Source organism: Zingiber officinale, chromosome 6B, assembly GCF_018446385.1.
Source record: "Zingiber officinale cultivar Zhangliang chromosome 6B, Zo_v1.1, whole genome shotgun sequence".
In the NCBI taxonomy this organism is placed as follows: Eukaryota; Viridiplantae; Streptophyta; class Magnoliopsida; order Zingiberales; family Zingiberaceae; genus Zingiber; species Zingiber officinale.
Window position 1 is genome coordinate 124468293 of NC_055996.1, and position 72089 is coordinate 124540381.

Consider the following 72089-nt stretch of genomic DNA (forward strand, 5'->3'; position numbering starts at 1 on the left):
AGTCGAGTGGAGGATCCATCCACATATATTCTCCACATACCTTCCGGCTCTGGTCTTTGCACTTCGGTCACAAAATCAGCCAAGGATTGGGCTTTAATCGCCGAGCGGGGCTGATATTGGATATCAAATTCACTTAATTCTGTCGTCCACTTGATAAGCCGTCCGGACGCTTCTGGATTCAACAACACCCTTCCGAGTGGACTGTTGCCGGACAATGATGGTGTGAGCCAAGAAATACGGCCGAAGGCAGCTAGAACCAAAGCTAAGGCCAACTTCTCGAGCCCGGTGTAACGATTCAGCATCTTTTAAAATGTGGCTTAGAAAATACACCGGCTTCTCTCCCGCCCTCACAAGTGCCGAGCCTAGTGCTCCCTGAACACATATGTTCTCACCTCCGATCGGCTTGGCAAGACAAGCAGAGAATTTAGATATGTCTTCAATTCTTCAAATGCTCGGTCACACTCTTCATCCCATTGGAACTTAGTAGCCTTGCGAGATCTTGAAGAATGGCAGTCTCCGGCCATTCGAGATGAATCTGGATAAAGCAATTATCCGACCGGCCAACCTTTGCACTTCTCTTGTATTTCTTGGGGCGGCATGTCTTCGCTTTCACCTTGCTGGATTTGCTTCGATTCCCCGCTCGGTCACTATATATCCCAAAAAATGCCCTCCTTTAGCTCTGAACAGGCACTTCTGGGGATTTAGCTTGACTCCATATTTGCGCAGTGTTCGGAAGGTTTCTTCCATATCCTTGAAAAGATCGGCCGCTAGGACGGATTTGATAAGAATGTCGTCCACATAAACTTCCAGATTCCGCCCGATCCGCTCCTTGAACACCTTGTTCATCAAGCGTTGATAGGTGGCCCCATTCTTCAATCCGAACGGCATCACTTTGTAGCAATATGTGCCGTCAATTAAGCTTACTTTTCTTGATCTTCCCGTGCGGCACTTGATGATATCCTTGGTAGGCGTCAAGCATGCAAATTAATTCGCAGCCGGCCGTAGAGTCCACCAGCTGATCTATCCGGGGCAGAGGATAAAAATCCTTGGGGCACGCTTTGTTTAGGTCTCGAAAGTCGATGCAGACCCTCCACTTGCCGCCCGGCTTGGAGACCAATACCACGTTGGCCAGCCAGCTCGGGAACTGCACCTCGCGTACCTGAAGTTTTTCTACTTCCGCCCGGATGATGGCATTTTGTTCGGCACTGAAGTCCCTTTTTCTCTGCTTCACTGGCCGAGCGTCTGGTCGGACATGCAACTCATGCTGCGCCAGGCTTGGCGAAATTCCGGGCAACTCATGTGTCAACCAGACAAAGACATCATGATTTCGCTGGAGGCATTGGATCAGCTTCTCCTTCTGCTCTTCCTTCAGATCCGAAGCGATAAAAGTCGTGGCCTCAGGTCGGGTCGGATGGATCTGAACTTCTTCCTTTTCATCATAAGTTAAAGCAGGAGGTTTCTCGGTTATGGCGTGTACCTCGATTCGGGGCGCCTTCCGAGCGGAGCCAGCTTCTGCTCGGATCATCTCTATATAGCACTGCCGAGCTGCTAGCTGATCTCCACACACTTCTCCTACTTTGTCCTCCACGGGGAACTTTATCTTTTGGTGGAAGGTTGAGACAACCGCTCGGAATTCGCCGAGCGCTGGTCGTCCCAAAATGACGTTGTAGGATGATGGAGAGTCGACCACCACGAAGTTTATTGTCCTGGTCCTCCTGAGCGGCTCCTCTCCCAGCGAGGTGGCTAGCCGGATCTGTCCGACCTGCTGAACTTGTTGCCCGTAAACCCGTGAGAGCGGGTCGTCATGGCGCTCGACTCGATCAATTTGCGAGATCGAACGCCTTCTTGAATATGATGTTGACCGAGCTCCTGTGTCAACAAATATGCGGTGAATGGTGTAATTTGCTATTACCGCTTTAATGAGCAGCGTGTCGTCGGCACTTCTACTCCTTCCAAGTCCCCGGTCCGAAAGTGATTTCGTCCACTTGCCCGCTCTGGCTACAAACCGACCGCGTGGATCTGCACTGCGACGCCCGCCTTTCTGGCTCGATTGGAGTCCCCTCCGGTCGGTCCGCCGGCAATAACGTTGATCTCGCCTCGGGAAGTATTGTTCCGGTTTTCCTCTTCCCGAGCGGACGGTCGTGACCGTTCTCTGGACGCCCGACGATTCTCCTGCCTCGGAGATCGGTGCCACTCGGGTGTCTGCTGATGTCGTCTCTCGGTGCGGGTCCGGTCGGCTTCATGGGTCCTATGTCTCTTGTCGATGGGAGGAGACCGTCGTTCGACTTTCCTGGGAAAAGGATTGGATACAAAGGGAAGGTTTCGGCAATCCCTCGTGTTGTGCGTATCCGTCTGGTGGAAGGTGCAGAACATAGGGGTTCACCTCTTCTTTGGCTTGGGCCGAGCGGCAGCCACCTCTTGTACGTGAGATCTGGCATGGGGGGATCGGATTGCATCGGCCCTCGGTCCTCTAGGTGGCTGCTGAGCGGTGTGCTGTTTCCGCTCGGCATGAGTAGGTGCCCGCTCGGCTGGAGCTTCCTTTTTCCGAGCAGCTTGCGCTTCTTCCACATTTATATATTCGTTGGCTCGATGTAGCATGTGATCATAGTCCCGGGGCGGCTTTCGGATGAGCGACCGGAAGAAGTCCCCATCCGCAAGGCCTTGCGTGAAGGCGTTCATCATCGTCTCCGAAGTGGCCGTTGGGATGTCCATCGCCACTTGGTTGAATCTCTGAATGTAAGCTCGAAGCGATTCTCTCGGCTCTTGCTTGATGGCGAACAAACTGACACTTGTCTTTTGATACCGCCGACTACTGGCGAAGTGGTGGAGGAAGGCCGTTCGGAATTCCTTGAAGCTCGTGATGGATCCGTCCGGCAGCCTCCGGAACCACCGTTGAGCGGACCCCGAGAGGGTGGTAAGAAAGACGCGGCATTTCACTCCATCGGTGTATTGGTGGAGCGTGGCTGTGTTGTCGAACTTACCCAGATGGTCATCCGGGTCCGTTGTTCCATTGTACTCGCCGATCGTCGGAGGCACGTAGTGCTTGGGTAGAGGATCTCGTAGAATAGCCTCCGAGAATTGGCGATTGGTCCGCTCGGGAGATGGGTCTGCCCGGGGAGCTTTCCCTTTTCTGTCGTCTCGCCTTGGCATTTCGAAGAAGAGTCTCTATCTCCGAGCTGGTCCGGCCGGTGCGAAATAAGGCCGGTGGAATGCGACTTGGTCGGAGGTGCTTCCGCCGCCACCCGACGCAGATGTTGCTTGTTGCTCGGCTCGCTCGGCTTTTGTTCAACAATTTTGGAGGCCCTTATCTCGACCAGCGCGCGAGTTCTTTTGAAAGCGCCACCGTGTGTTGTCGTCCCCTCGCCCATTGTTTCCGATCGGATGCGGGGGCGTTCCCACAGACGGCGCCAATTTGATCCTGTCCGAATCGCTGAACTGGGCACGCGGCACGCTCCCAATGGTTGGAGTGAACCTCCGGCTGAGTTCCGGCGATCTGCACTGAAAGTCTAGCCGGGAAGGGGTTCCGGCGACGACCCTCCGCCCAAGTCGGTAAGGGGTGGAGAAAGTGGCTGCCAAATTTGTATTATGCGTACCTTCGGCGAAGTAATAGCCTCTTTATATAGGATGGAGAAGGAACTGATGCACGCCTACCGAGGTGCGTACGTGTCAGCAGCCCATACCACGGTATGCACTTGTCAGAGAGCTTACCTGACACCATGCTGCCACAGTCGAGCATGTTCTTTGATGGGACGGCAGGACCACCCGTTGTCAGACTAGAACTATGGCATAGCCATACGACTTGACGGCTGTCAGCAGATATCCCCGTCTTTTACCCACCGTCTGACTGGGGTGCCCGTCCCGCCGAGCGGGCGATGAACGTCGTCCGGACGAGCTTGATTCTTTGCGCCGTCCGGGCGGCACTTCCTTCCGCTCGGTCATTACGCACTGTTTTATTTGAGCGTCGGAACCCTGGTCCCTACCAGGGTGCCTTTTACTATCAGATTTCCCTTTCTTCTGAGTCCGGTCGGCTCGCCCTTTTCCGGCGAACCACTAGACCCTTTGACCTCCCCTCAGCGTTGACTCCTTATGGGGTTCCGGATTTTTACTGCCGGATCATCCCCCTTAATACAGGGCTTTCTTTTTGAATCAGATTTTCTTTTACTTTTGAATTTCCCTACTCTCCCCCTTTGCCATTTATCAAAAAATAAGCCAGTTGAAAGCAAGTTTTAAGTTTTTAGAAGAAACAGATTTAGGCTTTGAAAGAAGGTAAAAATGCTTGTGTAACACCTAGCTTATAATTAAATTGTTAGCTAAGGGAGAAGGAGGACTTAAAAGGAATATTTTTCACCTAAGTTATGAATGATGACTTTAGCCACTTTTGAAACTTAGTTGTTTTTAGAAAAAAATACTTAACTAAATTTTGAAAAACTTAGCTAGATTTTAAAGAATTTTTGGAGCCAAATTATTTTTGAAAAAAAAATTGAAGTCACTTAGCAGAAATCTTTTGAAAGCAATGAGTTAAATTTTGCAAGTAAAGAAATATGTTTTTTAATACTTTTAGCTAAGTATAGAAAGAATCTAAGAGGTAACTTAGAGAAGTATTTTAGCAAAAATTTATAAAGGTGGCTAAGTTTGAGAAAGTTTGAAAATTGCTATATGAGTCACTTAGCTAAGCCTTTTGCAAACATTGAATTTTGAAAATGTAGTTTCAGTTTAAACAGATACTTAGCTTAAAAACTTAATTTTGAAAAAATAGGAGTAAGAATTTATGAAACTTTAGGACGAAGAGGGAGTAACTAAAAGTTTAAATTAGGTTATTTAATCAAATTCAGTTGGTCCTTAAGTCCAAGCATGAGTCAGGTTAAATAGATGTTAAGTTATCCAAATTGTTTTGATCAGGTATCAGAGCCCTAAAGCATGCTCAATCTTACAATCTCCATTTGAAAAGTTTTTCGAAAGATATTTAATTAAATTTGAAAAGCTCTTCAAAAGTTACTTGATAATTAGCTTGACTCCGTTCACTCCCCCTTAATTAATGCAAACATGACTCCCTAGGGTCCTAGAGTCCAAGCATGTATAAAATATAATAGGTCTTTTATATTTTGTCTAATTTTCCATCTCACCTATTCTAGGTTTTCAGGCATGTTTAGCTTATGAGTGGTGTCAGATAAAGTTAACTTTGTTAATAAAACTATTGAAAATATAAGTTTGAATTTCAAATTAGTAAATATTAAACTTTGAGACTATAGTAAAAATTAATTGGAGTTAACATTTGCAATCATAATATGATTTGAGAATTAAAGATTTTTAAAACCTTTTAAATTAATTAATATTTTGAAATTAATTGAATAATATTATGAAATTATTTGACTAATATTTTGAAAAAAAAATTTAAATGAATTTGGAATGAATTTTCAAAAGATTTAAAATATTTTTTTTTCAAATAATTTTGAAATTAAGTTTTAAAAGATTTTTAAATAATTTTTTTAAAGATTTTTCAGATAATTTTGAAATTAAGTTTTAAAAGATTTTTAAATAATTTTTTAAAAGATTTTTCAAATAATTTTGAAATTAAGTTTTAAAAAATTTTTAAATAATTTTTAAAAACATTTTTCAAATAATTTTGAAATTAAGTTTTAAAAGATTTTTAAATAATTTTTTAAAAGATTTTTCAAATAATTTTGAAATTAAGTTTTAAAAGATTTTTAAATAATTTTGAAAAGTTTTTAAAATAATTTTGAAATTGATTTTGAAAATAATTTTTAAATAATTTTGAAATTGATTTTGAAGATAATTTTTAAATAATTTTGAAATTGAAAAAATAATATTAAATTAAATTCAAATAATATTAATTATGAATTTAATTTTCAATTTGAATTTCAAATTTGATTCTCTTTTAAATTTCTATTCCTTAGTCATCTCACCCGATCTAAATTTTCAATCAGGTAATCCTACAAGTTTTGTGAGATGAATTAGGTTCAATTATAGGGTTTAGTTTAACTTTGTGTTAGATTCAGGTTTAGCTTTGGGTTCAACAAGTAGGCGTTCTTTGGATAAACTTCTGGGCTATGGTGAGTCACAAGGACATCATTAAAGTAACCATGCCTTCGAGGTTTTCCAAATAGTCCTTCCCATTGAACTTAGTACAAAACCTTGGTCTAACTGGTTAGGATCCATAAAGGGTAGCTTCGATCAGTTCCACTTAGCCAAATGCACCAGGTCGAAGCCATATCTTCCTAGACATGCGATGACTAAGTTTCCCCAACATACTATCATCCAATACTTCACCAGTACCGTGGGTCAAGTTAAGCCTAGCCCTTTTTATTCTAATCCTATTTACCCTGCCGGGTAGATTAAGTTGGGTTACCCAGTCGGGTAGTTGAGTCGGGGGTGCCAGCTATTCTGGATCCTCCTTCTATTTTTATTTGATTTTTGAATTTTGAATTTTTTATTTAATTTTGAATTTTTTTAATTTAATTTCGAATTGTGAATTTTGAATAATTTAATTTCGAATTTTTAATTATTTAATTTAATTTCGAATTTTTAATAGAATTTTGAATTATTAATTTTTAATTTAATTTTAAATTTTTTAATTGAATTTTGAATTATTTAATTTAATTTCGAATTTTTTAATTGAATTTTGAATCATTAATTTTTAATTTAATTTTGAATTTTTAATAGAATTTTGAATTTTGAATTATGTTCGTTTTATTAATATCGTTTTTGTTTTTGCTCCCCCTGGATCATAGCCTCGATATGGTTTATCGAGGTAGTGTATTTGATCCTTCGGGATCCAATATTGACCAAGTCCAACTTGATTAATCAATTTGGACTTGGGGATCCATGCTTGGACTGATTTTCTATTTGCTTTTTGTACAAGAGATAAATAAGATTTGTATTTTTTCTTTGGTTTAAATCCTAGACCAGTTCTATTATAAACGACTCTTTATGTCCCAAGAATTATGTCAAGATTCTTGGAATCTAAAGAAAACCGTTCTAGTGTTTTCTCCAGATCCTTGACTTGAGTTTTCAGGCTGGAATTCTCTTCCTCAAGTTTTTGAGCTTGAGTTGAGTTTCCAGTCTGAACTGGTTCAATCAGAGATTTGGAGTTAGTCACTTCTTTAAGGACAACTACTTCCTTTAGAAGTGACTTAACTCTGAGGTTTGATTTAGCTAACTTTCGCAATAAATAATTAACTAGATTATTAAGTCTAGAAATACTCACAGCGGGGTCTGGCCCTTCGGAAACGGATACGGATCCGTGGCTTCGCTCGGACTCGGCCTCCGACTCACTCTCGCTTTCAGACACGTCGATCTGGTCCCGGGCCATCAGTGCGAGGAGACTCGTCTGATCGAGTTCCTCGTCGGTATCTTCTTCTGAGGATTCGTCCCATGTCGCCTTCAGGGCCTTCTTCTTTCGCTTCTTTGCATCCTTCAGACTTGGGCAGTTGGCCTTGATGTGCCCCTTCTGGTTGCACCCGTAGCAGATAACCTCGAACTTACCCTTCGAACTCGGTTGAACCTCCTTGGATTGTACTGTCTTCTTTAGATCTCTCTTGTTGAAGCCCTTTTTCTTCTTGTAGAGCTTCTTTACGAGGTTCATGAGCTCGGTTGATAATTCATCGTCTTCATCGTCTGAGTCGGGTTCTTCTTCCGACTCCGGTTCAGTTCTTCGTCGTGATCTCGATTCGCGTGTTCAACTGGTACCTTCAACCAAAGCAACCCCCTTCTCGGTTGGCTGTGCATTAGTCTGCTCGTGAAGTTCGAATTCCGAAAACAATTCATCTAATTTAATACAAGATAGATCCTTAGAGACTTTGTAGGCATCTACCATTGATGCCCACAATGTACTCCTTGGAAACGAGTTAAGAGCGTACCTTATGATATCCCTATTTTCTACCTTATGCCCGATTTCGTGGAGGGAGTTGAGGATGTCTTGAATTCTTGCGTGCAGTGAACTCACCGTCTCACCTTCCTGCATCTTCAGATTATACAATTTATTAAACAAGAGATCTCTCTTGCTTACCTTAGTGTCGGAGGTGCCCTCGTGGAGTTCGATCAGCTTCTCCTAGAGCTCCTTTGCTGATGTGAACGGGCCAACTCGATTGAGCTCCTCCTTGGTCAGTCCGCACTGGAGGGTGCAGGTCGCTTTGGCATCAGCTTCCACCTTCTTGATTATGGTCGGTTCCCATTTTTCGCAGGGTGTCGGCTTGCCGTCTTCGTCGGATGGGAGTTGTAGTCCAGTCTTGACGATCATCCAAGTCTCGAACTGGGTTTTGAGGAATGTTTCCATTCGCCCCTTCCAGTACCCGAAGTCTTCTCCGGTGAAGAGCGGGGGACGAACGGTGCTATAACTCTCTTGATGGGCCATTTGAACTTTTGCACGACAAAAACAACGAAAATATGTTCCAAGACTAAGTCTTGAATTAGTATTGCGAGAATAATTTAAAAGAAAACGTACTCGAGTGGTGTTGCACAAACTTCGAGCAAAAACTGATTCGAGAAAAGAATTAGAATATAGCTATAAAGCTAAATTCTAATTGACTCCGAAAAATCTGAAAATACCACGAAAATTTGTTTTGAAAGGTGGTTGCACCGATTCAAAACGACCCCGCTCTGATACCAATTGTTGGATTGAGACGCGCTAGAGGGGGGGTGAATAGCACTCGTGGCTATTTCGATTTTCGAATTCATAAAACAATCGAGTAAATAAAACAGAGTAATAAGCAGCGGAATAAAGAGAACAATCAAACACAGAGACACAGGAATTTACTTCGTTCGGAGCCTGTGACGACTCCTACTCGAAGGCCCGCGATCCTTGATCGCTTTCCGTGGGCAACAACTATAAGCTCGAATAGAGTACAAGTATTACACTTAAGTACAATTAAAAAAGTAGTTATACCGACAACAGTATAGTTATCTGAAGATTTGGAGCTCCGGGTTATCGGTGTCAAGTTGCAGCACTTCCGGGTCGTCTGGTTAGCAGCTAGCTAGTTGCAAAGGGATCGCTTGGAATTCGTTGTTTTTAGCTGCTGGTCGAGACCCTCTTATAAAGGGTGTTCAAGGCGTCTTCAAAGCCATCCAAGGCGCCTCCATGCTGGCCGAGTCACACGCTGAGATAAGGGCTGAACTGGTTGAACCTTATTAGGTTCAAGGTGCCTTCTTTGCTCTCCAAGGTGCCTTCATCCACCAGTCCAAGGCGCCTTGAGCTTCCTTCAAGGCGCCTCCAAGCCTGCTTCGCAGCCAGCTCATCTTTTGCACCCGAGGCACCTCCAAGCTCCATGGAGGCGCCTCAGACACTGTTTATCTGAGACTTAACCTTGTTATTCCGTACCTACAAGACATGTTAGATCCAAAACACAAACATATCCTGCAAAACAAAAGTTAGCACATATAATATCATAAATATGAAGTTTGACAATCATCGGACTGTCTGGGTCTGACTTCGGATTTCCAACCGGAAACCCTAGGTCGACCCGACGCCTACTGTTCCTTTTACGGGGAACGCGTCCTCACCTACTCCACTCAGGAGATTTACCTGTTGCCAGTGCGATCCTCCAGATTGACTGGACTTTTGCTCGATGCTTCCAGACTTTCTGCTGGACTTCCGCTTCTCGGCTGGTCCAGTCTTTCACCTGGTTCGCGACACCAGGACTTTCCACCTAGGGTTACCCCCCCTAGGACTTTTGCCTGAAGCACTTGACCCACCAAGACTTTTCGCATAGGATTACCACCCCCTATGACCTAGGGTTACCACCCCCTAAGGTTTTCCTCCTTGCCTAACCACAGCTAGGGCTTTTGCCTAAATACACTTAGGACTTTCCTGCAATCTCATTCAGACCGTTAGATCACCAACCACCTTAACTTTGAATCTTTTGCCATTATCAAAACTCAGGCTCGATCGTCGGATGCTTCCCGCACCAACATCTTTAACATGCTGTCAACGAGACAACCTAGAAGTACTGCGAATACTTCCCGACGACCCGGAGCTCCAAATTTGATATTTCCTAAGTGTCGTTGGTATTTTTAATTACTATTTTAAATTGTATTTAGCTTGTAATAATTTCGTGCTTATAGTTGTTGCCCACGGAAAGCGATCAAGGATCGCGAGTCTTCGAGTAGGAGTCGCTACAGGCTCCGAACAAAGTAAATCCCTTGTGTTTGTGTGTTTATTTTTATTCCGCTGCGTTTATTTACTCGACTGCTTTTACGATTCCGAAACGAACGAAATAGCCGCGAGCGCTATTCACCCCTCTCTAGCGCTTTTTGATCCAACAATTGGTATCAGAGCCCGGACTGCCAGAAGGTTTAACCGCTGACTGTGCATAAGAGCTATGGTCTGATTGAGCCATGTGGGTACAATATTGACCTCGAACAAAGAAAGTGGGGGCTCCTATGTTCGGATCAAGAGGACCAGATACCAGGCAGGAAGTCCTAGTTACGGCTAGGCAAGGAAGTCCTAGTAGGTCGGGTGGACCGAGGGCCAAGAAGACCTGGTGGGTCGAGGATCGGACATGGGAAGCTTGTGGTCCTTTGTTTGAGGGGGGATTGTTGGTGTTGCAAGGTTGCAAACATAGTCCCACATTGAAAACATATGGAAAAGATCATGGATTTATAAAGAGAAAGATATCTCCATTGGAATGAGACCTTTTGGGGAGAGCCCAAGAGAAAAGCCATGAGGGCCTAGACCCAAAGTGGACAATATTTTAATTGTTCTAGTAAATTTTTGAGAATTAGATGTGTTCAAGTTGAAATGAGAATTGAAAGGAAATGAATAATAGACCTTGCTAATGTAATAATTCGATTTGAATCAATTCTAGAATCAACACACATTAATTAGTTATCCTTAGAAAAAAATATGACTTGAGACTCATTACTACAACGCTTGTCTTAATTTTAATGAGTTTCAATTTTAATTAATTTGATGTGCCACGTGACATGCAAAAAGGTCGACACCATTATTTCTATTGATATTGTTATTTGTAGTGTAGAGTGACAATGTATTCTAGATTCATCATTGATTGTTAGTTAGGACTTTGTTTGTTGCATTAGATTTAGAGAACAAAATGCTAGGGTTCTCGAATCTTCGGAGGTGATCTTCAAGGTCGGTGTTGCCTCCATACTCTCTAATCAACAAAGGTTGGAAATGCTTAGGCAGCTTCTCATCTAGTACCTCTTGAAAGAAAGGTACGCTGGGTTGTTTAGGTGATTCCCGAGCGACAGGAGTCTTTCCTCACTTTGGGTCCCTCGGGGGTGAATTTTTAGTCGAAGAGGCTTGTGATCGCTCGATTTTAACACAACCCTCCCCAAGCGCTCAGAAAAACGCTCAGGGAAACTCAAATGGTTGCTTCTACTTTGATCTTTTCCCTGACACTAGAAACTCCTCTACTGAGGCTGCAGGTGCCCTTGATATTCATAAATAGCTCGTACCCCTTCGGTGTTATGACAACGTTGATTTTACCGGCTACGTCCATCCTTCATTCTGAAACAGGTGAATGTATTCCCACAGGCGATGTCAAATTTGATCCTGTCCGGAAGTTGAGTAGATGAGCAACCATTGAGGAGGTAGGAATGTTAATGGAGGAAGGGCTGAGACTTGGAAACCGTGGACCTGTGCACACCACAGAGAGAGCAAACAAGAATGTTAGAGCGAGAACCAAGAAGAAGGTCCCTGGCGCAGACACTCCGACGCTCAAGAAGAACAATAGTCCTAGCGAAAAATGTGGAAAAAGATGAAGAGTAGAGCAGTAATGTGGATGCATGTACATGCGCATATCTGGCCAATAGATAGGATCCCTTTTTTATACCGCCTCTTATAACCTCTGCAATAATGAAGCGTTAAAGAATGTCCAATGTCAGAATATGTCGAGTAATGGAGGATGTATGACAACCCTCCCTTAGGCAAAGGAAAGTTCCGTTGTATGTATATGTCAGAGTAGCGAAATATTCCCTGATGAGTGGTCGATATTCTTTGATAGATGGTTGTGTTAGAGTGTATACTAAAAGCCTAGCTTTTGGTATAAACATTTATCTAGAAATAAGAATCACATTGGTCAAATGTCTACATTTATGATAAATGTAGTTGTTCAATTAATTTATATTGTAGATAACATGGTGTGTGGTGTCACACACAGAAGATCATGTTATCAGTTTCCTTATAAATTATAAACAGTAGCTCACGACTAAAATGGAAAGGGACAAACCATTGGAAGGTCGTAGTGTAATTATGTATTAGTTTATCTTGACTATATAATTACACTAGTACACTCAGAGTGTATTGAGTAGGACCATTAGAGGTCGTTTCTTTTATACTGACTTTATAAAGAAACAAAGACCTCAGTTATTATGGAAGTGTGTGCTCTTAATCCTAATATAATAACAAGCACATATGTTTGATATTTATTTCTTTAATTTATCAATGAGTGAGATTTAGTTCGATAAATCAATAAACCCGATAAATTGGGAAATGGTATCACTTATAGTGTGTGTTGTTGATTATAGAAGAAGCTGTGTCCTAGAGATACTAGGTTGATAATGTCCCCAAGAGGAGCTCATAAGGATTGTCATGTTAAACCCTGCAGGTGGACTTAGTCCGACATGACGATAAGGTTGAGTGGTACTACTCTTGGACTTAGATATTAATTAAATGAGTTGTCAGTAACTCACTTAATTAGTGGACATTTGATATCTTAAACACAGGGAGACTAACACACTCATAATAAGAAGGAGCCCAAAATGTAATTTGGGATTGGTGCGGTAGTTCAATAATAGTTCTCTAGTGGAATGAATTATTATTGATAAAATTAAGTTGTGTGTTCGGGGCGAACACAGGATGCTTAATTTTATCGGGAGACCAAAACCAATTCCTCCTCTCGGTCCCTATCGTAGCCTCTTGTATATAGAGATTTATACCTACCACATACCCACCTTCTTACCCATCCAATGGGGCCGGCCAAGCTAGCTTGGAACCCAAGCTAGGGCCGGCCAAGACCAAGTGGATGAGTTAAGTTGGTGGCCGGCCAAAGCTTGGGTCCCAAGCTTAGGTGGCCGGCCACTAGAATATTAAAAAGGATTATTATTAAAATTATTTCTTATGTGGATATCATGTTTTTAAAGAGAGTTTAAAATTAAAAATTTCCTTTTATAGCTTTCTACAAAAGATTAAGAGAAGAGATTAATCTCTTTCCTTATTTGTAGTTTAAAAGGATGGTTTTAATTTTTGGTAAAAACTTTTCTTATTTGTAAATCATCTATATGTTTAAAAGAGAGTTTAAAATTTGAAATCTTTCCTTATTTGTTGAAAACTTTCCTTTTTAAACATGTTCATGATTTAAAAGAAAGTTTAAAAATTAAATATTCTCTTTTATAAGTTTCTACAAGAGATTAAGAAAAGATTTGATATCTTTCCTTATTTGTAGATTAAAAGAGATTTTAATTTTTAGAGATAACTTTCTTTTTATCCACATGTTTAAAAGAAAGATTTTAATTTATTAAATTTCCTTTTTATAAACCAATCATGAAGGGATAAAAATTATTGAGAAATTTTATAAAATTCCGGAAGCAAATAAGGAAGTTTTAATTGGTGTTTAAAATTTTATTTGCTTGGAGTTTTTTATTGTGGCCGGCCATTATAAAATTGAGAAAGGAAATTATTTTTAATTAAATAAATTTTCCTTTTCAATGGCAAAAGAATTAAGGAAGTTTTTATTAAAATTTCCTTATTTGCCAAGATCAAGGATTATAAAAGAGGGGGTAGAGGAGGCTTCATGGCGAACGAATCTATTCTATTTTTCTCTCCCTCTTTTCTTCTTCTTGTGGCCGGCCCTAGCCTTTCTCCCTTCTTCTCTTTTGGTGGCCGAACCATACATCTCTTGGAGCTCTTGTTGGTGGCCGGACCTAGGAAGGAGAAGAAGAAAAGGAGGAAGCCTCATCTTGAAGATCCCTTGGAGTATTGGTGGTGATCAAGTTCTTCTTCCTTGGAGGTGGTTCTTCTTGTGGCCGAACCTTGCTTGGAGAAGAAGAAGGTGCGTGGTGGTTCTCGTCTCGGAAGATTGTCGCCCACACGACGTCCGGGATAAGAAGAGGAATACGGTAGAAGATCAAGAGGTTTTTTCTAAAAGGTATAACTAGTAATTTTTCTTTCCGCATCATACTAGTTATTTTTGGAAATAATACCAAATACAAGAGGCTTACGTTCTAGTGTTTCGAATATGGTTTTTCGAAGTTGTGTTCTTTTGTTTCTTTCTTTTCCTTGTGATTTGATTGTTCTCTTTGGTTAACCTAAAGTTATTTTAGGAAATTAAATATTAGCTTTCTATTAAAGGTTTTGTCTAGTCGGTGGTGGTTGCTCCCATATCCAAGAAGGCCATGTGCCTCGCCACGTCAGTACTGGGAACCTTTTATGGAAATTAATATTTAATGGAATTAATAACTTAAGGAGACTTGGGTCGAACGTGTTAAGTTCCGCAGGAGATCCAAGTCAAAACCTAAAAGAACAAATAGATTAAGTTTTGGATCAAACGTGTTAAGTTCCGCAGGCGATTCAAAATTTAATTTAAAAGAACACATGGTAGCTAGGAAAAGGTTCAAACCTTTGTACAAAATTTTTGTACAGTGGAACCTATAGGTTTTCCGAGTAGCAACCAACAATTGATATCAGAGCTAGGGTTTTGCCTCTGTGTATTTGGTATTAGTTTAATTATGCACATGTCATACATAATTTAGGCAGGTTAATAGTAGGATGTGCTAACTTTGTGGATGTAGGATCCAACTATTATGGCTTATAGTTATTATGTGTGTGATTGGACCCTTGGACATGTCAAGGGCATTTTATTGTGTGTGCATGATTGTATTATAAAATACGGAGGTGTATTTAGTTTTATTAGGATTTTATTTTTGATCTAGATACATGTACATTCCTTTTATGGAATATAGGATCAAAATGTAAAATTCTATTTATGTCATGGATCTAATCTTGCAAAGCGTGGAACCTTCGAAGGACCAGAGGTGCAGTGGAACTAGGAGCAAGATGGATGCGACAGCTAGACCCGTGGCGGTGGCCAAATATGGCAACTTGGGATGACAACACACGGAGGACAACTAGAGATAAAAGCCATAATAGTTGAAAATTAGATTTTCTATTTATTGCTTTTATATTGTCTTGTGGGTGCATGTTGGTTTACATATTTAGTAGGCTAGCATAGTTAAAATTCCTCATTTATAAATAACTAAGTGGGAGGAATTTTTAAGTAAATCCCATGGTCTCCATTACTGGTTTGTAAGTGATGCAAACAAGCTTGCGCGTTGGCTCTGAGTGCCTTCCTCCATAACGGATGAGCTTGTTTGTGGATCACTAGAACAGACTTCCATTTTTGGATGACTATAGGAAGTTAATTAAGAGCGTGTGATCTTCCCCAACGGAAGGGCCATAATCTTATTAATGGACTTAGTGTCAAGTAATGGTATACACTTAGACACATCTAATAGTATCCTCCCCATCGGAGTCATTGCTATTATTTGTGTGACCAAATGAAACCAACTATTAATTTGTCATAAAACTAGGTTGACAAGATAATAAAATTAAAGGGTTAAAACCCCTCTTACAAATGATTGATTTTGTATACGTCCACACTAACGTGGCATACAAAATTAACGGTGTTTGAGATAATTTTATTTGTCATAAAGATACGTTGACAAGATAGTTAATGGGTAAAACCCTCCTTTTACAAATGTTGAATTTGTATACGTCCACACTAACGTGGCATGCAAAATTCACGGTGTTTGAGGTATTGGTGAATTTAAATAATATTGTTTGAGGAATCAATGTTATTTTAAATTCAAAGAGTTTTGACCAAATATTTGATCAAAGACAGATCAACTATTAATTTTATTCGTCATAAAGTAAAGTTGACGAGATAATAAAATTAATGAATAAAATCTCCTCTTCGATTTTGTATACACAAAATTCATGGAGATTTTAAGGAGTTGATCTTGACTAAATATTTTTGTGATTCTTAGGATGTTTGTCAATCCCTAGTAGTCATACTATAGAAAAAGACTTAGTAGTCCCAATTGTAATGATTGGAAATAGGACTTGGACATTAAGGTAGACTGTCTTCTTAGAACTAAGAACAATTTAGGTGTATTTAATTCATTAGTTGAAACATGTATAGTGGTGTTATCTACCAGAACCTGGAGTGTAGATACAAGATGCCATTAATCATGTTTGCAATTCATTGCAGGGTTCCAGGAAACCCGACAACTAAATGAAAGGTAAATCACCGTCCACATGGGCACTACTGTAAAAGTGGTAGCTATTGCAGTGGGAGATGTTTATCCTTTGATAAGAATAAAATATGGATTTTAAGTAATTGTCTTTACGTACCAAGTTTAGAAAGAACCTGACTTCAGTTTCTAAACTATTATAGATATTGTGTCTATTTTGATAACAAAGTTGTTATCAAGAAAAATAGCGAAGTTATCTATTCTGGTATGGTAGTTGACAATTTATAATCCAATAACTCCCACGATGCAACAAATGGAAATTAGTAACACATCTTCTAATTTTAAGAGAAAGTAACCTTCGGAAATGAACCAATTATATCTTTGACATCTAAAAGCTAGGTTATACTTGAGTAGGATTCATTGGTAGCTGATGAACTTTTGGGTTCATTAGTAGTGGAAATCTTTCCAACCTGCGAGTCTTACTTGGAAGGAAAATAACCAAGGAGCTTTTAAGTCTAAGGGGTATGGAACCAAAGATATATAGGAATTGGTTCATTCTGATTTGTGTGATCCTATGAGCATCCAGGCAAGAGGTTGTTTCAAATATTTTATCTATTTTATAGATAACTATTTGAGATACGGATATATTTACTTGATGTGCCGCAAGTCTAAGTGCTTTGATTAGTTCAAAGAGTACGAGGCGGATGTGGAGAAACGACAAAGTAAAAATATCAAGACACTACGGTGGCAAGTACCTCTTGGGAGAATTTAGGAGTCATTTATCAGAAGTAGGGATTCAATCCCAACTAACTACAGCTGGTACACTCCAACAGAATGGTGTAGTAGAAAGAAGGTAAAGGACTCTTATGGAATAATTAGATAGATGATGAGTTATTCAGAAAATTACCAAATTTGTTTTAAGGATAAACTCTGAAAACGAAAGTGAACATAGTACCTTCCAAGATAGAACTCTCTACTCATATAGAATTGCTGAATAGGTGAAAACCTATTTTGAAGCATATTCGGATTCGGGTAATCCAGCACATATGAGAGACAATGATAAGTTGGATAGGAGTCCACTTGTTTGTAAGTTATCCTAGATAAACAAAAGTAGGTTTATAGTCTTAAAAATCAGAAAGTCATTGTTAGCAACAATGACTGATTTTTAGAAAAGGGCTATATAATGAACCACGTGCTCATAAGTAAATTTGTTCTTAAGGAAATAATAAAGGACATATCTAACCTAGTACCAACTGTACAAGATAAGATACCACAAGAAAACTGCAACACGTATCACAAATGATACACAATTGCAGAAAGTGCCTTGTCGTAGTGGGAGGGTTGTTAGGCAACCTAAATAGGTCATGTTTTGGGAGAGTTTTTGGACTCGATCCCTGAAGGACATAAACCTGATCTCCGGACATATGATAAAGCACTCCAAGATAAATATGCAGCATCTTGGCAAAGAGTAATGAATAATAGAATTAGAATATATGTATTCTAATAAAATCTGGAAGCTTGTAGAACCACCAAGTGGTGTAAAAGCCTTTGGGTGTAAAAGGTCTATAATAGGAAAAGAGGGATAGACAGGAAGGTAGAAACCTTCAAAGCAAGGCTAGATGAAAAAGGAAACTTTTTCACTGGTAGCCATGCTTAAGTCTATTCGGATTCTTTTATCTATTTGGCAAGTGGATGTCAAGACAACATTCCTTAATGGAAGTCTTGAAGAAAACATCTATATAAAGCAACCAGAAGGGTTCATTGCAAAGGGCTAAGAGCATCTTGTGTGCAAGCTCAATCAGTCTATGGACTGAGGCAAAGCTTCAAGGTCTTGGAACATCCGGTTTATCAAAGTAATCCAGATCTATGGATTTAGTAACCAGATAAGTCTTGTGTATACAAAAGATGTGATGGAAACGTGGTGATATTTCTTGTACTATACTTAGATAACATTTTTGGTAGTTGGAAACAATATCAAAATGTTGTCAGAAGTAAGGGTATGGTTGTCCAAACAATTTGATATAAAGGACTTGGGAGAATGTATATATTCTTGAGATCAAAGTAATAAGGGATCGCAAGAAAAGAATATTTTACTTATCCCAAGCTTCATACATCGAAAAAAAAAAAAAAAATCCTTGCTCGTTTTAAGCATACAAAACTCCAAGAAAGGTTTCTTACCTTTTCAGGATGGAGTAACTTTATCTAAAGATATGTCTCTGTAGACATCAAAGGAGATAAAGGAAATAAAGGCAGTTCTTTATGCTACGGCTGTTGGAAGCCTAATGTATGCTATGCACGAGATCAGAAATCTGTTTTGCCAAGGGCATAGTTAGCAGATATCAAAGTAATCCTGGACAAGGACAGTGGACTGCAATAAAGCATATATTAAAGTACCTTAGAGGCGCTAGAGATTATATGCTAGCTTACAAGGCAGTTAATTTGGTCCCTGTGGGTTGCACGGATTTTGACTTCCAATCGGATAGAGACAATAATAAATCAAGCTCGGGGTTTTGTGTTTACTTTAGGAGGTAAATTCATAACTATGGAAGAGTGATAAGCATAGGTGTTTTTCTGGACTCCACCATAGAAGCTTAGTATATGGCAAACCTCTGAGGTAGCCATAAAAGCTGAATGACTCAATAACCTCAAGATAGACTTAGATATGATTTCTGGTTTGTCCAAAGATTATTACAATTTATTGTAATAATGTTGGTGCAGTAGCAAACTCGAAGAAACCATAAGTCTATTAAGACAAGTAAACACAATAGAGCGCAAGTACCACCCAATACAAGAAATTGTATAAACGAGGAGAAGTTGTTGCCGCCTAGATTGCATCAGGTGATGACCTATAGATCCTTTCACTAAGGTCCTTAAGGCAAGAGCTTTTGATGGGCATGTTGAAGGGTTGGGAATCAGATGTATGGCAGCTGATATGGCAACTTAGTCTTTTAGTATAAGTGGGAGATTGTTAGAGTGTATACTAAAAGCCTAGCTTTTGGTATAAACATTTATCTAGAAATAAGAATCACATTGGTCAAATGTCTACATTTATGATAAATGTAGTTGTTCAATTAATTTATATTGTAGATAACATGGTGTGTGGTGTCACACACAGAAGATCATGTTATCAGTTTCCTTATAAATTATAAACAGTAGCTCACGACTAAAATGGAAAGGGACAAACCATTGGAAGGTCGTAGTGTAATTATGTATTAGTTTATCTTGACTATATAATTACACTAGTACACTCAGAGTGTATTGAGTAGGACCATTAGAGGTCGTTTCTTTTATACTGACTTTATAAAGAAACAAAGACCTCAGTTATTATGGAAGTGTGTGCTCTTAATCCTAATATAATAACAAGCACATATGTTTGATATTTATTTCTTTAATTTATCAATGGGTGAGATTTAGTTCGATAAATCAATAAACCCGATAAATTGGGAAATGGTATCACTTATAGTGTGTGTTGTTGATTATAGAAGGAAACTGTGTCCTAGAGATACTAGGTTGATAATGTCCCCAAGAGGAGCTCATAAGGATTGTCATGTTAAACCCTGCAGGTGGACTTAGTCCGACATGACGATAAGGTTGAGTGGTACTACTCTTGGACTTAGATATTAATTAAATGAGTTGTCAGTAACTCACTTAATTAGTGGACATTTGATATCTTAAACACAGGGAGACTAACACACTCATAATAAGAAGGAGCCCAAAATGTAATTTGGGATTGGTGAGGTAGTTCAATAATAGTTCTCTAGTGGAATGAATTATTATTGATAAAATTAAGTTGTGTGTTCGGGGCGAACACGGGATGCTTAATTTTATCGACCAAACACCAATTCCTCCTCTCGGTCCCTATCGTAGCCTCTAGTATATAGAGATTTATACCCACCTCATACCCGCCTTCTTACCCATCCAATGGGGCCGGCCAAGCTAGCTTGGAACCCAAGCTAGGGCCGGCCAAGACCAAGTGTATGAGTCAAGTTGGTGGCCGGCCAAAGCTTGGGTCCCAAGCTTAGGTGGCCGACCACTAGAATATTAAAAAGGATTTTTATTAAAATTATTTCTTATGTGGATATCATGTTTTTAAAAGAGAGTTTAAAAATTAAAATTTCCTTTTATAGCTTTATACAAAAGATTAAGAGAAGAGATTAATCTCTTTCCTTATTTGTAGTTTAAAAGGATGGTTTTAATTTTTGGTAACAACTTTCCTATTTTGTAAATCATTTATATGTTTAAAAGAGAGTTTAATATTTGAAAGCTTTCCTTATTTGTTGATTAAAGGAGGATTTTAAATTTTAAGAAAACTTTCCTTTTAAACATGTTCATGATTTAAAAGAAAGTTTAAAATTAAATATTCTCTTTTATAAGTTTCTACAAGAGATTAAGAAAAGATTTGATATCTTTCCTTATTTGTAGATTAAAAGAGATTTTAATTTTAGAGATAACTTTCTTTTTATCCACATGTTTAAAGAAAGATTTTAATTTATTAAATTTCCTTTTATAAACCAATCATGAAGGGATAAAATTATTGAGAAATTTTATAAAATTTCGGAAGCAAATAAGGAAGTTTTAATTGGTGTTTAAAATTTTATTTGCTTGGAGTTTTTATTGTGGCCGACCATTATAAAATTGAGAAAGGAAATTATTTTAATTAAATAAATTTTCCTTTTCAATGGCAAAAGAATTAAGGAAGTTTTTATTAAAATTTCCTTATTTGCCAAGATCAAGGATTATAAAAGAGGGGGTAGAGGAGGCTTCATGGCTAACGAATCTATTCTATTTTTCTCTCCCTCTTTTCTTCTTCTTGTGGCCGGCCCTAGCCTTTCTCCCTTCTTCTCTTTTGGTGGCCGAACCATACATCTCTTGGAGCTCTTGTTGGTGGCCGGACCTAGGAAGGAGAAGAAGAAGAGGAGGAAGCCTCATCTTGAAGATCCCTTGGAGTATTGGTGGTGATCAAGTTCTTCTTCCTTGGAGGTGGTTCTTCTTGTGGCCGAACCTTGCTTGGAGAAGAAGAAGGTGCGTGGTGGTTCTCGTCTCGGAAGATCGTCGCCCACACGACGTCCGGGATAAGAAGAGGAATACGGTAGAAGATCAAGAGGTTTTTCTAAAAGGTATAACTAGTAATTTTTCTTTCCGCATCATACTAGTTATTTTTGGAAATAATACCAAATACAAGAGGCTTACGTTCTAGTGTTTCGAATATGGTTTTTCGAAGTTGTGTTCTTTTGTTTCTTTCTTTTCCTTGTGATTTGATTGTTCTCTTTGGTTAACCTAAAGTTATTTTAGGAAATTAAATATTAGCTTTCTATTAAAGGTTTTGTCTAGTCGGTGGTGGTTGCTCCCATATCCAAGAAGGCCATGTGCCTCGCCACGTCAGTACTGGGAACCTTTTATGGAAATTAATATTTAATGGAATTAATAACTTAAGGAGACTTGGGTCGAACGTGTTAAGTTCCGCAGGAGATCCAAGTCAAAACCTAAAAGAACAAATAGATTAAGTTTTGGATCAAACGTGTTAAGTTCCGCAGGCGATTCAAAATTTAATTTAAAAGAACACATGGTAGCTAGGAAAAGGTTCAAACCTTTGTACAAAATTTTTGAACAGTGGAACCTATAGGTTTTCCGAGTAGCAACCAACAGGTTGCAATTCTGACAATGTTATCTCCGAGAGGGAATCCAATTAACTTGGAGATGACCGAGTTTAGGTTGAGAGCTATGCCGATGTGGGGTGGGGAGCTAAGTCCCGTTGAAGTCCGATCGGCATGGCCGATTAGGTTTATGCTAGAAGTCGTGCCCTAAGAAGTGGGGAGCTAAGCCCCTAGATCTGACCAGCTCTAGGGCTGATCAGGTGTATGTTGGGAGTCATGCCTATGAGAAATAGGGAGTTGAACCCCAGGGATCCGACCGGCTCTGCGGCTGATCGAGTGTAAGCTGGAAGTCATGCCCATGGGAAGTGGGGAGTTGAGCCCCAGGGGTCCGACTGGCTCTGGAGCCGATCGAGTGTAAGCTGAGAGTCATGTCCGTGAGAAGTGGAGAACTGAGCCTCGGGAGTCCGACTGGTTCTGGGGCCGATCGGGTGTATGTTGGAAGTCATGCTCATGAGAAGTGGGGAGTTGAGTCTCATTGAAAACGGTCTGTTTGGTTATGTACACTCTGACTTTGACTACTACCTCACATTGACTTTGACTATCATATTATCTTAATTATCGACCTCACATTATCTTTGGGACCACTCACAACATGCCGTATCAATAATTAAATTGAAAAGATCTATGGCATCAACAACTTTTTTTCATATTATTATCAACTACTATATTTTTTCTTACCACTGCTTGAATTTTCAAGAACTTCCCAGCAGATGGTAGGGGTTCGAGAGTCCCTGTCATAAGGATCTTGTCAGCCCCGGTCCTTCGACTCAGGAGGCCCTGGGCGAAATAATAAAATGAGATCCTAAATAAATTTTTAATAATATATAATTTATCTACAATGACTTCTTCTAGCATTTCTATTTGCAAAATCTTTTATAATATTATCAGTTTCAAGATTTTCCAAGATGTCTTTTTCAATACATAAAATTGCCAATCCATTTAATCTTTCTTGAGACATTGACGATCTCATATATGTTTTTAATAATTTTAATTTTGAAAAACTCCTTTCAGCCGATGCTACTGTAACAAGCATAGTCAATAAAATTCTATAAGCAATTGCAACATTTGGATAACAATCTATACTTTGAACAAATTCAAGAATATCAATTGCAGACATTATCATATTTGGTAAAGTCGTTTGTAATATTTTTAATTCAGTAAATAAATCATCTAACTCAACATCTGATGAGTTGTCATGAGTTAGAGTAGATTTTAAATTGACACAATATTTTCTTAATTCATCATCATTCAAAGTTCTTAATGTTTTTGAATCAAATAAAAAGCCAAATATATTTTCAAAGGTTTTCATTTGATCGAATCTACATTTTAAAGAAGCAATTGCCATGTCCACAACAACAATAAAATAATCAATTCTAAAAGACTCTTCTAATGATAGTGAAACTTCATCATCTTCTCTTTCATTAAATTGTCTTTTCCTAAAAATACGGCGCTTTGTTGTAAATATTGGCTCAATATTCATATCTAATGCAAGACTCTTAGCAATAGTCAAACTTGCAGCATAACCATCATTCCTATACTTTTCAAAAAATGAGATTACACCTTCTAATTGTTTCATGGTAGAGTCTATACACATAGATTTTGATTGTAATTTCTTACTCACCATGTTTATAGCAAATAAGATATCATACCAAATTACCATACCAAGTAAAAATTCAAATTTTTCGATTGAATTAGCTAAACTTTCAGCTTCACTTATCGACTTTGCATCATCACAAATATTATTTAATTCAAGTAAAGCTGCTCTCACTTCCACAATTTGAAATCTAATAGCTTAAACACTTTTAATACGACTTTCCCAACGAGTATTCGACAAAGATTTGACGGTTAATCCCTTCACATTATTAAGTAAAATTTTCCATCTCTTAGGAGAACTTGAAAATAATGTATATATGCGTTGCACTACTCCAAAAAAAGAAACAGCTTTAACACAAGAATGTGCCATATCACTAAGAGTTAGATTAAGACTATGACAAGCACATGGCATGTACAACGCTCTTGGATTTATTTCAAGTAACCTCTTTTGAACTCCTTGGTGTTTTCCTTTCATATTGGAACCATTATCATAACTTTGACCTCTAATATTTTCGATACTAAGATCAAGTGATTTTAACACATTTTGTAATTCGTTAAAAAGTCCTAAACCAGATGTATCATCTACTTTTAGAAACTCTAAAAAGTACTCCTCTATTTTCACTTTATTACCTGACATATTAACACATCGTACTATAAAAGTCATTTGTTCTTGATGACTTATATCTGGGGTACAATCAAGAATTATTGAAAAATATTTTGCTTCTTTAATTTTATTAATGATAACACTTTTAACATTATTAGCTAAAATAGAAATCAACTCATTCTGAATTTTATGACCTAGGTAATGATAATGAATTTCATTACTTTGAATACGTCTAATATGATCTTGCATCACATAATCAAATTCAGCAATCATTTCAATCAACCCCAAAAAATTTCCATTATTGTCTTGATAAAGTTTTTCATTAGATCCTCGAAAAGCCAAACAACGTTTAGAAAGACATTTTACAGTTGCTATTATTCTTGTTATAACTTGTCTCCAACGCTCTTTTTCTTTAGAAATTTCTCGTTGTAAGTCTTTATCAATTGTTAGATTTTTATCTAATCGCATTTTTAATTCATTCCAAGTGTTCATGTTAGTTATATGTTCAATAGTATTTTCATGTTCTTTAAGTCGTTCACTAAGATGTTTCCAATCTCTAAATCCATCCTTTGCTAATGAACTTCTATTATTTTCAGATTTAAACAACTTGCAACAAAAGCAATAAACTTTATCTACATATTTACTATAAACCAACCACTTTCGGTCTCTTATTTCTCCATTACTTAAATGTCTAGAATAATGAGCACAAGAAAAATGCCTAGAAGTATCGTCCAAAGGATATACAATATTCATTTCTCTTATAGGCCCTTTTTCAACTAAAATATCACGTGCATTGTTATCAAGATTATCCCAATTTCTTGGATCATATATATCAAGTGAAGAAATAAATTGTTCATCAATGTTAATATTCTCATTATCTACCCTATTTATAACATTTTCATGCTCACTCAAAATTTCCCTTTCTTCATTAACATCGTGAATCTCATTACACTCATCTACATCATTCACAATCATAGTTGAATTTTGTGCATTATCATGAGAACTTTTAATAAAGAATTTATTAATAGCACCTCTTTGTGATTCAGTCAATTGTTCTAATTTTTTTCTTTTTTTCCTTTTCTCACATCCAGAAAGATGTTTTTTAGGCAACATATTATAATGTACAAAACCACAACAATTACAAAAAAAAATAATAATTCAAATTATTTCACTAGTAAAGGAATAATAGCACCTGGAATATGATAGTTTTCAATATTAATGGAAATGTCCTAGGTCGTTAAGTTAAGCACCTCGTTAGACAACACCTGTTAAAAGAAAATCAAATCATTATCAAATTAAAACTAATTAGTAAAATTATGGTACTTAAAGAAACAACAATACTAATTATAACCACACAAGTTCAAGCGCATAGAAACAACACCCTTTGTAAAACACATTAAAATAAGTAATTCAGTTAAATAAAACTTGGCCACTTAAGTGTATCATTGTACCAACAGACTTAGCATTTCATTTCCATTTGAAAGGAGAGTTATTTTGTAATCATTCTAACATCCTAAGATCAAGTCCAAACTTTGTTTGTGCTAAATTTTTATATTAAGTTTTCAACTATAAGTCCAACTATATCCATTGCACATTGTCATTTACACTATGAATATCTGAGTTAACAAATAACAAATATGCAAAATGCAACCAGTTTTTCTTGTAACTGCATACAATGTATGCATGATCAATATGAGTTGACTAATTGAATCATTAGCTTAGCTGCATACAACCAAGAGCAATTTTTCAAGTGAGTAAAGAAAAACAGTACCTTGAGAAGCTCACAAGAAAGTGGATACTAGAGATAAAACACACGATATAAATTAGCAGTTCAAAATTAGCTTGTTAAGTACATTAGACAACATCATAGTGAGACTTCTCTTTGGCCTTATTAACTAGTTCCTAATCACTAGTAACTATGCTGCAGATTTTAATGCCATTTCTATAGCAAGCCAGCAAGTAATGCAAAAATCATTTGAAGCAGATTTTAATTCTACAGATTTTAATGCTGCAGATTTTAATTCTGCAGATTTTAATGCTATTTCTGCAGCAAGTAATGCAAAAATCGTTTGAAGCAGAAACAAAGTTTAGATGTATAGTTGAAGAAAGACAATTATGCTGTAGATCTTAACTATGCTACAGATTTTAATGCCATTTCTATAGCAAGCCAGCAAGTAATGCAAAAATCATTTCTATAGCTATTTTAATGCCATTTCTATAGCAAGCCAGCAAGTAATGCAAAAATCATTTGAAGCAGATTTTAATTCTACAGATTTTAATGCTGCAGATTTTAATTCTGCAGATTTTAATGTTGCAGATTTTAATGCTATTTCTGCAGCAAGTAATGCAAAAATCGTTTGAAGCAGAAACAAAGTTTAGATGTATAGTTGAAAAAAGACAATTAAATCATTAGCTCAGTAAAGAAAAGCAGCACTTTGAGAAGCTTACAATTAAATCATTTGCTTAGTTGCATACAAGTATACAACCAACTAACCAAGAGCAAGTCTTCAATTTTTTCACAACGACAACAAACAAGTAGACAACCAAAGCAGAGCTCACAGTTTACTAGTTCACAATGAAAAATCTAATTCAATGATCTGTATTTATAATCTCTGTGGATACAAAAATAACGGTAAAAAAAATCTTGAGAAGTGACATAGATTTGAAAGGAGAACTGGAGAAGAAGAGATGTGACAGAAATAGCCGTTGAAGACAAGCCGTGAGCGAAAGGAGAAGAAGAGATGCGATAGGGATAGAAAATTTCAAATAGAAAAGGAGGAGAAGACTTATCTTTTGAGTCCTCTTTGGCTCTTTCTCGTAGGCGCAGGTGAAGCCGAAGGCAGCAGCCAGCAGGGGGCATCGCGACGAGTTCTTCATCGCACAACAGAGGTGTAGGCGGCGGAAGAAAAACCCTAAATCTAATCCTGCACTACACCTATTAAAATTTAAACATAATATTTTTTTAAAAAAATTTTTGGGCCCCCCAAAATTGAAGGCCCAGGGCCATCGCCCAGGATGGCCCTCCTCCAGGGCCGGGCCTGGATCTTGTTCATCTTCTTGTCCATGATCCTTTGCTCCTCCTCTTGAAGAATTCCAACCAATCACCCAACAAATGGTAGCTCCTTCACCATTTGCCTTGTTGTGAGCAAACTACTCTTACATCCTATCTCATAATGAGGCAGGATATACACTACTGTTATAATGCGTGACTTTTTTTACGCGCCTGTGTGCGACGACGAATGTGGCTGATACGTGTAGATTTTTTTTCTTTTATTTTTCAAAATCTAAAATTTTCTCAGCCGCGTCATTTGATTTTTTCCTTTTTATATTCTAAAACCTACCTTCCCCTCTCCGAAGCCAGCATTCCTCTCTCGTCATCCTCCGAAGCAAGCTAAGTTGCGAAGCCCCTTCCTCTTTCACCGCAACACCGTTCTCGCTCTCCCATCCTCCCTCGCCTCCGTCAGTCGCCGATCCTCCCTATGTACCTCATTTTCCTCACCGTTCAGAATCGTCGAGAACAATCGGCAAATTAGGTTTTCCTCTCGAAGTCGTCCTTATGCTGCCGCCATCTTTCGTCGCGAATGTCGCCGTCCGTGATATACAAGCCGATGCCGACCCGTCACTGCGACACTTTCTCTCTCCGTGAGACCCCTAGTTTTAATATTTGCATTTTAAATCTTCCATCCTGATTCATCCCCTAGCCACTCTGTTGAAACAATCCTAATGAAGAACAAAGTGAAGGCTAGAGATTTCCATCACCTCTGCTTCTTCTGTCATCATGTATTCGTCGATCACTCATTGTCTTTCCTCCAACATGAACATTGTATTTGTCTTTTTAAGTTATTATATGAGTTGAACTTCAAATACTGCGGTTACAAGTGTTGTATCAAAATTAAAATGATAATTTTATTTAAGTTTTTTTATCTAAATTGTTTTATCTAAGTGGTTAGTAGTGCATTGAACTTGAAGTAATGATTTGTGTTAAACTTGAAACAAATGACTGTGTTGAAACAATAATTTTAACTAAGTTCTTTTATTTGAGTTGTTGCAAGTGGCGTATTTAAGTTGTTGTGGATTTTAACTGTCATTTGTTTTGTAGGATTTAGTTCCTTGCATTCCTATCGTATTCAAGAATGGACAGATCGTACTCTGGAGGGGATGTGAGTGAGGACTCTAATTTCATCGTGATGACTGCTTTTCTAGCCTCCTCTTGAATATGCATATTGTGTAGATGACCAATGGGGTTCGAATCTCGGTAAAATCTCGGTAAATACCTCCCTTATGTGTTAGTCACTATTCCAAATGCTAGTAGCCGTCCGTGATTTACCTCCTCTGTGTTGACCTTGCGACGGGTTGACGGGGGCACTGGGGATGAGCGTATTCACCTTTTGCCATAATATTATGTAGATGGCCGCTCGGTGAGGTTCAGAAGCAAACAGAAGTGCAGATGAATTCTCAACTATAAAATTTTTGTAGTTGAATTCTAAGCTTCTCACAAACAGTGGTGCAGATGTCAATAGATTAGAAACAAAACTGCTGCAAAAACAAGATCAAAGTGGAACTGAGAGATGCGATCAAGAAGTTGGTGGCGATTTATAATTTACAATCAAAATTCAAAGTCATTGGAAGTGATCTAAAACTATAGAGATAAACACCAACAGCTAAAAAAATCTTTCGTCATTGCAACATTTAATTAAAGCTTCCAAAAATGAAATGAAATATATAAAAAAGTTTACATAGTTAAGATTAATACATCAACAACCTGCTTAAATGTGAAATCTAGGGAGCTTGTATCTCTTTAGCAGCCTTCTCAAATGTCTCTCCAAATACTAGATCTGGGATGTCATCGTCTTCTCCACCTTTAGGTGTTGCAGCTTCAGGTGCTTGTATATCACGGACGGCGGCAGCAGCGATGAAAGACGGCGGCAGCAGAAGGACGGCGTCGAGGGGAAAATCTAATTTGCCAGTTGCTCTCGACGGTTCTGAACGGTGAGGAAAATGAGGTACAGAGGAAGGATCGGCGACCAAGGAGAATGATGAGGCGAGCGAGGATGGGAGCGAGAGTGAGAATGGCGTCGCGGCGAAAGTGGAAGCGGCTTCGCAACTTAGCTTGCTTCGGAGGATGACGAGACAGCAATACTGGCTTCGGAGAGGGGATGATAGATTTTAGAATATAAAAAGAAAAAAAAAAATCAAAGGACGAGAAAATTTTAAATTTTCAAAAAAAAAAATAAATCAACGCGTATATGTCACGTTCGCCATCGCGCACAGGTGCGTAAAAAAACGTCGCGCATTATAACACTACTGTAACTACTATGGCTTTGTCTGCAATAGAGGTGAAATTGTTACCTACTTGACTTTTTCGGCTCTTCAAAATTAAGAGGAATATCTGAATATGGAAGAGAATGGTAGTTATCTTCATTATTCTTCCGCCACAAATATGGCCTTCCCTTTTGGGCCCGTACTGTAGCAGTATGTCAGATGAAGGTCCAAGTGCATCGAACACAACTAAGAAAATTAAATAATAACTTATTATTTTAATTTAATTTTAATTTTAATTTTATTTTATTTGAAGAATACAGATATTTAGCTCCCCTTTTGCCTTCCTTCTCCGTTGCTGGTGAACCCGTAATAAGTCAACCTATACATGCCCACCCAGTCCAAGTTTTTCTCCTCCCCCAAATCAGTGAAATCGCATCTCTCTTCCCTTCCTTACCCTTTCTTCAGTTTCAGTTCGCCTCTCTCTCTCTTCCTTCTCCAGCTCCAGATCTCCTTCTTCCTCTCTCATGTCTCGTCAGTAGCGTGATCTGATTGGGAGGACAGCAATGGATCACTCCAGAAACAGCAACCACCATCAGCAGCAGCTGGGAATCAACAAGATGGGGAAGAGCATCCGCAAGAGCCCTCTCCACCAACCCGCCAACTACAACCACAGGCCTTACCCTCCGCCTCCGACGAACCATCCGCCGCAACAGCAACAGTCGCAACCGCAGCCGCAGCCGCAGGTCTACAACATCAGCAAGAACGACTTCCGCAGCATCGTCCAGCAGCTCACCGGCACCCCCTCCCGCGACTCCACCCCCGGCCCCGCCGCCCCCCAACCCCGCCCCTCCAGCTCCCGCCTCCAGAAGATCCGCCCTCCCCCGCTCGCCCCCATCGCTCGCCCACCTCCTCCTCCCCCTCCCCACGCTGCCCGCCCTCAACCCCACCCCCACGCTCACCCTCCTCCCCCTTTCCCTAATCCTAACCTTAATCTCAATCACAATCGCGCTGTCTTCCCCCGCCCCGACGGCCCCAGCTGGGCCGAGTCCCCCGTCTCCGCCTATATGCGGTACCTAGAAAGCTCCCTTCTCAGCTCCGACACTTCCCGCTACCCTCGGCCGCCGCCGCCACTTCCCTCCCCGGGGCTCCTTCCCTCCCCGCGCCCACCCTTCCCCTTGCCTTCCCCCCGAGGAATCCCTAATTCGGCCTCGCTTCCGCCCCCTACTCCGCCGTCCGCGATTCCTTCTCCGATGGCGTTTTTCGATCTGCTCTCGCCCCGATCTCCGTACCCCCTGCTTTCGCCGGGGTTTCCTTACCCTCCGCTATTGACTCCCAATTTTGCCCTCTCGCCGTTGCCACAGCCGGGGATTTTGGGGCCCGGGCCATCACCCGGGCCGCAGCCACTGCCTTCACCCGGGCTTTGGTTCCCTCAATCGCCGTCGGGGTTCTTGCCTATACTGAGCCCTAGATGGAGGGATATGCTGTAACTTCAAGTAATGATCGTCCTCCAAAGCCCAGACTCTACTCCTGTATCAAAGCTTGGAAATTTGACAATCTATATTTGTTTCATGTATTGGTCCGACCAAAAAACGGCAGCACAATACTCAAGATAACGACGGCAACTGCTGACTTAGCGAATTGCTATGGAGATGTTAGTATTGACTCGGGAGTTCAAGACATATGCGCGGCGGACATTAGAGAGGTGAAGTGCAGTATATTTTAGTTTCTTTGTAGTTAGTATAGACTCCTCTTGTCAAATATTGCATTTGATTCTGATCCTGAATTCACTGCTCCCATTTTAAATGGTTATCTTTGAACTGATTGGTTAAGGATAAATCCCGTGTAGGACTTGTCAACACAGTAATTTTACTGAATTCATTTCCTGACTTGTCTGGAGTGTATGTAAATGCATATAAATTAACTTCGTTCAACTGTTTCCTACTATTTGTCTCAAATTAAATAACTTATAAAGAAAGAGTAGTATACTTTCTTTATTTAGTCAAAATGTTGATTATCTGTTCTTCCAGCATTCTTTAGCTTATTGCTTATAAATTATATTCTTTAAGTAGTTGATTGAAGTAGTAAATCCTAAGATTAAGAACTCTTCGAGTTGTTTTTTTCCAGTCAATAAAACTCTCCCAGATGTTTTTGAAATGCAAATGTGTCATGAGTGTCTTAATTGCTAAGTAATAGAATTGTAACTTGGATCTTTTATATGTGTCTAATGTCATAATAATAAAAATGACAGTTTGCTTCTTTGTTATTATAAACTTCTCCTGTGAAATATTTTCTTGATTCTGATTTGAGTATACTGTTCCAATTTAGATGGAATGTATCCTTGAACTGGTTGGTCAAGTAGAAAACCCCTATGTAGAACCTTGTCAACAGGTTAACTATCCCGAATTTATGTCCTGACTTGTTTGTTTGGAGTGTATGTACTGCTTTTGATTGCATCCCAACTATTAAATTAATGTTAAGAAAGTAGTATCTCCCTTTAGTTAGTAGAAACGACTATTATCTGCCACATTGGCATTCTTTAGCTTGTTGCTTATAACTCTTTATTCTCTAAGAAGTTGGCTAAGTAGTAGATGCAAATATATTGTGAATGTCTTATTGCTAAGTGATAGAAGTGTAAGATTAGATTAGCACTTGAAAGTTAGAAAGTTTTCTGCTTATCAGAGAGTTAACATGCAAGTTCCAGGAAATTAGTAACACTTGCAGTACCTAACAGGTAGCACGAAAACATTGATAATGGGATTCTCCAGGATTAGGTGTTCAACTAGGCTATGATCCATCATCCATTTCCTCTTTTCCTCTTTAGGCCACCCGATGCATTAGTTCGCCAATGAATATGCTAATGGTTTTAAAAAATATGGTGATTAGATTCAGTTAATACTTAGATGCACCTTATCATGTAGCAATCTTTGTGAATTAATGCAATAACAGTCACCAAACCCTAAAAGCTAAAGCTTAAACACATCATAGATTTGAAATACCTAGCTAGCTGAACTAGCAGTCATCATCCATCTAAAGGATATCGAGACTGAGAGGTTGTTGCTTCTCAAATGCTCCGCCCCATATTGGGGGTGTGGATAAGTCGGACTGAATTGTGTTTGACGAGGAACAATATAAAGTGGTCTTCACCTACATAAAAGTAGTGTTCTTGATTTTTCTGAAGTCACGAGCTCTGCAAAAAAGAGGAGCAGGTCATATTCCAGCTTAGATCTTTTTGAAGTTCAAATACCTGAAGCATATTGTGTATATATTTGTTGAACACAAACAATCTGTTGCCGGAGATATACAGGGTATTAGTCGAATTTAAATACTCGAATTAAATTCAACTTACAATTGAGACGACCTGAGCTGATAATCGCAGGCTGCCAGCAGGGGTTGGTTTCTGCCAAGTGATGAAGGCAGGCTGCACCGTGTTGACAGAGCGGGCTGAGCGGTCGGGCGGGCAGGTCGGCCGAGCAGACAGTTTGTGCAGGAAGATCAGCCAAGCGGGTAGAGCGGCTGATCGGGATTTAAAGCCGAGCGATCGAGCAGACTGACCGGGCGGCAGACAGGTCAGGCTGTCAAAGAGGCCGGCTGGGTCGACAGATAGATCAGGCGAATCAGAGAGGTCGACCGGGTCGAGTAGTCAGACCGGACGACAGACAGGTCGGGCTGTCAAAGAGATTTGCCGACTGGGCGAGGATCCCGAGCGGGCAGAGAAGTCTGTCGGTCGGACAAAGAGACCGACCGGGCGAGCTGACCGAGGCCTGCGAGTCGCAGTTTCCTTTAAACAAATTCGGCCACCTCCGGTTACCACGGGCACTCCGCCAAGCAGGAGATGCACGACAGAGGAGGAAGAAAAATGGAGAGCCTTTGCTTGCTGTTTTTTTTTTCTGACAGAGGAGGAGGAAGAAAAATGGAGAGCATTTGCTTGCTGTTTTTTTTCTCTGCCTATGATCGAAGCCTCCTTATATAGGAGCTAGGGATCTTCTGGTCCAGGATTCCTGGATCACCCCTGGTTCCCTCTTCATTCATTGGTTGAATGAATTGGATCCCACTTATTTAACAGGTGGGGTCCAGTTCATCCAACCAATGAATGGACATCAGGCCCAGAGGATCTGACCTCTGGATCAATGGTCAAAATGTTGGTTGTTCCACTTGGACAAATTTTGCCCCGACCTGTCCAACATTCGTGTGGGCAGATCGCGCTTGCACACGAGTCAACTTGGTTCAGTGCAATCTGAGTCCTGGATTTGCACCTCCCTGTGCACCCATGCGTGAGAGAGAGTCTCTCCCCATATATTTGTTCACATCCTCAATGTATGTGAATCAATATAAACCAACAAAAATACCTTGATGAAGAATATTTAACAATATTTACATTTCTTCTCCATTCACTTATTCAACAATATTTACATAAGAATCTCTGTGTTGATCCGGTATTATTGTCTTGATGAAGAATAGAAGCGTTAATTTAACAAAAGCTCTAGTATGAATCTACTAATACGTTTCAGAAAAAACTTACACGGATCAACGATCTCAATAGATGGCCCCTTAGCTAAACTAAACACTACTTCCTTTCTGACAGGTAAAAATTTTAGTTCACTCTTTGGTCATGGTTCTATTTTCTGTCGCGTTACAAAATGGAATGCGTTTAGATATATACACACACACAAGAACAAATGTATATATATGAATGTTGCCTTTATTCCTTATGCTTTACAATCTCACCTTCAATATGCTCAATCTGGATACGGATACCATTCATTATATATAAGTTTTAATGCTTAAAAAAATGGACCATTATCTTATCCTTGTTTGTGTGAAAACGTCGCGTGCAACTATATCAATTGTTTTTCTTTCAATTAATGCAAGAGAAACATTTTGTAATGACCGACGCCAGAGTGTTCCCAACTTATGTATACTTGGCCATCATATTTACCTTTAAATCTTACTTTTGTCTTTACTAGTTATTTTGTTAGTCATTTGTGGTCTTGGATAAAACGATAATTATTATCGTAGAATTTGGTGAAGAAGTGTAGTTTATCGTATAATTATTGGATAAAACGATAATTTTGTTGGCCATTTTTATCTAACGGGTCCTGTCAATTGGTACTTTGTTTTTTCTTTCTGAAATTAAAGCAGAGATATTGGCTATGTGGACTCTCGTGATCGTGAACCAAAAAGATATGCTTTCGAAATTGAAAACAGAACTAGATTCGCTTTGGATTCTGTATATGATCTTTCCGAATAATTTATAATGTTACATATATATTGTCGTGGGATGAAAAAATTAGAAAGTTAATTATTGAGCGATGAGATGTCTGTGTTTTCAGAAAATCAAAGCAGAGGGTCATCTATTTCCAGAATTAATTTTATTAAAAAAATATACTAGTAGTAGGGTTATAAATAAATAAAATTAAATTAAATTTTATGATGTTTAAATTTATTTGATAAAATAATGAAGTTAAATCAATCTTAAAATGAGCAAAGCCATTTGAAATAATTGGGTTTAATGTTTTTTTTATGAGTTTAAACTTGATTTATTTAGATATTCGCAAACTCTTTATTAAAGTTTGTTTGTTAATTTAGAATTTTTGTATTTTAAACTTGTTTAGTTAGTTATTAAGTTTAAATTTATTTAATTAATTATTAGATTTTATAATATAAATTTATTTATTTATTTTAAAATTTTATTTATTTATTTATTATGTTAATAAGAGTTTATTATTAATAAACATAAAAAAATATTATTTATAAATATTATTCATAAATATTATTTATTAATATTAAAAATTATTTATTTCATTAATTGATTATTGAATAAATATAGTTGCTATTAAGTCAAATATCAAATTTGCTTCAATTCCTTTATAGTCCTAATTAATAAGGAGTGAGAGACTCATGTGGACAGAGAAAAAAATTGAATTCTACAACTAGGGCGGTAAATGAATCAAGTGTTCACGAATAAATTTGATGTTCGGTTTGGTAAAAGTTTATTTATATTTATTCAATATACATAAGATTAATTAAACAAATAAACTTGAACAACTCGTTAAGTTAAATAAATAAACTTAAATACATATGTGTTTAGCTTGTTAACGTTCGTGAACAATGTTCGTAAACAACGTTCATAAATAATGTTCACAAATCATATTCATTAATAAAACTTTTTTCAATAGGTTGAATAAACAATAAAATAAATAAATTTAAATTATCAAGTTCAATAACCAATCAAACAACTAAAAGTTTCAAACAATTAAACAAGCTTGAATTGAGAGCTTGATAACATTTAAACGAACCAAGCTCGAATCAAGCTCAAGCCAAGCTTGAATTGAGTGCTTGATAACATCTAAACGAACCAAGCTTAAGTCAAGTTTCAAACAAGCTCAAGCTCATAAAAAATAAATTAAGTCAAGTTTGAACACTCATTTTAAAAGTTTAGTTCATTTTAAGCTCGGCTCGACTTGATTTGATTACCTTATCAAACAAGTTTAAACATCCTAAAGTTCGTCTCGACTTGACTTAATTACAATCCTATCTGGAATGACATATGGAGACACTTGAGGGTCCGCCAGAAAACATAGATAGCACATTTCGAACTCTTTTCCAAAATAGACATAAAAACTTAATGTTTTCTATGTTCAGGTCGTCTTCATTAGTTACAAAATAAGATGTGCTAAAAGAAGAAACAAAGAGAGCAAATTTAAGTGTTGGAACGATAGAACTTGAGGAAGCCTAGGCAAGGCAAGGAAGATGAACTCCCAGGGACTCTCCCTCTCACTGTCTCACAATACGATTCGAAGATGAGTGCACGTTAGAAAACAAAAGAGGAGAGTATATGAATATATAAGAAACACACACAAGCAGAAGAAAGAAGATATATAAGCGGTGAGGATAAAAGGGCTACGTTCAAGAAGGATAGATCTGGAATACAATTCTGTTGAAGGAACCGGATGGCGAGAAGCAAGAGGGCTCTTTCTTTTGGGTAAGGGCAGGAAATAAATTAAATATTTGTAACTAGATTGAGTAGCCGAAAGTCAAATATTTTTCATTACTAACTTCATTTAGAGGAAAATTTAATATTAATAAGAGTTTATTTATGTTTATTTAATACATCCAAAGTTACGTATAAAAAAATAGAGATTATAGATTATTTATAAATAATATTATAAATAAATACAGTAAAAATTAAATAAATAAATTTCTATTATCAAACTGCTCAGTGTTGCAAGTCAAAAAAGAACCAGACTAATGCAAAGATGCAATGAGCGAGATATTACGAGAAATAACTGATACCTTTTTATTTTTATTTTTGGATAAAAATTTAAAAAGGGAACCTTTTTACTGAATATTTAAAAAGCCGTCCCAGGTTGATTTATAAAAACACATCTCATCCTTTTTTTTTAAAAAAAAAATTAAATGTCCCTTTAAATTTACCTATCTAAACGTTTAAACTACTACACCTTCACGTCCCTACCCCAAAACCAAATCGAAAGATGCATCATCTAAAATTATCATAGGTAGCTTTACCTTGCACTTATTTTTTCATTTTCAGTATATTTATCTAATCCATCCTTTGTCTTTTCAGTCATCTTCCCCTATGAGAACTTTTAGGATTTGTTATTTATAATATTTTGTTTGATTTGTACGGGTTCACTTTATCCCTTGTCTACCCGTTTTAGATAGTAAACCTATTATTTTAGGTTTACAATACAATTTATGATGATTCCGAAATTATTTGCAGGAATTAAATTCATTAATGAATGTTCAAATTTTATTGGAGAAGATGAATAAATGGGGGAAAAAAATATATTAACACGTAACTTGAGGAAACCAACGATGACCGGTGACCCGGTAAAAGATCCGATCAAAACTACGTGAAGGAGGAAACTAAGTCCCATGTGGTTCGTCCTCCGCCGTCCCTCCCGGTTGCTCCGTGGCCACCGCCCCCGGTGCCCACCTCCACGTGTAGCCGCGTCCGACGCCTCCACCTCCTCCTACCACGTCAGGTGCGGCCTTCACACGCGTCGCCTCTTCACCTTCCCGTACCTCGTGACGCCGTCACGTGAATCACCACCCACCCTGTGAGGGCGTCGTCAGGACCGGTATAAATGCATCCGGTGGACCTTCCCGACCTCAGCAACCGCGTTAGCGACTCGTCGACTCGGTCGGTGTGAAATCGCCTTGCGAGAGAAATCGGAGATGAGACCGGCGATCCTCGTCCGCAGTGGCTCCTTCCTCGCCTCTCCGAGGAAGGACGGATCGCACGATTCTGGCTTTGACTCGTTCCTCCGGCAGAGTACGAGCTCCTTGCTTTCTCCGAGGTACCGGCCTACCGCCGCGCTCCACTTCCAAGCAGAAGGCGCGAGGAAAGGGCCCCTCCTTCGGCGCTGCAGATCGGAGGCCGATATCGTCGGATCGAACCGTCCCCATCGTGCCGGCTTCCGGGCCCCGATCCGAGTGCAGGTGGAGGAGGATGATGAACTGGGAGTGTCGGTGCCGATGAGACGGCAGGCGTCGCTCGTCGGGCAGGAGCAGGTGGAGTACTCTGGCGATGGCACTGGAAAAGGGAAGAACGTCGGCGGATCAGGGAAGGGCGACGGCGAAAGTGGCAATGGGGATTCCAACAGGAGGATCTCCGATTATTACCAGCAGATGCTGCAGATCGATCCTTCCAACCCACTCCTCTTGAGGAACTACGGACGATTCCTTCACGAGGTGAGTGAGGATTTGTCAACGATTCGATTTCCCGATCGACCTACTCGTATTGGGGGCAGAAACATTCATGATCCCTTTTCCTCTGGTATTGATCTCTTGTAAAGGTGGAAGGCGACGCGAAAGCTGCGGAGGGATGCTACGGGCGGGCGATCCTGGCGAGCCCGGGCGACGGCGAGGTGCTGTCTCTCTACGGGCAGCTGGTATGGGAGACTCACAGGGACGAGGAGAGGGCGAAAGGCTACTTCGAGCGCGCTGTCCAGGCATCCCCAAATGACTGGTAATCGAACTTCCTTGGAGATCCAACCAACATTTCTCCATCTGAAAAAACACATTGTAGTGTTGTTACATGATGCTCTTCACTCGATCTTTACTACAAATGTATGTGTTAATCTCCAGCTATGTTCTTGGTTCGTATGCCCATTTCCTGTGGAACGCCGGGGAGGAGGAAGATGAGGCAGGAACGGAGGAATCCTCAGCATTGGTGGAGGCGCTTTGACGATGCTACGCCCGAGATTATATATGATGGTATGGAATGTACAGAAGCAATAATAATTTCTACTAATAACAACTGTGTAACATTCATATTGACGTAATAATTCTACTATTCAGTGTTTGTTCAGTTCGTATCATCCCTGACGATATTAATTGTCACTGGAACGTGTAGGCGGGCATTTTTCTTATCGTCATCTCAAAAGTTTAGTGAAATTGTTAAGGGTTTTTCTCAGAAAGGATATGTTCAATTCGTATTTCAGAGCTTTAGGCAACAGGATTTCCTGGAATCTCTGATTCTCTTCATCGAACCAATCGAATGAGAAAGGAGGTGGTCAAAATTGATTTTTTTTTTTTGTCATTTTGCAGACTTAAAAGTTTTTTATTCGAAGATGAATCAACATCTAATGAAAAAAAAAAGGTCCATGTGAAATATTCAGAAAACAATCCTTCTTCCATAAATCAACATCTAATGCTTTTATTCGAAGATGAATTGTGCCTGATGGGGATACTAAGATTTTGGAGGAGATTGAGTTCATGCGAGATGAGCGAAATTATGTCAATTCATTGACAAAGAATACATCCCAGGGAGTCAAATTTAAGAACACAAAGTAACATAGTTTTTTATAAAATCTCTTGTCAATCCATTGACCAAACACAAGAACGAAAACTGAAATAACCTGAAGAAGAGCAGAAACTGGAAAACGGTGCACAAAAAGACAGCGGCAGTAATGGATGCCGATTGCATTTATTCCTCTGTTTCGTCTTCCTCCTGGAAGCGGAGATGCTTCCCTTCCGGCACAGGCAACCCCTTCAACACCAGCACGCTAGGCGAAACAGCCTTCGATTCACCGACTGCCTCTTCTGCTTCGATCTCGTCGTCGCTGTTGTACACGAATCTCGTATGCTTTCCGGTGAACTCCGGCAGTCTTGGTTTTTCCTCCTCCATCCACATCTTTTTCAGGCCTTCACACAGGTCATCCAGCTCATCGTTTTCTTCTTCTCCTTCCTCCTCGACATCTTCGTCCCTGACCGAGTTGGTGCAGACGTTGACCTGATTGGACCAGACGGAGGAGCTGTCATCATCTTGGGACTTCTCGGGGCTGATGCTGTCGCACGACGAGATCGTCGACGGGTCGTCTGACGCGTCGGACTTTTCCGGCGAGTCAAATGTCAACGCACGGTTGAGCTGGCATTCCTGAGGAACGAGAATCTCCTCTGCCTGGACAGTTTGAGCAATCGTTTCATTTAAGCAATGGTGGATTTCACGAACGAAAGTAAAAGGTAATCTTGGGAAGAAGAAGGCGTTACACTACCTTTTGGTGGTCGTTTTGTGAAGGAACGAAAGGTGAAGCGATTATTATCTCCATCGGCACGAAATCTCCTTCCCCGGGAATCTGCGGCGTGTTGGCCGGCGTCGGAGCAAGCAACTGGAGCGGAGATTTATCGATGCCCAAGAGAGTAGGGAACAAAGACGGCGGCAGATGATGGGGTTGCCCGTGTGCGAAGGAGGGGTGCTCGGTTTCTTCCTCCACCTTCTGCAGCAGCGTCCGCACCTGGCCACGGAGCACCTCCTCGCCCGATCCAGGAGTCCCCCTTCCGGCTAGGACGCGGGACTTAGCCGCCCCCGCCGCCGCCAATGGCGTCTTCTCCGCCGGGAGGAAGCTTCCGGAGGCAAGTCCGACGATGGGGGATTCGTTGGTGACGTCCAGGAGCGCATGACGCTCACCGCCATTTTTGGATCTCGCACGCTGCGAAGAATCATCTTGCTTGCTCTTGATCTCTGGATTAAGAATCGATTGCTTGTTCTTAAACTGAAAAGAAATCAATTGGAATAAAGAAAAGGGAAATGCGCGTTTAATTTTCTCACGGGAGTTGGCGGAGGCGACTGCGGCAACCGCTTGCGATCTTGTGATTCTTCTTGTCGATGATGGAGTCTCCATTGCAGATCAAAGAGGAAAGCTGTGGCAGAGAGATCGATCCAAGAAGGAAGAACAGAGAAGAGAGATGGATGGGGGAAGTAGGGGATGAAGGGGGGTTTAATACATTCAAAATTGGAGGTCTGCAACGGTAATACGACCGTTGTGCGCTATACCTCTTTCTAAATTTGTAGAAAAGTAGCCGTTGAAACCATGAGGAGATGGCAAGTATTGAGAATTATACCAACCCCTTCATTAAATAATATCAATTAACAAACAATCCGATACATTGATTTTTTTTTAAAAAATATATTAATGTTTTTTTTTATTTAAAGAAGGTTGACGTAATGTCTCTCCTTTTTCGCTCCGGGTAGAAATAAAGGTTTTGATATTATTTACAATATCTTAATAAATGAGCATTTAAAGTTGATAATAACTTAAAGGCCTACATATTTTTGAATTTATCCATGTGTTTCCATGGGTTTCCACGATGCCACTCTCTCAACTAGCATCGCCCAAATTTTTGTAATTTATTTATTTTTGAAACATATTAATTTTGAAGATGTCTAATTCAGTTTCATAAATTTTTTTTTACCGATTCCTAAATAAATCAAGAAATACTCATAATGATCCAATCAAATAATTATTTTTTTTTAGATTTATCAGGAAATACTCTATAATACAACATATTATTAGAATTTAAATTTTAAATGTCTGATTTATAGCGATCACTACTGTAGTAGGGTTTAGGGGGCATTCGCCTAATTCGATTAGATTGTATTTTTGGTGTATTTGTCAAGTGTAAAGTTGATAAGCAATTGTACGTGCAATGTTAACTCAACAAGTGTTGTTGGCAGATGAAAAGTATAAAAAAGATCCAGTTCGGATCCTCTAGACCAGGGAACCCTGGACCACCCCTGGACCACAAAACCTATATAAAACGTGTATCACGCGCAAGGCACGTGCACGCCCGAAACTCAACTCACGCAGAAACACACCCATTTGCTTGCAACCCTAACCTCTCGCGATTCTTCCACCTCCGCGCTCCGCCGGCGACCAGGGAACCCCGACGCCCACCTCCAGCGTCGGCGACGAAGTGACAGCACGCCCACCTCCAGCGTCGGCGACGAAGTGACAGCGTCCCCGACCGCCTTTTGGTTCCGCGACTCACGCAGAAACCAACCGGGATCCTCCAGCGGCGACGACATAGTTCCCTAACTCCTCCGAGGCACAGCCCTGCCCGCGACCGACGATGAATCTTGAGGTTAGTTCCAATCAAATGTAAGACCTTCAATGCCATCTTATGTTACAGAAAATTGATGCTCTTCTATTATTATCTTCACCTTTCCATGTAATCTTGAGGTTAGTTCTTATGTAATATTCGTTTGAATGTTTTGTTTCTGATTTACTTATACTCTCTATTATCTTCACCTTTCCATGTAATCTTGAGGTTAGTTCTTATGTAACATTCGTTTGAATGTTTTGTTTCTGATTTACTTATACTCTCTATTATCTTCACCTTTCCATGTAATCTTGAGGTTAGTTCCATTCGTTTGATGCTCTTCTGTTTTTGTCTCTATCAGTTTTGTACTTTGGTTGTTGCAAGGTCATAGTAACAAGTAGTTTCATCTCCTTTTTCAAATTCAGGAATGATAAATGGCGTGCAAGTAAATTAGCAGTATCACCAATTCTTATAATTAGCCTTGACCAATCCCTTGTTTTGCAAAAGTAATGGAATAGAAACTGTTAAATTTTGTTGGAACTTTGAAGTTATAAACAAGCTTATTTCTTTAATGTTCATGTTGAAGTTATAAGAACAGATTTGAAATTCTGATCTTGGTTATGTGAACGATCAGTAGCAAATTAAGGATTGGAATTTATTAACAGGATCAAAGAAATTATCATGGAGGGTGAATCTACAAGTTGTCGTCGTTTGAATTTTGAAGGAAATGAGGATATGTTGGAAGTTGACTTTGATGATATTGATGAAGGTAATAGAAATCATATTGGGAATGTATTGAGCTTCAGTATATCAAATTTTCCTTTTTACCCATCTTGCTTTGTTTGTTTGCTTGTATAGGCTTGAACATTGAAACCGATTTGGATATACCACAACTAGGATTGGAATTTGAGACAGAAGAAGATGCATATCAATTTTATTTGGCATATGCTAAAAAGGTTGGATTTGGTGTAAGGAGAGGTAGAATCCACAAGGATGAATCAGGTAAATTACTTGATAGGGTCTTTTATTATTGTGCCCAAGGTAAAAGAGGAAAAGACAAACGAGATCTTTATGTCAAAGCAAGTCGTGATGAAACAAGGTTTGGTTGTGAGGCTAAAATGAAGATTTGTAATCAGAAAAAAAGTAAGTTTACTGTGGTACAGTTTGTTAAAGAGCATAATCATTATCTCTCAAGTCCAAACAAAATGCACCTCTACAGAAGTCATAGGAATATATCTTCTTCTGCAGCGATACAGATTGAGATGGCAAGTGATGTGGGAATCCCCCCAAAATCATCTCATGATCTTATGGTGAGGCAAGTAGGTGGGAGGGAGAATTTAGGATTTATTCCTCAAGATTATAAAAACTACTTGCGATCCAAAAGAACAATAAATATGAGAGTTGGGGATACAGGGGGTGTATTGGAATATCTGCAGAAAATGCAATTCGAGGATCCTAATTTTTTTTATGCTATCCAAGTTGATGAAGATGATTTGATTACTAATATTTTTTGGTCTGATGCTAAGATGAGAGTTGATTATGCAAATTTTGGAGATGTTGTTTGCTTTGACACAACCTACAGAAAGAACAATGAAGGTCGGCCAATTGCATTGTTTGTAGGTGTTAATCATCATAAACAATCCATACTATTTGGTGCCGCTTTATTATATGATGAAACCAGTTTGACTTTTGAGTGGTTATTTGATACATTAACTAGAGCTATGGGTGAGAAAAAGCCAACTACTATTCTTACAGATCAAGATGTAGCAATGGCAAAGGCGTTAGCTTCCAGATGGCCTGAAACACATCATCGTTTGTGCATTTGGCATATTTATCAAAATGCTGCCATACATTTGAATGGAGTTTTTTCTATGTTTAGAGATTTTGCCTCATGTATATATGATTTTGATGAAGAGGAAGATTTTATTTCAGCATGGAACATGATGTTAGCCAAGTATGCACTTGAAGACAATGATTGGTTGAGACGCATGTACAACATCAAGGAAAAATAGGCTTTAGTATATGGACGAAAAATATTTTGTGCAGATATGACTACAACCCAAAGAAGTGAGAGCATGAATAGTATTGTGAAAAAATATATATGTCACTTATAAACACAAGTTTTTAGACTTTTTCAGTCACTTCCAAAGGCTTCTTGATGATCGTCGATATGAGGAATTAAAAGCTGATTTCAAATCAAATACAACTGTTCCCTATTTAATGTTTCCAATTGAGATTTTAAAGCATGCTAGTGAAATTTATACTCCTGAGGTATACAAGTGTTTTCAACAGGAGTGGTGCTTATCTCATGATTCTAATCTTGAAATTTGTGAGGATGTTGATACATTTGTAAAATATAAAGTTACTCTTCACAAAAAGAAAAACCATCATATAGTTACACTTGATAAGAAGTGTGAAAAGATTGAGTGTAGCTGTAGAAAATTTGAATTTGCTGGGATTTTATGTTCTCATATTCTGAAAATATTTACGTGGAATAATATCATGAAGATCCCAAGTGATTATGTATTGAAAAGGTGGACAAGAAAAGCAAAAAATGGATATTTTGGAGTAAATGACTCAATGGCCAACAATGCTAGTTTGGATCCAAAAGTACTTCAAAACATGCGTTACAAAGAGTTGTGTGGGTTGAATGTTCAATTGGTTACCAAGGCAGCAGAAAGGGATGACACCTACATGTTTGTTAAAGATGCTATGTTGAGCTTGTGTAAGATAGTGGATGATAAATTACAAGTTAATGAATCAAATGTCCAACAATTAAATGTGAGCCAAGCATCCAGGGAATTTGATTATGGTGAAGGGAACTCTACTGGAGTAAAAGGGATTAAAATGAAGAAAAAAACGGTGTCAGGTAAGAGGTTGAAAGGTGGGTTAGAGAAGCTTTCAAGGAAAAGAAAAGCAACGAGGAAAACAAACCAAGCTTCAACAATTGTAATGGTTTCTATTCTTTAACTTCGCAAATTTTGTTTATTTGGTATTATTTGTTGTAACTAAAATCATTCTATTTTTTTATAACACAGGGTGTAGATTAAAGTATTTCCACCGTGGGCAGCGTACAATGTGACCGGATCATTCACCAAGTTGGTATTTGTTTTACTTATGTTAATCTAAGATAGTTTATGTTATAACTATCTAAGAATGTATTTTATTTTTTTGTTTTAGCCTATAAATTCTGTGCCAACAATTGGTAGCTCTGTTGGTAGTTTCAATATGACTGAGACTCAATTTCCACCATTATTGGCATCACAACTTTCTCAGGTATATATACATCTTAGTTATCACAAGTTTCTTTAAGTCTGAATGAAATTTATAATATCTGTCTGAATCTTGTTGTTTCAATCTGTATGAACTTTCTGAGCAAATTTGACCTACATTGTACTTTTACTGTTGATGCTTTGGCCTTGTATAAAGTTAAATGCTGCAATTTATTCAACGTTGTATGTACCTGCATTTCTATTGATAAGCACTGTTGTATGGACCTGCAATTTATTCAATTGTTTTGGCTTCCTTTATCGGTGATTTGGTTATGTCATAATCACTTGTAATTCTTGCTGATGTGTGCAGTTTACAGTTGTTTCGGCTTCCTTTATTGTTTCGGCTTCCTAATAGTTTACAGTTGTTTACTGTTATAGGTGCAATCCCCATTTGTGCAATTTGCTAGACCACCTCGTGCGGATTCCTCCCCTTAGACAGTAACGATCTCGTATGTGCCTATGTCTATTTATATGTGCACCTGAAATACTAGTTAATTTATTGATATGATTTCCTTTCTTGACAGGTTCCAAATACTTTAGGTTCCAACTAATCTATTGTTTAGTTGCTTTGTGAACAGGGAGTTTGGTTCATTAAGAAATTTTAGAAATAAATCTCTATTTGAACTGAGAACATCCAGCGCATCTTGACAGGCAAGTATCATTTTTATCTCATTCTGATTACCTTCACAGCTTCCCCTCTTTTGAGTTGATTTCTGTCAAACTTCATTTGCACCATCTTGTTCTTTTTGATGATCAGATTGATGAGACTGAGAAGGAACAACTTATTGGGACTTATTTTGGCTATCTTCTGGGCATGGCTGAGGTTTTAGTTCATCATCAAGACCCATCAATCGAGCAACAACACTGAGTGGTTTCTTCTTAGACTTAATGTCTGTTGACATCTCTTGAGCTATCAGCATCTTCACTGGTCTTCCAGACATCTTGCTTGAAAAATTCTGATCAATGTTTTTAGTATTTGTCTTTTTTTTGACAATGGAGATGTTTTTACTATTTGTTTGAACACAAGGTCAATGTTACCTGATGTTAAAGATGTTATATTAGCTTGGCCTGAAGTTCAACCCAGCTGATGTTAAAGATGTTAAAGATGCACATTATTGATTCTATGTTATGTTATATAATTTGGACCATCACAGAACTAATGGACTTCTTGATATTTTGAATGAGTTTTGTTGTTGTGTGATTAGTTTTCATCCCTTCAACCTCTTGCTCCAAGCCTTGTTCCTTTCGCTTTCATATTTGGTTTTATGACTAGCTGCAAATAGCAAAAAAATCTCGTTGCGGATTTTCCGCAGATGGAAGAAGAATTCTGCGTCACAGCCAAAGATTTGAGTTTTCTTAACCTTTCTTATCTTCCCTTCCTTAAAGTCTCTCTCTGGTTCAAATTAAGTCAATGATGTTAGTGTTGGTGCGGGTAGCACTAACGGTCTAACCCAGGTTTTGATGAATGACAAATAGGTTAAGTTAGTTGTGTTGTTGTCTGACACTTTGATCGAGTGTGCAGGAGAAGTCCAGACAGGTCGATGGGCTGACCAGATGTCTGGCACGAAGTCCAGCTAGGTCGACGGGCTGACCGGATAGCTGGCGAGAAGTCCAAGCAGGTCGACGGGCTGACCGGACGCTTGGCGAGAAGTCCAGCTAGGTCGACGGGCTGACCGGATAGCTGGCGAGAAGTCCAAGCGGGTCGACGGGCTGATCGGACGCTTGGCAAGAAGTCCAGACGGGTCGACGGGCTGACCGGACGTCTGGCAGGTAAGTAAGGTAAGTCACTGGAGGGGAGTGACTGCGAGGACGCGTTCCCGGGAAGGGAACATTAGGCGTCGATCCGGCTTAGATCCATTTCGGATATCTAAGTCGAGATCGTGACTAGATTCCGGTCTCGGAAAGACGGAATCTAAGTCATACTCTTGATGCTAATTTTTATTACTTAGCGTATCTGTAAAAATGTGCTAACAATCTTTGCTGCAGGGTACATTTACCTCGGACTAACCTTTTCTTGCAGGAGAAGGACTTTCTGGAGAAGAGGGGTCCGGGCGCCCGGAAGGGATCCGGGCGCCCGGAGGTAAGTTTTATCCCCAGGATGACGTTGACACTTGGAGCATGCTGGTTGGGAGTGTTACGTCACATTCCAGGCGCCCGGAAGGGATCCAGGCGCCCGGAGCAGCATATAAAAGAAGCCCCAGGCAGGAGCTTCAACATATCAGTCTTCTGAGAACTCTGAGTCCAATCACTCTGCTGCTCTGCGCTCCAACAACGTTCACAAAGCTCCGACGACTCACTCCGGCTCTCTTTTTAATTCATTGTTTGTCGGTTAGCTTTGTTTTCTTTCTTTTTCATTAGCAATATTTGTACGTAAATTGTAATTATCCGAATTGCTAGTGAATTGCCCAACGAAAGTACTCAAGGAGTATGGGCCTTCGAGTAGAAGTCGTCACAGGCTCCGAACGAAGTAAAAATCAACAGTGTTCATCTCTTTACTTCTTTACTTTTCCGCTGCGTTTTAACTCGAGATTTTCGAATCGATATTCACCCCCCCCCTCTATCGAATCTAACGGTCTTACAGTTAGGACCTTCAAAATGATGTTAGGACCTTTGATCATGTTGTGGATCGGTCAGCAGACCGATCCATAGCCCTCTGGACCGATCAGGAGATCGGTCTGGGAGGCTTCTGATCGGTCTGTGGATCGATCAGGGATCGGTCCACAGACCGATCCCCTATTGTTCTCTGAATCCCATCTGATCGGTCTACAGACCGATCAGATAACTTACAGTGAGAACTGTTTGGTTACTGATCGGTCACCAGACCGATCAGATAACACACAGAATGCTACTGTTTGGTTACTGATCGGCCACCAGACCGATCAGATAACCACAGTATCACTGGATCGGTCTGCAGAACGATCCAATACCCATGTGGATTTAGGTTACTGATCGGTCACCAGACCGATCAGATAACGACAGTATCACTGGATCGGTCTGCAGACCGATCCAATACCCATGTGGATTTAGAGCTTCCTGATCTAGAGAACGATCAACAAATGAAGCTTGACTTGCAGAGACAAATGGTGGCCTTTAGAAGACTGTAATGGTAAAAAATCAATGACCATTCATAATGATAGTCAAAATTAAGATTTTACCACGATACAATCTTAGTCATGCGAGGGACCAAAAAAATAGTACAACAAGCAGAAAAATGAACTTCAAATCTATTAAGAAGAAACAACACATTGTTTACTAAATCAAGATGAATCACAGATACAACATTCGACCACAGAAGATTACAGTGCAAATCACAACAACACAAAACTATTCATATACATATCAGTCAACTGGTTCTTACAAATAGTTAATTTGTCATATTACAATAACAACATTACTTAACACTAATTAACAAGACCGAACTAATAAAGTAATAAGGTAAACGGCCAAAAGAGTCAGATTCACTATAACTAATATCCAAACCACTGATGGTACATTTGAATTTCCTAGATTATGCTCACGAGAAGCAATGGGTTCACTACCTAACCTTGACTCTATTTTTCCTAACCTTCCACGGCATATTTCACTGTTGTCTTCATCAGAAAAAGTATCGGTTACCACCCACTTTTGCCAGCCATGCTGCCCACATCGATAATACCTCCTTCTGGGATTTTTGCTCGATCTAGAAACACAAACCACTGTTCTTTGTCCGCAATCCCTGCATGGTACATATTCAAATTTTGTATTGTCGATGGAGTTGTAACTTGATGATGCCATGAAATACCAACCTATTAAGCAAACAAGAATTACTTAAGTTCAAATATTTTTTAATGTTCATAGATTGTATGCTAAATAAATTAAAAAAAATAAATAAGCTCAAAGTTATAATTCAAAGTTGTAAACAATGAGTTACTTGATGTTGAGTACAGATTGGAACTTGATGTTGAATTTGAATTCAGTGCTACAATCTGAATACAAATTATTTTCAATCATCAGAGTTACTTGATGTTGATGTTCTTATAACTTCAATATCAACATTAAAGGCGAAACCTATATTATGCATAAGCAATTAACAGTTAAACTCAAATCAACAGTATAACTTCAAAGTATTAGAATATGTTACAACAAACAGTTAAACAATTATTCTTGCGTAGCATTCAATCCTACTTTCATGTGCATGCAACAAACGCACAAACACAGAATATACACAGATACATATATAGCAGACTAATCACTGTTACAACCACATTCCAATATCATATGGCAATCCATAATATATAATAGCACAATATAAAGATGTAAAATGTTTCAAACAATGTCAGTTATATTTTGTTTTTGTAAAGAGTAATTTGTACATGTGTTGTATCATGTAGGGAATTAATCAACAACATTCAACTAAAATTGGCATATGCAGAACTCAAACAATTAAATAGTTAGGAATTCAAGCAAAGACAGTAAAATAGAAAACAAGCTTTCGTTGGCACAATGATTGGTCAGAACTTTGTAAAATCCATAGTTATAAGACTGTGGTTACTTGCAGAAAGTTCCAGATGGATTTTATTCTGTAAAAAGGCCTCTATTGCAAGAATTGTTTGCTGGCCCTCAAAGCAAAACCACAGTCTTATAATCAGGGACATAACGATGTTTCTCGCGTTTTAACGGAGAGCATCCGTCAGAAGCTAAAGAGCAAGAAGACTGACAATGATACCAGATCCTGGCGGATGATGGCGAGACGAAAGGAAGAAGTGGAAGATGGCGCCGGCGGATCGCAGATGCGGGGACGATGACTTGCGGTTAGGGTAGAGCTTGTGTTTCGCGTGGAAGAAGTGGAAGATGGCATTTTTCGTCGCCGGCTTCAGTACCCGGCTTGAGTCTAGAGCTCGCTGCCTCTCGTCGTTTGGGCGTGAGGTTAGGGCTCCACCTGTTTTGCAGCTACACGTTTCGTCAGTGCCGACTTGGGGAGGAGGGATGCTAGGGCTCGCGAGAAACACTGACGATGGGTGCGTTTCTACGTGAGTTGAGTTTCGGGCGTGCACGTGCCTTGCGCGTGATACACGTTTTATATGGGTTTTGTGGTCCAGGGGTGGTCCAGGGTTCCCTGGTCCAGAGGATCCGAATCTTGGCATATAGAAAATGTCAATAGATGTTAAAAAAAAAAGTCTAAAGTACGATATATGTTAGTAGGATGCTCAAGATCAAGGTTACCAAGGAGTGCAATATATGTTGTTAAGGATGGGCTTAGAGGTGAGGCTTCTAGACAATTAAAGAAGATTTAGAGGCAATACTATAGAAGTGCTAGAGGGGACATGAATAGTGCATCTTAGTTTTTCACACTTTTTCTAAAATTCAAAAGATAACAATGGAAGAAAACGAAAATAATACTAACATAATTTCTTTTTTACTTGATTCACAGTCTGTGATGTTAGTCCAAGGTCTATGATCTTTGATCGATTTTGTTAAACAATCTACTATCAATTCATTAAGTACAAAAAATTCGATTACAATAAGGAAATAAAATAAATTAAATATACCGATAACTTTAAGTAAAGTGTAGACTTGGATGTTGTCGTCGAAGCAGTGTTACAGTATTGTAGTCAAATTCTGGAGGAGCACGAATGGTGTTGAGTGTAGAAAATTGTGTTGAGCTCCTGGTCGAAGGTGCTTTTTTATAGCCCATTATAAGCCCCTAGACCATCTTAGATGCCTCCATCGAGATTTATCTAATCCACCTTTGTCACTGAGTTATCCAACTCCAGACGCTTGGATTACTCCTAGACGCTAGGACCGCTGATGTGGCTGCACTTGTGTAAAACTCTATCCAATCTGCCTTTAACCTTTCTGGGGCGCCTGGACTATTTCTGGGCACTGGAAGCTAACGTGTGCCAGCCAACTAGACTATGCTAACTCAACTATACGTGTGGATGAGTTTAGGTCTAACCAGGCACTTGGACCCACTCAGGGTGCCCGAACCTTTGGAGCCTCAGTCCACTCCAAGTGCCTGAAAGTCCTTTTTCAGCCAGCTTCAACTTTAATTTTATGTATCACAGAGTTAACAAAACAAGCATAATATTAGAGTAGAAATAATTTGACAGTCTTGGGACTGTCCAGTCATGATTTTGAATTTCATATGAAATCCTAGGTCAAACTGACGCCTACTGTTCCCTTGCGCCTATTGTTCCCTTCAAGAGAACACGCCCTCACCTACTCATCTCAAGAGATTTTACTTGACTTGACAAACATTTGGTCCTCCAAACCTATTTAAACTTCCTGCTTGACATCTGATCCTTTGATCTTAGGAATTCCTCTTAATGTATAGTCCTTCAGGCACATAGAATTGCTAGACGTCAGGTCGTCCAGACCCATCTAAACTTCCCGCCTGGTGTACTCGATCTACCAAGTCTTCCTATCCAGTCTCATCGATTAGGACTTCCTTGCCCAGTTTCATAGACTAGGACTTCCTTCCCTAGCCACAACTAGGACTTTCCCTTTACTTAGTGTCCATTAGGACTTTTACCTTGCTTAGTATCCAGTTAACTTGACCTACTAGAACTTTCTTGTTGAACTACCTACACACTTAGTCAACTTTGTTAAATCATAACACAACCTAATTTTGAACTCTTTTCCAATATCAAAATCAAGTTTGATTATTTGATGCTCCTTGCACCAACGATACTTCTAGGTAAACGAGGAATACCTAAAGGTGACACATCTTAGCTAATGAAGGCTCAAATGTAAGACTTCCTGACAAATGAAGACATAGAAGGGTCTCTTGGATGATGAAGATAAATAATTTTTTAGAGATTACAAGGAATTGCAATCTTGGGATTGTTTGCATAGAGGTTACCTAGGCAATAAAGAACACAAATTGTCAATGAATAGCCTTGAGCATGACAGGGTGCTTTTCCCAAGCAATCAGGATTCAAACCCCATGCAACATATGCATTCAACGTTTAAACAACTAGTGACACTAGAGCGCCATGTCAGGAGTCACTTTACTTTCTTGATTTATTTGATGGCCAGAATGTGGGACTAGACCGTTCACTCTAGAATTAGTCGGTATAAATTAAATACCTGGTAAAAAAAATGTCAATGAATCACTTAAATTTCGAGTGAAATCAAAATCCTTGAGAAATTTTAGTTGCCTAATATTATTTTTAATCAAATGAATATTTGATAAGAAGATTATTTTTTTTTATAACCTACATGTCTGGTTCTTAAGACCAACTAATTTTGGAGGCGATCGGTCAAACCCCACAAAAGTTTCTCACAGGTCCCCAAGGGTAAATCATGGAAGTGTAGCATTAAGTTATCGTCAGCCGACCCTTGTAGTCTTTCACCGTGCCATTAAGACTGTCCAAAGTTGAATTGGTATTCTGTTCATGAAGGCAAACTTTGTTAGGACATGTAGAGAGCTAGGGGGGGGGGGGGAGTCAATAACTTCAATCACTTCTTCGAAGTTGATTTGCAACGGATACTCAAAGCGAATATTGAATATTTTCACAATGCTAACACCCTTGATTTTATTTAGTATCCACCTCCTTGAGGGGACTAATTCAAGAGTCCACTCCTCACTCACAGCTATGAAAACCTCCTTCCTTAAGGCGGTGAAGCCTCGTACATGTTCGAATACAAAAAAAAATAAAATCATAAACTAGGTTATATAAGAAATCAAAAATGATTACAACAATAAACCTTGCTTTGCTTGCTTTTTTTCTTGCTTTGGATTAGCCTCTTGATGTTTGGAAAGTGCAACAACATTTCTTGCCAAAACCTCAAGAACAGGCATGAAAAGTTGTAAGCGAGCCTTGCTTTAAACTTTGGTGAAAACCCTTTTCTAGGGTTCCTTCGATGCCTCATAATCAATTGACTTTACCCCAATCGATTGCTACGTCAGCTCGACCGTTTAAACATACAAAATGACTCTTTTTTTCATTGCTAATCGATTGGTAAGACATACCAAAATCTAATCGATTTCCTTAATCAATTCGATACCTTCTAATCCATTTCCTCAATCGATTCTGAAGCTTTTGTTCTCGCGACAAATACTGCTTAATCAATCACCCTAATCGATTAAACCAAGCTGAATCGATTACTCAATCGATACCAGCACATTTTGTACTCGTGAAAAATTCCTTAATCGATTGATCAATTGATTCCCAACCTTACTGTGCTTTGTGAAGCAACCCATAATCAATTGCTTTAATAGATTAAGGATGATAAAATCGATTAGCCTAATTGATTCTGACTTTTTCTATTTTTGCAAATTGAGATCCCAATCAATTAGAAAATTAATGTGAGCAAACTAGAAGTGCACGACTGCATCATCAAGTAATAAAAGATTTAATCCATAGGAACTGGTGATCAAGTACTAGCCTACTATCCAAATTTGATAGTCTAAACTAATCATGGGTATAGAGTGTTGAAAACAAGAAATGGTAAAGAGAAGAGAGTGAAAGGGAGAGAATACTGGGTCAAGAAGGTAGTAAAAAGGAAGAAGAAAGGTAGTAGAAGGCAGTTAGAGAAAAGAATGCTAGGATATAGGTTTCACCACATTGTTAGTAAACACTTGACCTTTGTTTGAATTTCTATTCTCAATGGTGATTTATGTAAGTAGACTAACTTTTGTATCCGATGTAAACTTTTGAAATTACACCGGTGTATTAATTCTAATTATCACCTACTTTCAGAGTGGTTGAAATTAGGGATCATTTTTTAAGGAGACTCTATCATGAGATCCCACGAACTCCAAATAACCCTTCTCCTATTGTGTGACAATAAATTATGATTAATCCATTCAACTTTACGTCAGCCTAGAGTTCTTGTGGCATACTAATCTACTCTCGTAGCCAATTCTCCACGTCTCAGTTGTCTATAGGTCGAAGGATTGAGTTCTCCTTTCGATCCATCCCTGAATCCCCGTGGGATATGAATCTTATACTTTTGGCATCAAGATCATGTTTACATAGTAGATCTGGACCATTAATCAATAAATCATAAAAATAAAAGGATCAAACATGTATAAATCATTTAGAATAGTATTTACGTCATAATAGGCTAATCTCTAATCCTAGAATTAAGAGTTTACCTCATAGAGGCGGGGTTTCATCCAAAAAATATGTTTAGATTGATTACAATTTGAACCAAGTTCAGAAATTCAAAAAAAGAAGAGAAAAACTTAGGCTCGATGTGATGAATCCTTCTCCAAGCCACTCTTGATCTTCTTTCCTCATGTAAATGGCGTTGGATCAGCTCTAGATCACCTCTTGAAATTTCCTTGGGGCCCTTGGATGACCCTAGGTCAAATTCCCCAATCAAAGAGGCATGATCAAATTATATAGGCCAGTGAGCAATCACCCGACACGGGTTGTGCCTGGTGGCACGGGTGCCCGCGTTGGGTGGCACGGGCGCCCGTGTCAGGCGTGGTGGCTTCAGAGCGAGGGTGACCACGGGTCGTGCCTAAAGGCATGGGTGCCTGTAGTCGGATTAGTTGATTGAGTATGACCCGTGTCAGCGGAGTAGGTTACGATGACTGGATGTTTATGGAGAGGCCTGAAGCAGGTCAGGGTGACCAGATACTTGCGGGGAGCCGAGTAGGTCATGGTGACTGGATGCTCGCAGGGAGGCCCGAAGTAGGTCAAGGTGATGGAATGCTCGGGGGGAGGCCCCGAGTAGGTCAAGGTGACTTGAAGAGGATGCTTGCGGGGAGGCCCAGAATAGGTCAGGGTGACTAGATGCTCGCGAGAGGGTCGGACCATGAGAATAATTGTAGTCCTTTGTTTGAGGGGAGGATTGTTGGGGTTCAATCAAAGTCGCATATTGGAAAGATTTGGTAAAGATCATGAGTCTGCTCTGGGCTTCTCCACAAGCATTCGATCACTTATGACTAGCTCCGGGCCTACCCTCAACTTCGTTCAAGGCCACCCCATATTGCATCTGGTCTGGACCATGGCTTTCTCCGGGTCATCCCCGCGAGCATTCGGTCATTTTAACCCGCTCCTGACCTCCCCACGAACATTTAGTCACACTGACCTGCTCTGTACCTTCCTCGCGAGCATTCGATCACCCTGACCTACTCTAATTTAAGAGTTTCCTTACCCTACATCAAAGTGGTAATTAAATTCTCGTACATAGGAGATGAAGATAGAGAATTCAACAACATCAGCGCCTTATCGTTGTTCCCGATTCATGTTGAGATTTGCTCCTACCATGCTCTTGGTTGCTATTTACCAAAAGTCCTTCTCCCTAAGAAACTTCATCGCTTGTTTTCTTCCTTTGGTGAAAACCTAGCAATGCACCTGTGATCTCCTTCTTCCTTCTTAATTTAGAATGAGCCTTGTTGCTACTTCCTTTACCTGAAGTTCTTCCCAATCTAATCTCTCTATGTTTTCTGGTTTCCTTTCTCCTAACGCTTTCATCCAAATATGAGCCACCCATTAACAATCTCCACCTTGGCAAATATTCACCCCTTCTAAGAATACGAGTATCTGAACAAAACTCCACCTGGATCTCTGGGTCTGAACAAGCCCTCCGATTGAAGGCGCTGATCAAAACAAGGCCCGTGTTGGCTGGCACGGGCACCCATGGCAGGGCAGCCGAATGAAACAAGGCCCATGCTGGCAGGCATGAACACCCGTGTCAGGGTAAGAAGCTTCCAAACATGATCTTCAACTTCCATTTTCGTTCCTTTTCACACCCATGGCGGATGAAAAGGAAGGAAGGACAACAACACACGACGACCAAGGAAGCGCTTGGAGAAGCTGCTTTGACCTAGATTGACTTATCGCTCTTCTCATTGGCTTAAGAAGATCGTAGTTTATGGGGGTCATAACCATGCCATGTTTTAATTTATGCATATATGTTATGTGTGCTTTGATTGTATTCGATACATGTCTAGTTTAAATATAATTAGGTCTTTTTAATATGTGTTTACCAAAGTTTAGTACTCACTTCTAGCTCGATCATTTGTAGTCAGGTTTTGTCAAAGCAAAGTGACTCAATTTATCTTACTAGAGTGCGACAGGACAATTGTGATGTCCGACTATTAAACTTGGGTGTAACTTAACTAAGTTGTCTCATTTAGATTGAGAGGTTAGAGGCATATCCCAAAAGATGGAATTCAAATTGTATTAATCTTGGGCGATTAGCCAAAGCTAACTCAAGATGAGCTATAATATGAATTTCATAATATGGGCAAATGAACAAATAGTATTGTTTATCTAGCTATACAAGAGTTGCATTTGATGTAATTGGTATATGATGCCTACCTACATTATACGAGTCTTGGGTGATTAGCCAAAGCTAACTCAAGATGAGATATAATATGGATCATGCCCCACATGAATGTCATTGCGATTGGATTTAGAGCTAGTAGTGTGGGTAAAACCACAACCATGACTCACTCCTACCAAGCTTTACAATTCTGTGGGAGAATCATTTAATTAAAGGTCTAATTAAATGATCTATATATGATACTAAGTTCTGCATTATGTTGTTGTAGATTACCATATCGTCAAATACGTCGAACACTCTCTCTCTCTGCAATATGTCCTTGATAAGGATAAGCTCAATGGAGTTAACTTCCTAGACTGATACAGAAACTTGAGAATAGTTCTCAAGAAAGAACGGAAACTGTACATCCTAGAGCAGTCCATTCCTGAAGCACCCCCTGCTACTGCCACTAGAGCTGATAGGGATGCTTACAAAAAGTATGAAGATGATGCATTAGATGTATCATGTCTTATGCTTGCCACCATGAACTCTGAGCTTTAGAAGTAACATGAGAACATAGATGCTTATGATATGGTTGAACATCTTAGGCAACTATATCAAGGACAAGCAAGACATGAGAGATTTGAGATCTCTAAGACACTGTTTCAATATAGAATGTTATATGTGTTGGTTGCTACTCGGAAAGCCTATAGGTTCCACTGTACAAAAATTTTGTACAAAGGTCTGAACCTTTTCCTAGCTACCATGTGTTCTTTTAAATTAAATTTTGGATCTCCTGCGGAACTTAACACGTTTGATCCAAAACTTAATCTATTTATTCTTTTAGGTTTTGACTTGGATCTCCTGCGGAACTTAACACGTTCGACCCAAGTCTCCTTAAGTTATTAATTCCATTAAATATCAATTTCCATAAAAGGTTCCCAGTACTGACGTGGCGAGGCACATGGCCTTCTTGGATATGGGAGCAACCACCACCGACTAGACAAAACCTTTAATAGAAAGCTAATATTTAATTTCCTAAAATAACTTTAGGTTAACCAAAGAGAACAATCAAATCACAAGGAAAAGAAAGAAACAAAAGAACACAACTTGAAAAACATATTCGAAATACTAGAACGTAAGCCTCTTGTATTTGGTATTATTTCCATAAATAACTAGCATGATGCGGAAATAGAAATTACTAGTTATACCTTGTAGAGAAACCTCTTGATCTTCTACCGTATTCCTCTTCTAACCTCGGACGTTGTGTGGGCAACGATCTACCAAGATGAGAAACCACCAACCACCTTCTTCTCCTCCAAGCAAGGTTCGGCCACAAAGGAAAAACTTCACCAAGGAGGAAAAACAAAATACTAACCAAGCTCCAAGAGATGCTAGCTTTCTCTCCTTCTTCTTCTTCTTCTCCGAGTAGTATCCGGCCACCACAAGAACTCCAAGGGAGAGGGAGAGGTTCGGCCACCACAAGAGGAAGAGAAGGAGATGATGGCCGGCCACACCAAGGAGCAAAAGAGGGAGAGGAATAATAGATCTTGTGTCTTGTGAAGGCACCCTCACCCCTTCTTTTATATTCCTTGGCCTAGGTAAATTAGGAAATTTAATTACAACAAATTTTCCTTAATTTCCTTGACATGATTTAATTGAGAAAAATAAAATAATATTTCCCAATTAAACAATGATGGCCGGCCACATCAAGAGGAAACAAATTGGACAAGTTTTAATCAACAATTAAAACTTTCCTTATTTGTTTCCAGAAATTTTAAAAAATAAAATTTCTCTTTAAAAATCTCTTCATGGTTAATAAAAGGAAATATCTATAATTTTAATTTTATTAACATGTGAATAATTTTAAAGAGAAAATAAAAAACTCTCCAATCTACAAATAAGGAAAGAGATCTAATCTCTTTCTTTAATCTTTTGTAAAACTTTTACAAGAGAGATATTTTAATTTTAATTCTCTTTAAAATATATCTTCCACATAATAATAAAATCTAAAATTAAATTTCTTTTTAATTTAATTATGGCCGGCCCTACTAGCTTGGGTTCAAGCTAGGGCCGGCCACCTTAAACCCAAGCTTAGGCCGGCCCTAGCTTGGTTCCCAAGCTAGCTTGGCCGGCCCCCTTTAGGTGGGTATAGAAGGTGGGTATATGTGGGTATAGTACTCTATAAATAAGAGGCTACGATAGGGACCGAGAGGAGGAATGGTTTTGGTCTCCGATAAAATTAAGCATCCCATGTTCGCCCAACACACAACTTAATTTTATCAATGATAATTCATTCCACTAGAGAACTATCATTGAACTACCGCACCAATCCCAAATTACATTTTGGGCTCCTTCTTATTATGAGTGTGTTAGTCTCCTGTGTTTAAGATATCGAATGTCCACTAATTAAGTGAGTTCGACAACTCATTTAATTAATATCTAAGTCCAAGAGTAGTACCACTCAACCTTATTATCATGTCGGACTAAGTCCACTGCGGGTTTAACATGACAATCTTTATGAGCTCCTCTTGAGGACATTATCAACCTAGCATCACTAGGACACAGTTTCCTTCTATAATCAACAACACACACTATGAGTGATACCATTTCCCAACTTATCGGGTTTATTGATTCATCGAACTAAATCTCACCCATTGATAAATTAAAGAAATAAATATCAAACATATGTGCTTGTTATTATATTAGGATTAAGAGCACACACTTCCATAACAACTGAGGTCTTTGTTCCTTTACAAAGTCAGTATAAAAGAAACGACCTCAAATGGTCCTACTCAATACACTCTGAGTGTACTAGTGTAATTATATAGTCAAGATAAACTAATACCTAATTACACTACGACCTTCTAATGGTTTGTTCCTTTCCATTCTGGTCGTGAGCTACTGTTTATAATTTATAAGGTACTGATAACATCATCTTCTGTATGTGACACCACATACTATGTTATCTACAATATAAATTAAATGAACAACTACAAACAAATGTAGATAATTAGACCAAATGTGATTCTTTATTCATAATGAATGTTTACAAAGCTTAGGCTCTCAGTATACACTCCAACAATCTCCCACTTATACTAATGACTAAGCTGCCATATCTTCTACCATACATCTGATTCCCATTCCCTCCACATGCCGATCGAAAGCTTTCGCCGGAAGGGCCTTAGTGAAAGGATCTGCCAGGTTATCCGCTGATGCAATCTTGGCGATGACAACTTCTCCTCGCTTCACGATATCTCTTATCAAGTGGTACTTGCGCTCTATATGTTTACTTGCCTTATGGGCTCGTGGTTCCTTCGAGTTTGCAACTGCACCGCTGTTATCACAATAAATTGTGATGATTTTGGGCAAACCAGGAATCACATCTAAGTCCATTAGAAAGTTCCTGAGCCATACTGCTTCTTTAGCTGCCTCAGAGGCTGCTACATACTCAGCTTCCATGGTTGAGTCCGAAACGCATTTCTGCTTAACACTCCTCCATGAAATGGCTCCACCTCCTAAAGTAAACACATAGCCTGATGTAGACTTACTGTTATCCCTATCTGATTGGAAATCTGAATCCGTGTAACCCACAGGGAGCAGATCATCTGCTTGGTAAACTAGCATATAATCTCTAGTCCTTCTCAGGTACTTTAATATATGCTTTACCGTAGTCCAATGTCCTTGTCCAGGGTTACTCTGATATCTGCTGACCATGCCCACGGCAAAACAGATATCAGGTCTCGTACATAGCATTGCATACATTAGGCTTCCTACAGCCGAAGCATAAGGAACTGCTTTCATGTCCTCTATCTCTTTTGATGTCTTTGGAGACATCTCTTTAGATAGAGCTACTCCATGTCTAAAAGGTAAGAAACCTTTCTTGGAGTCTTGCATGCTAAAACGAGCAAGGATTGTATCTATATATGAAGCTTGGGATAGACACAACATTCTTTTCTTGCGATCCCTTATAACTTTGATCCCAAGAATGTGTGCACATTCTCCTAAGTCCTTCATATCAAATTGTTTGGAAAACCATACCCTTACGTCTGATAATACCTTGACATTGTTGCCAATTAACAAAATATCATCTACGTATAGTACAAGAAATACCACCACGTTTCCGTTACACTTCTTATATACACAAGACTCATCCGGACTTTGAATAAATCCATATGACTAGATTACTTCATTAAACCGGATGTTCCAAGACTTGAAGCTTGCTTCATCCATAAATGGACCGATTGAGCTTGCATACTAGATGCTCTTTGCCTTTTCAATAAATCCTTCGTTGCTTCATATGGATGTTCTCTTCAAGACTTCCATTAAGGAAAGTCTTGACATCCATTTGCCAAATCTCATAATCCATATGAGAATGGATAAGAGTATCCGGATAGACTTAAGCATGGCTACTGTGAAAAGGTTTCCTCATAATCGATTCCCTCTTTGAGTGTACCCTTCGCAACAAGCCTAGCTTTGAAGGTTTCTACCTTCCGTCATCCCTCTTTTCCTTTGTAAATCCACTTGCATCCAACGGCTTTTACACCATCGGTGGTTCTACAAGCTCCTGACCTTATTAGAGTACATGGACTCTATTTGAATTCATTGCCTTTTGCCAAGATGCATCTATATCTTGGAGTGCTTGTCATATGATCGGGTTCATGTTTACCGGATCAAGTCGAAGACTCTCCCAAAACATGAATCTTTCAGTTGCATTACAACCCTCCCACTCTGACGAGGCACTGCTCGTGGTTGTGTATCATGTGTGACACGTGTTGCGGTCTCTTGTGGTACTTCATCTTGTCCTGTTGGTACTGAAGTAGACATGTCCTCTCTAAGTTCTTCTAAAACAAGTTTACTCTGGGCTTGTGATCCATTATATAGTCTTCTTCTAAAAAGCTGGGCATTGGTGCTAACAATGACCTTCGGTCTTAGGACTATAAAATAAACCACCTTTCGTTCCTTTGGGATATCCTACAAACACGCGAACTTCATACGAGATTCTAACTTATCAGCATCTGGTTTCAGCACATGTTGGACTACCCCATATCCGAATATGTCTTAGACTGAGTTTTCGCCATTCCACAATTCTATGGGAGTAGAAGAACCGATTTAGAAGGTACTAAGTTCGGAACATAATCTGCTGTTTCGAGCATATCCAAAACGAATTTGGTAATCTGAATAACTCATCATTGATCTAACCATCTCCATAAGAGTCCTATTCCTTCGCTGCCACACCATTCTTGGGGTGTTCCAGGTGCGACAATTGGGATTGAATCCCTCGATAAATAATTCCTAAACTCTCCTAAGAGGTATTCGCCACCACGATCGTAGTAGTGTCTTGATACTTTACCTAGTCGTTTCTCCACATCGCCTTGTATTCTTTGAACTTATCAAAGCACTCGGACTTCGGCGCATTAGGTAAATGTATCCATATCTTGAATAATCGCTATGAAAGAGACAAAATATTCAAAACCTCCTCTTGCCCGGACAGACATAGGACCACACAAATCGAGTGAACCAACTCTAACACTTCTTTGGCTCTATACCCCTTGGCCTTGAACGGCCTCTTGGTCATTTTACCTTCTAAGCAAGATTCACAAGTTGGAAAATTTTCCAACTCTAATGAACTTAAAAGTCCATCGGCTATAAGTCTCTGAATCCTACTTAAGTTAATATGACCAAGCCTTAGATGCCAAAGATATGCTTGGTTCATTTCTGAAGGTTCTTTTCTCTTATTAGAATTAGAAGATGAATTATAAATTTCCATGTTTTGCTTTGTGGAAGAATTTGGATTTAAAATATACAAATTGCCAACTAATGCACCAGAACAGATAATCACTTTATTTCTTTTAATAACTACATCGTTACTGAAAGAAACTGAATATCCATCTAAAAACAGTTTAGAAACTGAAATTAAATTCTTTCTAAAACTGGGTACATAAAGACAATTTCTTAAAACCAAATTTCTATTTCTACTAAAAGATAAGTAGACGTCTCCCACTGCAACCGCTGCCACCTTAGTAGCATTGCCCATGTAGATAGTAATCTCCCTTCAGATAGTCGTCGGGTTTCCTGGAACCCCTGCAAGGAATTGCAGCGTATCTACACACCGGTCTGGTAGATAACACCGCTAAACATGTTTCAACAACTAGAGTATGAGATATACCTTTGCTTTGGTTCTTACGAGGACAATCCGCCTTCATGTCCTACGCTTGCGGATGAAGCACTTGCCCTTCAACTTCTTCATTCCAGCTTTAAATCCCGTGCACTGAGATTTATTCACTTTCTTTCTGAACCATTTTGTTTCTTCTTCTTCTTACCTTCGGTTTAGAAGTAGAACCATTTTCAACATAGTGAATTTGAGCATTGTGACGAAATAACCCTTCTGCTGCTCGAGTAGTTCCCCTAATGAATAAATCCTTTTATTCATATTATAGTTCAGTCGAATGCTCAAAACTTCTAGGTAGGGTTTGGAGGATCATATCGATCTGGGTTTCCCATCAATTTCTCCTCCAAGGATCATTTCGATTCAGATAAGTCATCATCTTTAGGATATGATCCTTACAGGAGTACCCTTGCATGGTGCTGTCATTATCTTTCTCATAGCTTCTTGTCTAGAAGCCCTATCCTGATGACCAAAGAGTTCCTTGAGATTGTTCATAATATCATAAGCTGTTGGTAAATCTTTATGTTGATGTTGCAATACATTTGACATTGAAGCCAAAATGTAACACCGCGCCATCTCATCTGCTTTTACCCATTTCCTATGATATTCAATCTCCTCTTGGGTAGATTCACCAGTGGGTGCATCAGGGCAATGCTCAGTCAGTACATATTTATAGCTTTCAGCAGTAAGAACAATATCCAGGTTTCTTTTCCAATCTATGTAATTTGGTCCAGTAAGTCTATTTTGTTGAAGTATGATGGACAGTGGGTTGAAAGTCATCCTAAGAATCACAAATAACTTTTGGTCAGAACTCTAAATTTAGAATAATATTGATTCCTCAAACAATACTATTTTAAATTAACCAACACCTTAAACCACCGTGAATTTTGTATGCCACGTTAGTGTGGACGTATACAAATTCAACATTTGTAAAAGGAGGGTTTTAACCCATTAATTTTATTATCTTGTCAACCTAACTTTTGACAAATAAAATTAATAGTTGGTATTATTTGGTCACACAAATAATAGCAGTGACTCCGATGGGGAGGATACTATTAGATGTGTCTAAGTGTACACCATTACTTGACACTAAGTCCATTAACAAGATTATGCCCCTTCCGTTGGGGAAGAACACACGCTCATAATAAACATCCAATAGTCATCCATAAATGGAAGTCTGTTCTAGTGGACCGCAAACAAGCTCATCCGTAATGGAGGAAGGCACTCAAAGCCAACGCAAGCTTGTTTGCATCACTTACAAACCAGTAATGGAGACCATGGGATTTACTTAAAAATCCTCTCCCACTTAGTTATTTATAAATGAGGAATTTTAACTATGCTAGCCTACTAAACTTGTAAACTAACATGCACACAGCACAATATAAAAGCAATAAATAGAAAATCTAATTTTCAACTATTATGGCTTTTATCTTTAATTATCCTCCGTGTGTTGTCATCCGAAGCAGCTGCCATATTTGGCCACCGCCACCGGGTCTAACTGTCGCATCCATCTTGCTCCGAGTTCCGCTGCGCCTCTGGTCCTTAGAAGGTTCCACGCTTTGCAAGATTCGATCCGCGACATAAATAGAATTTTACATTTTGATCCTATATTCCATAAAAGGAATGTACATGTATCTAGATCAAAATAAAATCCTAATAAAACTAAATACAGTCCTGCTGTATTTTAACACAATCATGCACACACATATAAATTGCCCTTGACATGTCCAAGGGTCCAATCACACACATAATTAACTAAAAGCCATAATAGTTGGATCCTGCATCCATAGAGTTAGCACATCCTACTATTAACCTGCCTAAATTATGTATGACATGTGCATAATTAATCTAAATACCAAATACACAGAGGCAAAACCCTAGCTCTGATACCAATTGTTGGTTGCTACTCGGAAAGCCTATAGGTTCCACTGTCAAAAAATTTTGTACAAAGGTCTGAACCTTTCCTAGCTACCATGTGTTCTTTTAAATTAAATTTTGGATCTCCGGAACTTAACACGTTTGATCCAAAACTTAATCTATTTATTCTTTAGGTTTTGACTTGGATCTCTTGCGGAACTTAACACGTTCGACCCAAGTCTCCTTAAGTTATTAATTCCATTAAATATCAATTTCCATAAAAGGTTCCCAAGACTGGCGTGGCGAGGCACATGGCCTTCTTGGATATGGGAGCAACCACCACCGACTAGACAAAACCTTTAATAGAAAGCTAATATTTAATTTCCTAAAATAACTTTAGGTTAACCAAAGAGAACAATCAAATCACAAGGAAAAGAAAGAAACAAAAGAACACAACTTCGAAAAACCATATTCGAAATACTAGAACGTAAGCCTCTTGTATTTGGTATTATTTCCATAAATAACTAGCATGATGCGGAAATAGAAATTACTAGTTATACCTTGTAGAGAAACCTCTTGATCTTCTACCGTATTCCTCTTCTAACCTCGGACGTTGTGTGGGCAACGATCTACCAAGATGAGAAACCACCAACCACCTTCTTCTCCTCCAAGCAAGGTTCGGCCACAAAGGGAAACTTCACCAAGGAGGAAAAACAAAATACTAACCAAGCTCCAAGAGATGCTAGCTTTCTCTCCTTCTTCTTCTTCTTCTCCGAGTAGTATCCGGCCACCACAAGAACTCCAAGGGAGAGGGAGAGGTTCGGCCACCACAAGAGGAAGAGAAGGAGATGATGGCCGGCCACACCAAGGAGCAAAAGAGGGAGAGGAATAATAGATCTTGTGTCTTGTGAAGGCACCCTCACCCCTTCTTTTATATTCCTTGGCCTAGGTAAATTAGGAAATTTAATTACAACAAATTTTCCTTAATTTCCTTGACATGATTTAATTGAAAAAAATAAAATAATATTTCCCCAATTAAACAATGATGGCCGGCCACATCAAGAGGAAACAAATTGGACAAGTTTTAATCAACAATAAACCATATCCTTCTTTGTTTAAACAAATTTTAACAAATAAAATTTCACTTTCAAAACCTCTCCATGGTTAATCAAAGGAAATATCTATCATTTTAATTTTATTAACATGTGAATAATTTTAAAGAGAAATAAAAACTCTCCAATCTACAAATAATGAAAGAGATCTAATCTCTTTCTTTAATCTTTTGTAAAACTTTTACAAGAGAGATATTTTAATTTTAATTCTCTTTAAAATATATCTTCCACATAATAATAAAATCTAAAATTAAATTTCTTTTTAATTTAATTATGGCCGGCCCTACTAGCTTGGGTTCACGCTAGGGCCGGCCACCCAAGCTTAGGCCGGCCTAGCTTGGTTCCCAAGCTAGCTTGGCCGCCCCCCTTTAGGTGGGTATAGAAGGTGGGTATATGTGGGTATAGTACTCTATAAATAAGAGGCTACGATAGGGACCGAGAGGAGGAATTGGTTTTGGTCTCCGATAAAATTAAGCATCCCATGTTCGCCCGAACACACAACTTAATTTTATCAATGATAATTCATTCCACTAGAGAACTATCATTGAACTACCGCACCAATCCCAAATTACATTTTGGGCTCCTTCTTATTATGAGTGTGTTAGTCTCCTGTGTTTAAGATATCGAATGTCCACTAATTAAGTGAGTTCTTGACAACTCATTTAATTAATATCTAAGTCCAAGAGTAGTACCACTCAACCTTATTATCATGTGGACTAAGTCCACCTGCAGGGTTTAACATGACAATCTTTATGAGCTCCTCTTGAGGACATTATCAACCTAGCATCACTAGGACACAGTTTCCTTCTATAATCAACAACACACACTATGAGTGATACCATTTCCCAACTTATCGGGTTTATTGATTCATCGAACTAAATCTCACCCATTGATAAATTAAAGAAATAAATATCAAACATATGTGCTTGTTATTATATTAGGATTAAGAGAACACACTTCCATAACAACTGAGGTCTTTGTTCCTTTACAAAGTCAGTATAAAAGAAACGACCTCAAATGGTCCTACTCAATACACTCTGAGTGTACTAGTGTAATTATATAGTCAAGATAAACTAATACCTAATTACACTACGACCTTCTAATGGTTTGTTCCTTTCCATTCTGGTCGTGAGCTACTGTTTATAATTTATAAGGTACTGATAACATCATCTTCTGTATGTGACACCACATACTATGTTATCTACAATATAAATTAAATGAACAACTACAAACAAATGTAGATAATTAGACCAAATGTGATTCTTTATTCATAATGAATGTTTACAAAGCTTAGGCTCTCAGTATACACTCCAACAATATGGAAGTCCCGTAGGGCCATATGCACTCAAAATGATTGGGTATGTAGAAAACCTACAGCGATTGAGATTTTCATTAGGCCAAGAATTGGCCACAGATCTTATCTTGCAGTTATTGCCCGATAGCTATAGTCAATTCGTCATGAACTAAAATATGAATGAAATTGACAAACAGCTGTCTGAGATGTTAAACATGTTGAGAACTGCTGAACTCAACCTTAAGAAGGCAAAGGCTAGTACCATTTTGATGGTGTCTAAAGGCAAAGGCAAGTGAAAGCCTAAAGGTAAGGGTAAGACCCAAGACAAAGACAAGGGCAAGACTTATGCACTGAAACCCAAAGGTGGGGTTGCTAAGGAAGGAACCTGCTTCCACTGCGGTGAGACGAGACACTAGAAGAGGAACTGCAAGGTGTATTTAAAAGAACTGAAACGGAAGAGAAGTGAGACTTCTGCCTCAGGTATATATGTTATAAAGTCAATCTATCTATTTCTTTTTCATGGGTATTAGATACTGGATGTGCATATTACATTTGTACTAATGTGCAGGGGCTGAGAAATAGTAGAGTGTTGACAAAGGGCGAAGTGGACCTACGAGTATGCAATGGTGCAAGAGTTGCTACTGTCACTGTAGGAATATATTCCTTATCTTTTCCCACTGGGCTTGTTTTAGAACTAGAAGAGCGCTGTTATATACCCGCTTTGACAAAGAACATTATCTCTATTTCCTATTTGGACAAGAAAGGTTTTTCATTTGTAATAAAGGATAAATGTTGTTTCGTTTATTTCAATAATATGTTCTATTGTAGTGCACCTCTTATGAATAACCTCTATGTTCTAGACTTTGAAAATTCAATCTATAACATAAATACCAAACAGTTCAAATCTAATGATTTGAACCAAACATACCTGTGGCATTATCGTTTGGGTCACATAAATGAGAGTCGCATATCCCAACTCCAAAAGGATGAACTTTTAGACTCATTTGATTTTGAATTATATGAGGCATGTGAATCTTGTCTTCAAGGTAAGATAATAAAGACTCCATTTAGTGGGCACAATGAAAGGGCTAATGATCTGTTAGGACTCATACATACTGATGTATGTAGTCCTTTCAGAATAGTAGCTAGAGGAGGCTATTATTACTTTATTACCTTCACTGATGATTTCAGTAAATACAGCTGTGTATCTGATGAGACACAAATTAGAATCCTTTGAAAAGTTCAAAGAATTCAAGAATGAAGTATAAAATCAACCTGGCAAGAGTATTAAGATGCTTCGATCAGATCGAGATAGGAAATACCTTAGCCAAGAGTTTCATGACCATCTCGTTGAGTGTGAGATCATATCTCGACTCACTCCACCTGGAACACCACAATGGAATGGTGTATCAGAAAGGAGAAATCATATTTTATTAGATATGGTACGGTCGATGATGAGTCATACAGATCTTCCTACTTTCTTCTGGGGGCATGCTCTAGAGACGGTCGCTTTCACACTTAACCACATTCCATCTAAGGTTGTCATAAAGACACCATATATGATATGGACTGGGAAGAGTCCCAAGTTATCTTTCATTAAGATTTGGGGTTGTGAGACTTACGTTCAATGACAAGTCTCAGATAAACTAGGACTCAAATCAAATAAGTGCTATTTTGTAGGATATCCCAAGGAAACAAAGGGATACTACTTTTATAATCCCACACAAGGCAAGGTGTTTGCTGCCAAAATTTGTGTCTTTCTAGAAAGGGAATTTGTTTCTAAAAAAACTAGTGGGAGTAAATTTGATCTTGAAGAAATTGAAGATGCACAAACTGTTAGAGTGTATACTAAAAGTCTAGCTTTTTGTATAAACATATAAGAATTACATTGGTCAAATGTCTACATTTATGCGAAGTGTAGTTGTTCATTTAATTTATATTGAAGATAACATGGTGTGAGGAGACACACAGAAATTCATGTTATCAGTTCCTTATAAATTATAAACAGTTGTTCACAACCAAGATGGAACGGGGCAAACCATTGGAGTGGTTGTAGTGTAATTAGGTATTAGTTTATCTTGACTAATAAATTACACTAGTACACTATGAGTGTATTGAGCAGGACCATTTGAGGTAGTTTCTTTTATACTGACTCTTTAAAAATTCAAGACCTCTGTTATTATAGAAGTGTGCGCTCTTAATCATGATATAATAACAAGCACATATACTTAATATGTATTTCTTTAATTTATCAAAGGGAGCGATTTAGTTCGATAAATCAATAGGCTCGATAAGTTGGGAAATGATATTATTTATATGGTGTGTTGTTGATTATAGAATGAAACTGTGTCCTAGGAATCTAGGTTGATGATGCCCCCAAGAGGAGCTCATAAGGATTGTCATGTAAACCCTGCAGGTGGACTTAGTCCGACATGACGATAAGGTTGAGTGGTACTACTCTTGGAGTTAGATATTAATTAAGTGAGTTGTCAGTAGCTCATTTAATTAGTAGACATTCAATATCTTAAACACAGGGAGATTAACACACTCATGATAAGAAGGAGCCCATATAGTAATATGGGATTAGTGCGGTAGTTCAATAATAACTCTTTAGTGGTATGAGTTATTATTGATGAACTCAAGTTGGGTGTTCGGGGCAATCACGGGAAGCTTAAGTTCACCAGGATACCAAAACCAATTTCTCCTCTCAGTCCCTGTCATAACCTCTTATTTATAAAGTCTTATGTCCACCTAATACCCACCTTCTTACCCACCTTAAGGTGGCCGGCCAAGCTTAGCTTGGAGCCCAAGCTAGGGCCGACCAAACCAAGGTTAGATGGGTCAAGTAGGTGGCCGACCCTAGCTTGAACCCAAGCTTAGGTGGTCGGCCACAATTAAATTAAAAGAGATTTTAATTTTAAAATTTTTTCCTTATGTGAAAGTCATGTTTTAAAAGAGAGTTTAAAATTTAAATCTTTCCTTTTATAGCTTTCTATAAAGGATTAAGAGAAAAGTTTGATATATTTCCTTATTTGTAGTTAAAAGGAAGATTTTAATTTTTGATAAAACTTTTCTTTTTTGTAACCATCCCCATGGTTTTAAAAGAGGGTTTTAAAAATTATAAATATTTCCTTTTATAGCTTTCTACAAAAGATTAAAAGAAAGATTTGATATCTTTCATTATTTGTAGATTGAAAAGGAAGATTTTAATTTTGAGAAAACTTTCCTTGTACCATTCACATATTTTAAAGGAGAGATTTTAATTTATAAAAATTTCCTTTTATAACCAACCATGAAGGGAATTTTAAAAGAGAAATTTTTATTTTAAAAACTTCTGGAAACAAATTAGGAAGTTTTTAATTTTATGTTTAAAACTTTCCTTATTTGGAGTGGATGGTGGTGGCCGACCATTAAAGGTTTATAAGGAAATTTTTATTAAATTTTCCATCTTAGATATTGGCAAGGAATATAAGAAAGTTTTAATTATAAAACTTTCCTTATTTGCCAAGACCAAGGAATATAAAAGAGAGGGTAGAGGTGTCTCACCTCACAATAACATATCATCTATTATTCCTCTCTTCTCTTCCTTGGTGGTGGCCGGTCCTCTCTTCCTCCTTTTCTCCTATTCTTCTTCCTTGTGCGGCCGGCGGCATCTTCATCTCAAGGAGTTTGGTGGTGGCCGGATCTTGTTAGAGGAAGAAGGAGAGATAGGAGACTTTGTTTATTAGCATCCCTTGGAGCTTGGTTGGTGGCCAAAAGTTTTTCATCTTTTGAAGATTGTTGGTGGCCGAAACTTGCTTGGAGAAGAAGGAACCTTGGGTGAATTCTCATCTCGGTAGATTGTCGCCCACGCGACGTCTGAGATAAGAAGAGGAATACGATAGAAGATCGTGAGGTCTATAAGCTACAAAAGGTATAACTAGTTATTAGTTTCGACATCATAACTAGTTCATCCTTTTGTTTAGAACTTGAAATACCAAACACGAGGCTTATGATTCTAGGTTTCTGATTTATGATTCGATTTGTGTTTCTTTTATTTTTCGATCTTGTGATTCAATTGTTCTTATTGGTTAAACTTAGGGTTACTATAAGGAGATTAAATATTGAATTTTGTTGAAAGACTTTGTCTAGGAAGTGGTGGATGATCCTATACCCAAGAAGGCCTAGTGTCTTGCCATGTTTAACCTGGAAGCCAATCTCTGAAATAAATATTTAATCGAATTTGTAACATGGGTAGATTTGGATCAATAATGTTAAGTATCGTTTGCGATCCAAGTCTAAACCTCTAAGAACAGATAAGTTGAATTTGGAATCAATAATGTTAAATTTCGTTTGCGATTATAAATTTAATTTTTAAAGAACACAATAGGTTGTTAGGAAAGGTTCAGGACTTATACAAAATTTTTATACAGGGGAACCGGTACGATATCCCGAGTAGCAACCAACAATTGGTATCATAGCTAGGGTTTGCCTCTGTATGTTTAGTTTTTAGTTTAATTATGCACATGTCATACATAATTTAGGCAGGATAATAGTAGGCTATGCTAACTCTGTTGTTGCAGGCTCAAACTATTATAGATTAATGTGATTGTGTGTGATTGGACCCTTGTGTTGGTTGCTACTCGGAAAACCTAGAGGTTCCACTGTACAAAAATTTTGTACAAAGGTCTGAACCTTTTCCTAGCTATCATGTGTTCTTTTAAATTAAATTTTGGATCGCCTGCGAAACTTAACACGTTTGATCCAAAACTTAATCTATTTGTTCTTTTAGGTTTAGACTTGGATCTCCTGCGGAACTTAACACGTTAGATCCAAATCACCTTAAGTTATTAATTCCATTAAATATTAATTTCCATAATTGGCTCCCAGTACTGACGTGGCGAGGCACATGACCTTCTTGGATATGGGAGCAACCACCACCGACTAGATAAAACCTTTTATGGAAAGCTAATATTTAATTTCCTAAAATAACTTTCCCAAAAACATGAATCTCTCAGGCTGCCTCACAACCCTCCCACTACGACGAGGCACTGTCTGTGGTTGTGTATCATGTGTGACACGTGTTGCAGTCTCTTGTGGTACTTCATCTTGTACTGTTGGTACTGAAGTAGACGTATCCTCTCTAAGTTCTTCTAAAACGACTTTACTACTGGGCTTGTGATCCATTATATAGTCTTCTTCTAAAAACTGGGCATTGTTGCTAAAAATGACCTTCTGGTCTTTAGGACTATAAAATAAACCACCTTTCGTTCCTTTGGGATATCTTACAAACACGCGAACTTCTGTACGAGATTCTAACTTATCAGCATCTGGTTTCAGCACATGTGCTGGACTACCCCAAATCCGAATATGTCTTAGACTGGGTTTTCGCCCATTCCACAGTTCTATGGGAGTAGAAGAAACTGATTTAGAAGGTACTAAGTTCAGAACGTATACTGCTGTTTCCAGAGCATATCCCCAAAACGAATTTGGTAATTCTGAATAACTCATCATCGATC

General features: G+C 38.8%; 3 protein-coding genes across 3 annotated transcripts; 2 read left to right on the top strand and 1 right to left on the bottom strand.

Annotated features, from left to right (window-relative positions):
* The first annotated feature begins 29681 nt into the window (after positions 1 to 29681).
* On the top strand, positions 29682 to 31273 carry LOC121989355 (protein HAIKU1-like). Its single transcript, XM_042543345.1, has 2 exons — positions 29682 to 30830; positions 30934 to 31273. The coding sequence occupies exon 1, from the start codon at positions 29901 to 29903 to the stop codon at positions 30822 to 30824; it is 924 nt and encodes a 307-aa protein (XP_042399279.1). The 5' UTR covers positions 29682 to 29900; the 3' UTR covers positions 30825 to 30830; positions 30934 to 31273.
* A 6143-nt stretch (positions 31274 to 37416) lies between these two features.
* On the top strand, positions 37417 to 38671 carry LOC121990633. The gene is made up of 3 exons (XM_042544734.1): positions 37417 to 38052; positions 38157 to 38329; positions 38449 to 38671. Exons 1-3 carry the CDS (start codon positions 37537 to 37539, stop codon positions 38546 to 38548), a joined length of 789 nt encoding a protein of 262 aa, XP_042400668.1. The 5' UTR covers positions 37417 to 37536; the 3' UTR covers positions 38549 to 38671.
* Positions 38672 to 39086: 415 nt separating this feature from the next.
* Positions 39087 to 40566, bottom strand: LOC121990634. Its single transcript, XM_042544736.1, has 3 exons — positions 40412 to 40566; positions 39858 to 40324; positions 39087 to 39763 (listed from the first exon to the last, which is right to left on the bottom strand). The coding sequence occupies exons 1-3, from the start codon at positions 40482 to 40484 to the stop codon at positions 39290 to 39292; spliced, it is 1014 nt and encodes a 337-aa protein (XP_042400670.1). The 5' UTR covers positions 40485 to 40566; the 3' UTR covers positions 39087 to 39289.
* Between the last annotated feature and the right edge of the window lie 31523 nt (positions 40567 to 72089).

What these genes read in the sequence shown, in the direction of transcription:
- LOC121990634 (XM_042544736.1), bottom strand. Translation starts at nt 40,484, where the DNA reads ATGGAGACTCCATCATCGACAAGAAGAATCACAAGATCGCAAGCGGTT. An exon ending in AGTCGCCTCCGCCAACTCCC is followed by an intron (nt 40,325 to 40,411) that starts GTGAGAAAATTA and finishes TTCTTAATCCAG; the next exon opens with AGATCAAGAGCAAGCAAGAT. An exon ending in CACAAAACGACCACCAAAAG is followed by an intron (nt 39,764 to 39,857) that starts GTAGTGTAACGC and finishes CAAACTGTCCAG; the next exon opens with GCAGAGGAGATTCTCGTTCC.
- LOC121990633 (XM_042544734.1), top strand. Translation starts at nt 37,537, where the DNA reads ATGAGACCGGCGATCCTCGTCCGCAGTGGCTCCTTCCTCGCCTCTCCG. An exon ending in ACGGACGATTCCTTCACGAG is followed by an intron (nt 38,053 to 38,156) that starts GTGAGTGAGGAT and finishes TCTCTTGTAAAG; the next exon opens with GTGGAAGGCGACGCGAAAGC. An exon ending in CAGGCATCCCCAAATGACTG is followed by an intron (nt 38,330 to 38,448) that starts GTAATCGAACTT and finishes GTTAATCTCCAG; the next exon opens with CTATGTTCTTGGTTCGTATG.
- LOC121989355 (XM_042543345.1), top strand. Translation starts at nt 29,901, where the DNA reads ATGGATCACTCCAGAAACAGCAACCACCATCAGCAGCAGCTGGGAATC.